General features: G+C 46.1%; 1 protein-coding gene and 1 long non-coding RNA gene across 2 annotated transcripts; both read right to left on the bottom strand.

Annotated features, from left to right (window-relative positions):
• Positions 1-10,865: 10,865 nt before the first annotated feature.
• LOC122380670 (52 kDa repressor of the inhibitor of the protein kinase-like) lies at positions 10,866-12,434 on the bottom strand. Its single transcript, XM_043364036.1, has one exon. It carries the CDS (start codon positions 12,432-12,434, stop codon positions 10,866-10,868), a length of 1,569 nt encoding a protein of 522 aa, XP_043219971.1.
• Positions 12,435-22,455: 10,021 nt separating this feature from the next.
• LOC122380690 lies at positions 22,456-25,695 on the bottom strand. Its single transcript, XR_006256365.1, has 3 exons — positions 25,533-25,695; positions 24,561-24,740; positions 22,456-24,141 (listed from the first exon to the last, which is right to left on the bottom strand). It is a non-coding gene; the product is annotated as an uncharacterized LOC122380690 (long non-coding RNA).
• Positions 25,696-72,089: the final 46,394 nt, after the last annotated feature.

The raw sequence follows: 72,089 nt of genomic DNA on the forward strand, positions 1-72,089 counted from the left end.
TGGCCCCCATGGCCCCCCCTGTCTACGCCACTGTCTCCATTACAATTTTATATTCCTAAACAATATGACAGACCAATTATGCTTGTCTACGTTCAGGCATTGCCTCTGATGGTTATACGCCCAGTAGGTACAAAATGTGTTGTCTGTCAAACAGCAATCGACGACGGGATCCTTTCTCATCATCTCTTAAACCATCGGTTGTCAATTCACCCACCCCGTTTCCCTAAAAATAGACGGTCAGATTTGGCCTGGGTCTTTACGACCCCTCTAGATTCGCCAGAGACGGGCTCAGGTCGCCGTTATTGCACCCGTATTAGTGTCTTAAAGGGACTGTCCCACCTTCTAAAATGTTGTTAAAACCAGTTAAATTGTGCCCGACTTTATAGATTGGATGACCAGGAACACGGTTCTGGCATTTATTTTTCATTAAACATCTTAGGCTTCCCATATTCCAAACACAAACTTTCAAATATGTGACGTCACAGCCCAAAATTACCTCCTTCCCCAGGCCACATTACTGTCATAAAGCTGATTCTTTTTACTCTGTAGGCACCACAACAAAGTTCAGACCAAGTTTTAAGCGATTTTTCAACGAACAAACCCATTTAAATCAGAATGACTAAACGAGGTGACGTCACACTAACGGTCGCTCCATGTTGAAGATAGGGCCTTGCGCAAGGCCCATTTTCAAATGAAGGGAACGAATTTCTTCAACACCAAGAGGCCGCGGGGGTTGCAACCTAGATAGATAGTGGTTTCTGAACCTCGCCGTAAACTTGGCTATCTCAACTCAAACCCCATGTTAAAGGTGGGATAGTCCCTTTAAGATACAGACAGCTTCAACCACGGACGTCGGACGGGGTGATCGTTCTACGAATGTACGCACCATCCAGGCCTAGGATGATCGAGGTTTAAAAGAATGCAGTCTGTAGATCAATCAACATAACAATGGTGGTATGCAACCACATTAAAATATCTCCCCCGCTCCCGCAGCGTTCCAACGCCCATCCGTTATGCATTCGCCTTATGTGTCCGCCGAGCCGGCTTGCCTCCAATGACGTCATCGGCCGGCCAGCGGTGTTCAAGGTCAAACGGCTGGTGTCCTTACCTGGAGTTCTATAGCCTTGAGGCAAAGATGGAACAAGGTCACACACTACAGAAGACCTGACCTAAAGGAAGCTGCATGGAAAAAGCAGGCAGAAGTCATGCCGAAAGAAGTCTCGCAACTGCAGGGTGGTTTAAGGGTGTTTAACACGCGCAGTGGAAGGGTTGCGAGTACTACGCCCAGTGGAAGGGGGGGGGGCGGATGTCGCCCCCCCTAAGATCTCAGCTCCCACTGGAGCTAGAAAGACGAAATTTGGAGGGTAGGTGGGGGCCATGGGGAACTCTGTTGTGTGTAAATTTCATGACCCTAGGTCAATATCTTCAAGGTCAAATGAGGTCAAATGTAATCAAATCTGCCATATTAGCGACTTTTTTGCGTTTACACGCCGATAACTCAAAAAGTTACCGGCCGATTTTTTTAAATCTTTCACTATACGAAAGAGCAAACATTTGTGAGTATGTATGGTGAATTTCTAGATAATCCAACAATAAATATGGCAGTTAGAAGCCTGCTAAGGGAAAGATGTCGCCGGCTGAAGCGGCATCGGCCGACGCGGGAAACGCGGCAATCACAATTTTGTGTTTACACACTCATAACCAAGTTGTTACCGGCCGATTTTCAAAATTCTTTGACCATATGATTGCCTGTACATTTTTCAGTCTTCTCACCGAATTTGACGCGAATCTAATCTAATCAGCGGTAAGGAGCGCGATGTAAAGACGGAACCGTCCCGCCCCGGCACAGTCTACAATTCAGGCGGCGCGTAACGGCTAGCGCCGGCCGCCGCGCCGCCGCGGCGGCAGGATGTTTGACTTTACACCGCTATTACTAGAAAAGTTGTGAACCGATTTTCTTACTTCTTGCACGAGAAGATCAGCAATTCAATTCTGGACAGGTAGCCGAAATTTCACATTGATATTATGCTTGCGGCGCGAGTTATTGGCGAAAAACAGGAGGGGTGGGCGAAATCCGCCCCCCCCCCCCCACTTCCACTGCGCGTGTTAAGACAATTTCACGCGCCTGGACAAACTGCCCAAGTCCTGGTCCAGACAACAGGCTTTCACACAGGGCGATATACTCTCCAGAAGTTCCAGTTCCTCCAAAGGATCACCTACCACAGGCTACAGCTAGTTAACAGGGAGGTGATTTTTTAAGACCATTTAAAAATATTTCTTTTACGCAAGACTATATTTTTGTATGAGCCTGCCTTTGCTGTCACTGCCTCCAATACTTTAAGAAAATCTATTGTATTTATTTTGACCTCTGCCTATTTCTATTATGTAGTTACTTATTAATTAGACAAGAGACTGTTAATTGGCTCAATAATGATGTTTGGGATGTTTTCGTATCGTAACATGGGCCCTGGAACGGGGAGGGGAGGGGGGCAGTTGCCCTCAAACATGCGCCATCCCTCAACTTTGACGGGAAAATGTACTAAAAATAGTTTTTTGGCATTGACATTTTTTAAGTTAGTAGCCGAAATCCGAGAAAAAAACTTGAATTTAGGTAGACAATTTTCTGTTGGCGGCGCCTTTGCCTCCCTCGAGTTGAAAATAAATACTGAGTCCCTGCCTAATACGGAAAATATTGCGCTTGCCGAGTCACTTTGCTACTCGTCTCCGTTTCGTGCACTTAGTGACTTCACTTTCGTGACATTTTGCTCTATTGCACGAAGATCACCCAGCTTTTACCTTCAATATTTCTTTTTAGTTATTTTAATTATTACTACGAGAGGGCGCTAACGCATCCGCTCGTTAAAATAAAACAGCTTTCCTAGAAGTCTACAAAAAAAAAAAACTGAGCATGAAGAGAAACCTTGGGGACGCTTTACCTTCCGAATTGAGATGTTCAGTTGATGGGTGGACTCCTTTGGCGGCGCTGGTCCCGGTGACGCTGGTCCACATGACGGCTGGAGACACACAACATTCTACAAAGTCTTTTCCTGGTATCATCTCCGCTTAGGCTGAAGATATTGACCAATGACCATCAAATCAACGCAACGATGGCCTCATGTTTGCCATCCACCCAGACTACTGGTGGGTAGTACACGATGGACAAATCAACTCCTGGTCGTCACATAAACCAAGCGCCAATAGTGCGCCCCAAGATACCTATAAGCAACAGGTAGGTCGGATGTTTTGAGTAAAGCCCTGGTGACGTCAGAGACGTCTCTCATATGAAGAATTTCGCCTATAAGGAAAATATTTTACAAACGAAAATTTGTATTTTTTGGGAAAAATACAATCTTTCAATTTATCATGAAACTTATATAATTTAATTACAAAACTTGAAAACCTGTGAGTGTTTGTCCCAACCCCCTTCTATACCTTTGGTCACGTGACTGCCATGATAAACTTTGCGTTTTGCAATGTTATGACTAAAACAGAAGTAATAAATGTTAAAAGTGTATTATTTATGATTTTTTTTAGGCAGCAATCGTTTTATTATATTCTTAAATTATATACAATATGCTGAAAAGAGGTCACCTGATGTTACCAAATTGTGCTCGGACAGCATCTCCTTGAACTTCGATTTTGAGTACTTTGTACCTACATTGAGGTAATAACGGGCGTTTTTAGTACTCTCAGACGCCGGTGAGGGCCCTCAGAGTCGTCGGTGCGGGGCCCTCAAAAGTCACCGGTGAGTGGCCGTCCGATGCGAAGGTCCCGTCTTAGGCCGTCAGAGGCTCCGGCGTCGTTGAGCCCTCAGAGCCGCCGATATATGGCCTTAACCCTATTAGTGGCAGGCTCCTGGCTACCCCTATTAGTGGCAGGGGGGGGGGGGCTGTTTACGACCCCCTTGATATCTCGAGATCTAACGGGCCGATTTTAAAAATTCAAACGGCATTCGATTTCGCTCAACGTGATGTACATTTCTAAAAAATAAAAATTAAAAAATGTCAATAGGGGGGTAGAGGGGGGTAAAAACGGGCAAATTGCAGATACATTTTAGACTGTTTATCACGGCCAGGTTTCTGAACCAATCTTAACGCAACTTTTGCCGATCGATAGAGAATGAACCAGGAATTCACATGGATCCTAAAAATATGCATTTTCAAAAATCATAGGCGGATACAGATCATTGAGATTGGGATAGGTACACAAAAAGTATAGTAAATAAGGTTTTGTTGGTACTGTTTCTAAAAAGGGTGGTAATGGTCTTGTTATGTTACAATTTTCTTATGAGAGAACGACTACAATTGTATTGGTCATGCATAGGCGGTGTCAGGGCACTTATGTTGGGAGGTAAACCATAACCCCCCTTTTTGGACGCCTGGATCCGCCTATTATAGCAAAAACGTGTCAAAAGAGGATGCACAATAACTTTGTATATGTTATCACATGATACCTTTCATTCACTGTTCGTAAAACTGGTGCATACAGTTTTGATCATACATCAGCATACATCAGCATCGTGATCTTCGCCCAAATGACTCGCTTCACGAATAGGACCCCCAATTCCCCCTGATAAAGGTATGAACTTGAAATTTTCAGGGAATGTGCCCAATTTAGTTTTAGGAAAAGTCAGAAAATTTCAGCATCGTAGCTTCAGCGGTTTCGGAGATATTCCCGAAAAACCTGAGGGGTGGATGAAAACAACCCCTTTGCCACTAATAGGGTTAAGAAGCACTGGTTTGGGCCTTTGGAATAGAGTTGCAAAATTTCCCTACCGCACTACCGGCATGCCGGTAATTTTTCACTACCGCAGGTTTATTCGTGGTATCTGGCATGTCTTGCCAGTAGCATGCCGGTATTTTTGATTTTGTGCAAAAAAAAATATCAACAAATGATTCAAACTTTGGACACTAAAAGGCTCTCAAATTATAGTGACAGCAATATTAGCCACTGCAAGATTCATTTTGTGGTAGAAGTTCCATTGCTAAGTGTAGGGGTAACACATGGACCTCAGCATTTCACAGGCTTGGTTATAATTAGAAATTAGAATTGTCAAGAATTTACTGTGGTCTATAAAAGGAAGAATACTCATTCATGTTGCAAAAGCAGTAGCATGATAAACTAGTAAGTCTAATGGTAGGTAATACGTATAGCACAATAAAATAAATAAATGTTCATGACAACATTCCCTAGGGGAAAAGGCAGAATCAAAACACCAAAAAACACAATGTTTGGAAACTGGCCTTGAGTCCTGAGATCATGAGATGTGGTCTGAGAAACTCTACAAAGAATTTGACACTGAAAATCCAGCTGAAAAGGCAGGTGTTAGGTAGCCCTGAGCTTGACTTTGGTCCCATAATTAAATGAAAATGGATTTGAACTGGCATTTTGTTTGTCTTATCTTTACAAGAAAACACATCATGCAGGCAAAATTGACACAAAGTGGCGCAAATAATTAGACAACCAATGATTTACTTTTAAGATTTTCTCTCCCCTAATGAATGGATGTAATCTGATGACGTAATATTTATTCATATAATCTTTTGGTTGAATAACTGAAGAGAAATGAATTTCTTTGTAGTGGATTACACTACAATGTTGATTTCATTATAATTTAATATCGTGTTGGATAATTTTTATCAATACAATCATTCACGAGGCAGTGGCTTGCAGCCGTTAAACTTTTTTTGCAGCGTTTTAATCAGCTGGTTAAAAGCCTCTGTTATGGCGCATCTGTTTCGAAATCGATTACCTTGTGTTTGTTCCCGCTTGAGGTTGGAGAGGATGGAAGATATCGTTTTTATACATATTATTTGGTGACTATTCTCAGGACCAGTGAGTTATTAACACATTTTTTACATGAGTCGTATCTTATTCACGAACCAGCAAGCCATAGTGGATAGGAAAAAGTAGATGTTGATCTCGCTTCCTCAGTTAGGAAGATGGCCGAATCTGTACCTGTTTACCTATGTTTTGACCATCTAGATTTTAAACATTGGCTGGTGCCTGCAACATTTTAGGAGAATATGGAAAAGTAGAACACCTGTGAAATGTAAATGTGATTACTTCTCACTGTCCAGTCTTCAAAAACACATTTCAGTAATTCAAGTCCTTTTTGTCCTCACCTTTTTGATGAATGTAATAGTTTTTTGTTGGCAATACTTCTTTGATTACAGATGATATTTTAACAGTTAAAGACTGGAATTGAGTTTCAAAATTGTGGGTATTTGTGGGGTCAACTCAGCCAAAATCAGCCTGCTGGTATTTGTGGTTGGACGATGGATGGATGTTGGGTGGGAGGGGTACTGACTACTGAAACTGCCAAAAGGTGGCATCTCTTGCAGGGGTAAGCTAGAATCAAGAATGCAGGTTTTGTAGTATGCCGGTAATTTGGCGGTTTTTTTTTTGCTTGGGGCGTAGTAGCTTGCCGGTATCCCAGAAAATTTTTGTGGGGCGGGGCGGTGCCGGTAGCAGCCTTTGGGGAAAACTTTGCAACTCTACTTTGGAACTTCATTCAGGGGTGTCGGTTGAACTCAGAGGTGGCAGTGTGGGGCCCTCAGCTGGGCACCGCTTTGGGGCTTTCACAGCCGCCGTTGAGGGCCCTCGCAGGCGCCATGGTGGGGGCCTTCAACCATTGGTTTAGGGGGTCATCACAGGCGTGTGTGGAACCCTTAGAGCTGCTGGTCCCTGATAGGCCGGTAAGGGCCCTCAAGAGGCCGGCAAGTAGCCCTCAGAGGTCGCCAATGGGCCCTGAGAGGCCGGCAAGGGGCCCTCAAATGCCGACAAGGAACAATAAAAAGCCGGTGTGTGGCTCTTATGGAGAGAAGTGTGGCTATTGTGTGGCTATTCAGAGCACATAAGGTGTTCTTTCGAGCACTGTGGGGCCCGTCTGAGTCGAAAATGCCAGCGTGGACCCTCAGCCGCCAATTGGCGTCGCAGGGCCCCTCGGGCCCGAGAGGCCCCCTGATCCGATGGGGTATGTGCCCCCTGCCCCCCCCCCCTCCGGTTGCAGATAGAGGATGCAATCGGCGGTGCGGGACACAACAATTGCAATCGTTCCTTCTCCCGTCGCGAGGTCGCCCATCCGACCCATATATCCCAAGATTGTCAACCCTGGGGCTCGGGTCGGCAATGTATCGGCAAGGAAATCAGCTTTAGGTGGGTAAAAAAGTTATTAAGAGTCATTAGTTGTCGTTACGTTCAGTAATAGCAACGATAAAGTGCCAAATGTACCCGACGTACGGCTTGGAGCCGGGCGCCGCGCGGTATCCACCAGTGACGTCACGCTAATGCTTAGCGACCGGTCCATTGGAAATTGCGGGATGATTTTACCTCTCTTATACGGCCTTGGGTGTCCTGTGTCAGTACTCCTTCGACCGCCTGCAACCTGATGGGCCATCTTGTTGTGCAGAGCCGTTGGAGTCGCGCCTCCCATGAGCGTATGTGGCTGATGCCACAGCTTCGAACGCTGTCCTGAACCGGGTGGAGTCTTTGAATAGGACATCCACGTCATGCACGGTATGGAGGGGATTGCGGAAGATACTGGAAGCTTCAGAAGCATCATCATCATCACCATGTATTGCGAAAAGCAGTCATAAACAGGATATACACTCAGGGTGATGCAAAGGCACGGAAAAAGTACTCCGTGCTTATATCGAGGCACCGCTCACATCACCCATACATGCATATTGCATACTTCACATATCAGATACGCCAAACGTCCCTTTCACACACGACGTACGCCCTCCCCGTCCCCGCTGACCCAACGTGTTCACATCGCGGCAGCATTTTCTGAAACGCGCGTTCTGCGCAATCAGCGCTTTTACAAATATTTTTGGTGAAGCATCGCATCTTGTGAAACCTCGTTCACGCCGTTCACGCCACCTCACAATGCACATACACTGCTAGGGGCTGTCCTCTTAGGCCTTAGCAATACTTGAGCTCCGTTGTAGATGCCAGACATGTTGGAAATCCCGTCGAAGCCCATTCCTCTAAACTTTCCTGTGGGAAGGTCCAGCGGGATAAGTGTAGGTATCCTTTACCATGTATGCGATTGATTTTTCCGATGTGACGTTATCTGAAGTCTCATTAGAGCCAACAAATTCCTCGTGCACGGGGAGGTTGCTGTCGACATACCTCAAACAAACTGTGTCCTGCTCCATGGTTCACAGTACTGTTCCCAAAAGGAGCAGGCTGCTCCTTTTGGGAACAGTACTGTGAACCATCGACTAGCACCAAGGCCATATATAACTAGTATATAGACCAGTATAACGAGTTTTGGGGCGACTAACTGAGCGAGCGAGAGGGTGGGCCTTGCACGTGCGAAATTGCGAGGGGGTACCTCCAACTGACTTGCGCACGGCACCCTACTAACCGGTCTCTAGTGATGTGCCAGCATCACTTTTTCTCACTGAGAATAACCTGACAATTCTGACTGAGGATAAGTGGGAATTTCTGGTTATGCCATTTGGGGCCAAGGGAGCTCCGGGCTGTTTCTCACGTCTGATGACCGAGGTGTTGCGCGGTCTGCTCGGACACGGCGTGACCGCGTACTTGACGATATTATTGTGGGAGGCACCACGATAGTCGAGCATTTGTCACTGTTACAGGCTGTCTTACAACGACCGAAACAGGCAGGTTTGACGGTGAAGAGCTCCAAGGTGGTCCCCTGTCGGCGTCGCATTCGTTTTCTTGGTCACATGGTCTCAGTGGAAGGTCTTGAACCCGGCCCCCGCCGAAGTTAGTTGGTAGCACTGCTGCTCCACGGCGTACATTTCCTACCAGCCCATAGGGTTTACATGTTAAATGGCCTGTTTTCGGCGAGCGATATCTCGGTCAACCTTTGAAGGAATCAATGGTTCTTAGTCTCAAATGATAGATCGATGAATTATCTATCGACAATTCCTCTACCATTTTTCACGAAACCCAGCCGATCTTCTACGGCGTACACTGGCGGTCGCAGCCCAGAGAGAAAGGTGGGGCCAAAGTCCAAAGGCACAAACCAGGGGGATGCAGAAGGCCTTCTCAGCATTGTCAAGAGGGCCTAAGTCGACGGGTCCGAAGATGCCATTGCTTTCTACCAAGGTATATTGAATGGTTAACTAGAAAAAAAATAAACTGATCAAAAATGTTTTAGATGCCAATTTAAAGCTCTCCAGTCTAAGGCTAAGAACGACAAGAGGCACTTGAAGACAACAGCTGGAACTTCAGCTGCCAGTGTGGAGGGCTCAATGACGGGTGTAGGCCTTCACGAGGTTTATAGGGGCCGATGTAGCCCTCAATCCTCGGACACATTGTGAAGCCGTCAGCGAGGCCGTTAGCCTGGACCCTCAAAGACCGATGTGGGGCCTTACTGGCAGGCGTTGGTCATCAGATAGCTGTATAGGAACCAATAGAGAAGCTTAGTGTCGTCAGAAGCAGGTCGTAAGAGGTATTGCTCGGTCAGTGTTCAAAATACGTATAACACATTTCATTCAAATGTGATCGCTGAAAACAAGATGTTTATCACCTTTCCAGTACCTCACATGACCCTTAACCCTCGCCCGCACATGCCATTTTCCCATCCTAGAACGCACATGGGGGGGGGGGGGTTGCCACCCCCCCGCGCCATTTCGTTCCTGTTGGAGATAGAGCTTAGCGGTAAAGACAAAAAAGATTCTTTGGGAAGAGACGAATCCAATGATACCCAGTTTTACCTTCTCAGGTCATTCATTGACCTTCCAGGTCAGGTCAAACTAAAAAATGTTGCTGTTTTGGGTCACCGTTGGATATCAAGTGCGCTGCTTATCAAATACCGATGACGATGCTGTTTTCTGGTGCCAAGCCAGCTAGAACCTCTTTGTCACACTACTCGACCAGAATTTTGCTGCTGAGGTCATTTCAGGTCAAGTTAGGTCAAGGTCAATTATATGTGTTTGTATGTCTGTGTGTGTCTGTGTGTATACTGATGTGTGCACCGATTGTTTTTGGGTCCATATTACATGAAATCATGATCTGAGAAGCTTTTACCAAAAATGCAGTCAAAAAACTTCACAAAAAGTAAATTCAGCTTGCCTAAAACGCAATTATCTTAGATGACCTAGGTTGACCTTGACCCTGACCTTGACCCCTGTACATCGTCGAACAACATGTTCCATGATAGGTGGGAGGTAAGACTGGCAAAAAAGGCCGAAATCAGGGTGTCAAAAGCTCACAAGGCCCATGGCAAACGCAAGATGTTGAGAATTGGTCATTTGGGTCATGACATGACCTGAAAAACAAGGTCATATCTCCGAAACCAAAAATCACAAACTTGAAATTTTCAGTGGACGTCAAGAAAGGATAGAGGAGCAGCTATACGAAAAATCAGCTTTCTAGCTCTAAAAATGTTGAGTGCAGAGCAGAAAGACTACCTGGGGGGGGGGGGTGGCAACCACCCCCCCCCCCCCCCCATGTGCGGGCGAGGGTTAAATGCAGGATGCAGAGTCATAAGGCATAAGTTTTTTATTCTTCCATCGAATGAATAGAAATGGAGAAAGATACGCGATGAACGATATGTGATTAGGTGTGCTAAGAACGGAGGCTTTGCGATTCACTGCTTTTGGAGATCCAAGTTAAAAAAGCAGGCATAAAAAGTCTGCCGGCGCCGTTACTACCGCTGCTGCTACCACCCCCACCATTCAATTTCTCCCTGTTTAAACATTAAAAGCATTATGCAAGGTACACAAATGCATCGTTTACCAGGAAAAACAACAAATAATTGGTATGTTTCTTGTTTTTATTTTAAGCAGTGCGACTAGGGTTAGCACACACCATCTTGAAACTTTTCCTTGGTAGCGATGAAATGTGACTTCAGATGCGTAGAGCGTGGTTTTGTCCGTATGGATCTACAGGCGCAGCAGGAAGTTGAGTCGCCGAGACCCTGCAGCGGCGAACCGGTCGACCACCTTGCCGTAGTCTGGGAGCAGGTCCCGGTGTGTCTGAATGAGCACCAGCGCCTCGAGGCGCTCTTCACGCATGCTCGCCCTCAGAGCAGTGAGGGTCCGAGTCACTTTTGAGAACGTTCTTTCTGCTTCTGCGGTGGAGACGGGGAGCACTGCCAGCACCCGCAGAAGAGCGTGAATGCCAGGGAAGACGGTCACCGGGCACTCATTCAGCGCCCCGATTGCCGTCCCTGGGGCCTCTGGCCTGCTCTTCCACATGGCTTCCCACACTCGAAGCTCAGCCTCTAGCTGAGACTCTGTCACACCCTCTAGGAGCTGCTGGAGCTTGGCGTGTGCTGGCTGCAGCAGCTTCCATTCAGCACCGCTCCTCGCCAGCCGCCTTGGGATGAGGACGCCCAGCCCTGCCACCAGGTTGACATGTTTCCCAAAGCGCAGCTCGAGATCCTGGAGCACGTAGTCAAGGGCTGGGATGAATGCGTTGAGACGGTAGTACTCAGTGACGCTATCATCATCGTCACCGGTATTTCCCCTGTGCGCCGATCTGCTCACGAGACGCGGCTTTTTCAGCTCCACATGCAGCTCTTGAGCTGCCGATTCGACTCGTTCCATCACAGAAGTGAACTGTTCTTCACTGGATTGCCGTTGCTCTTTTATGACATGCTTCACGGCGTCGATCAGGTCGAGAGCCTTCATCAGATCAGCTCCTTGTTCTTGGAGGGAGGCAGCCAGGGGTTTCAGTATCCCGGCGAGGCGTTCTGCGATGAACACACCCACAAGGAACTCTGTCTTCGAGATGGTGTTCAGGACCAGCGTCGCTTTTGAGCTGGACCGGCTGTCGTCCCAGGTCGCCATCGCTTCGAGGGCACGGTTGATGGCCGGCAGCTGTTCACAAAAGCGCTGAACGGCGAGGTGGCGCTCAACAAACCGTGTGTGACACAGCTTTACCAGCTTTTGTTGACAGGCATCACCCAGAGCTTCCTTGCGCATCGCCTGGATGAGATCGCCCCTCTTGGCACCGTCCGTTAGGAAGGTGATGGCTGCCTCCATGGCATCCAGTCCGTTCCTCACGACAGCCACTTTCCTGATGAGCGACGTTGAAAGGTTGACTGCGTGAACTGCGCAATGGAAGTAGTCCGCCAGAGGGGCCTTTTCTTTTACGCAGGCCGCGACGCCGACTTTTTCACTCGACATCGACGCTGCGCCGTCGTAGCACTGGCCCACCAGCTTTGACATATCAAGACGCAGGTTCTCAACCTTTCCCACAAGAACTTTGGCCAGGTTAGCTCCTGAGAGCTTGATCTCGGTCGCATCGGAAGACTGTCGGAGTGTGGTCATCACGTCCATCAGGGCGATGGGATCCTCTCTGATCACGAATCCGTCGTCAGTTGCATCGACGTACCGGACGACCAATACCATCTGTTCGCGGTTCGCCATGTCTGTGGTTTCATCGGCCATGATTGTCCACATCCCACTCTTGTTGACTTTCTTAACGATTTCTTCCTGCACCAGCATCTTCACGTCATCCAGTATTTCATTTTGAACGCGATTACTGATGTATTTTGCGTTGTCAGGGCATTCTTCAAGGTGCCTTTTCAGCTCGAGGTCTCCACTTCGAAGGCGGAATCGAAGGAGAGCCCGGAAGTTGCCATCATTTTCAGCTGGCGGAATGCCATCGGTGTTAATCTTGCCCTCATCCCGGTGGCCACGCAGTGGCACGTTTTGAGAAGCTGCAAGCATGACTGTATCTACAATTGCGCTCAGAGAAGACCTGTTTCGCTCTATTTCCTTTTTGGTGGCTGTCTCGATCACCGATGAGATCTTCAGTTGGGGTTTTTGCATTCGAGTGATGAACTCCGCTGCCCTTGCCGCGTTCAGGCTGTGCGACGCAGACCGCGCGTGTACGTCCAGAGCCCCATTTTTTCCCGACAGGTCCGAGAAGTCTGTCAGTGGCCGACTGACCAGCTTCCCTTTCGAGGATCCGTGGCCACCCCGCGCACCTTCCCCCTCGTTCACATTCTCGCCAAACAGAACGCAGACACTGCACCAGGCACCCGAACAATCAGCTTTGCGGGACACTGCCAGCCAGCTGTAATTCTGGAGATGGTGAGGCAGGAGATATCGCGGGCGACGGACTCCACCCTTGTTGTGGAAAGAGACGGGGCATTCACTTTTGCCAGAAGGCCGCCATCTCTTCGTCAAACCAGCCAACTTCTGCTCGTCACTTAGCTGCTTCCCAATCATGTGCCCAAAGTCGTTTGGCAGGTCATCACCGGCGACGGCAGCCGTCTCAGAGGAACAGCCAGCGTTAGGCTCCGTCTCCGGAGGGATGGAGCGCTCTCCGGAACAGCCAGCGACAGGAGCCGCCGTATCCGGAGGGACGGAGCGCTCTCCGGAACAGCCAGCGACAGGAGCCGCCGTCTCCGGAGGGACGGAGCGCTCTCCGGAACAGCCAGCGACAGGAGCCGCCGTCTCCGGAGGGACGGAGCGCTCTCCGGAACAGCCAGCGACAGGAGCCGCCGTCTCCGGAGGGACGGAGCGCTCTCCGGAACAGCCAGCGACAGGAGCCGCCGTATCCGGAGTGACGGAGCGCTCTCCGGAACAGCCAGCGACAGGAGCCGCCGTATCCGGAGGGATGGAGCGCTCTCCGGAACTGGGAGCGACAGGAGCCGCCGTATCCGGAGGGATGGAGCGCTCTCCGGAACAGCCAGCGACAGGAGCCGCCGTATCCGAAGGGACGGAGCGCTCTCCGGAACAGCCAGCGTAAGGCTCCGTCTCCGGAGGGATGGAGCGCTCTCCGGAACAGCCAGCGACAGGAGCCGCCGTATCCGGAGGGATGGAGCGCTCTCCGGAACTGGGAGCGACAGGAGCCGCCGTATCCGGAGGGACGGAGCGCTCTCCGGAACAGCCAGCGACAGGAGCCGCTGTATCCGGAGGGATGGAGCGCTCTCCGGAGCTGGGAGCGACAGGAGCCGCCGTATCCGGAGGGATGGAGCGCTCTCCGGAACAGGATTGCAGCAGAGGTGGTGTGGTTGACGGATCTGTGAATCGGATAGAAAGGAAACAGTTGTTTGAAGGACGGAGTCTCATAACTGTAAAATGTAGTGTCGTAGATAAATACCCCGCGGCCAACATGTCGCATGTTGCCATCTGTTGCAGAGGTAAACCATTTACGATGAGGTGTGGGCACACACTCACATCTTATTGTTTAAAAACAACGTAAAATACGCACTGTTACGATACATTTGGGACCGGAGGTTCATAATTCATTCGCTACGTAAATATGCAGACATAACAAACTAATGTCTAGGTAGGCGGGGCTGGGGGCGGCGGGCAACACGGGCAATGTCACGGCAGGGTAGCAGACACGCCAGCGGTCGGCGACGAGCACATCTCTCACGACTGCCGTGCCGGGCCCTGTTACACGGCACGCCGCTACCCGACGCCGTCAGGTAATGGCGCTCGTTTGGGTCGGATCTGCTAGTGTGGACAGGGTCATGCTCTACTGCACCGTTGCACGTTGCTACCTGCGCTACCAAGTATCAGGGGGGCGACACGGCTATTCGCGCAATGTATTAATTTATGGGCCGCGCGGGGCCTCGCGATGACGCGGCTGGAGGCAACTGCTCAGCGCGCTAGGATACTTCTGGCGGGGCCGGGCGCTGAACGGTGTGCAATGAATGAGTTATGGTCGGGCAGACAGAGATGAGGTATTGAATTTGAATTGACATCAGCAATCGGGTGGGAAAGGAGAACGTTTCTAATCGAGCTTGGGATGGGGAAAGCCGAAAATATCACGATCGGCTCTGGTCAGACAGGGCCGGGTGCCGTACCATGTGTTGTATATTTAGGCGGGCAGACAGAGATGAGTTATTGGATTTAAATTCACCTTACCATCGGTTTCTGGTGGGGTTTGAAGACGTTTTTAGTCAAGCTCGGAATGGGGCAACCCACTGGCGGATCCAGGGGAAGGCATTTGGGGCAAATGTCTTCCCCCACATTGGCAGCGCCCGAAATCGCTTTTCGAGAATAAAAGAAAACTTCACAACTTTTCTGAGGAAATGTTGGTTAATCACACTGCACAGCAGTGCGCAAGGAATCGAAATCCAAATTTTTAAATTAATTCCGAGAAATCTTTTTGGGGTAAGCCCCAGCAGTGTCCAAGACCGCTTCCTGGATCCGCCAGTTGTGAATAAGTCACGGTCGATACCGAGCTTCGGCGGGACCAGGCGCTGTATACGAAGAGGTGGACAGACACCTAGCCCCACATCCTACTGCTATGCCCGTGCTTCTGTGGGTGAAGCACTAAAGCATCACGGAATCCCACAGGACCTGCGAGTCGACGAGGTGGCCGCTTTGGCCGCCGGGTACTGCAGCTCCCTGGAGTTGCCTGGGACCGATGGCAAAACAACAGCTCCGGCGGTGCCCCTATGGGCCGTAGTAATTAGTGAATTCCCGTAATGTAGACATCATATCCTCAATGATCTCCATTACCATTTTATATTCCTAAACAGCATGACAGAATAATTATGCTTGCCTACGTTCAGGCATTACCTCTGATGGTCATACGCCCGGTACAACATGTGTTGTCTGTCAAACAACAATCGACGACGGGATCCCTTCTCATCATCTCTTAAGCCATCGGTTGTCAATTCACCCACCCCGTTTCCCTAAAAATGGACGGTCAGATTCGGCCGGGGTCCTTACGACCCCTCTAGATTCGCCAGAGACGGGATCGGATCGCCGTTATTGCACCCGTCTTAGTGTCTTTAATACTATGACAGCTTCGACCACGGACGTCGGACGGGGTGATCGTTCCACGAATGTAGGTACGCACCATCCACGCCTAGGATGCATCGAGGTTTAAAAGAATGCAGTCTGTAGATCAATCAACATAACAATGGTGGTATGCAACCACATTAAAATATCTCCCCGGCTCCCGCAACGTTCCAACGCCCCTCCGTTATGCATTCGCCTTCTGTGTCCGCCGAGCCGGCTTGCCTCCAATGACGTCATCGGCCGGTCGGCGGCGTTCAAGGTCAAACGGCTGGTGTCCTTACCTGGAGTTCTATAGCCTTGCCAAGTATTAGCGCTTGGTTTCAGTGGGGAGTAGGCAAAATTGCCTTTTCTGCTCACGCGTCTATATGGAGACCAAGCGGCGCACGGTCTCTCGGTATGAATATTATTAACTCTAATATCTGACCAAACCAGATACAGAAAAAGCTGCACTGCAGCTCATTAAGCAGAAAATGGCAAATAAAATACAAATAAAAATTATCCGAGTTTTTCAACTTTGTAAACTGATTTAGCTTACTCAACACATTCAAATCATGCTGCATCATACATGATAAAGATAAAAAAGGCACATGGATGATAGACTATACAGAGCTTATTGGATCAGCACTCAGACCAGTGTCCTAAAAATTACCAGTATGGGTGGCCACTGGGCAGTGACATCCAAATGAAAAGAATTTCCCACTCTCACCTCCAATTTTCTAAAACAATTTTTCACTCCCATTTTTATCAATAAAGAACATCTGCATTTATATTTGCTGGGTGCCTTTTAATTACTTCCATATGTCCTTTAACTATCTTGTAAAGCAGCCCCAACATCATCAAATATTCACATACCTATTAATTGATGATCCCTGCTTTCCACTCTTTTTTGTGTCCCTCTGACTCCCAATTTCCCACTTTCAGCCCATTTTGCAGTGAGGAATATCCCCTTGACACCCAGGCCAAAATATAATTTTGGGATGTTGACTCAGAGTGTTATAAAATCAATCCCTTTTAGTAGAAAAGTGGAAGATGATGAATCAAAACCATGACTGATCTTAAGCAGTCAAAATTCCAGAGCCTGTGTATTGCTTTGAAAACATGAGCACTGAATTTAACAACATATTTAGTCCTCCTCACCAATGCATTGTCACTCAGTGATTTCCCAACTGAAACACATTATAAGCTGACAACGGGCATTTATGCAAAATTGCTGGAGGAGATAAGTGTGGGTAAAAGATAAGTTCTCACTTGTTAGAAGCTGTCAATTACTCTAGAGAAAATGTGAGACTCGGACATACCTGTCACAACTCCTCCACCAGCTTCAGGTGTGGGACATCCCACATCAGGCAGGGACTGGGCTGGACCAGAGGACGAGGAGAGTTGATGGGCATCTTCTGGCAGCGCACGTGCGCTAGCAAGGAAACTGTATGTCAGATTAGTGTTTGAGTTATATTTGTTCATTTAATAGCTATTTCTAACAACATCAGACCTTCCAAACAAGCACTTAGAATATAAAAAATACCTGCACGACACTTAATGACATCAATCAAAATGTATTGCAGCTACCTACAGTACCAGCCACATCTGTCATCAAAGTGCAACCATGACACTATGCTGCATAAAGGGGCTCCTCTCATCTTTCATAACTTTACTACATGTATCTTAGTCCAAATGGCATGACAGATTGAGATCAGCAATTTTTTAATGTAACCTGTCAGGCTGCGCAACGCACACACATGGAAGAGGTTATACAGGGCTCCCTTACAGCGAACGCTTTGGAAGTAATTTCTCTAAGCATAAAATAGGCGGACTGGCGACGGGCGGCTCTGCTTCTGGTCTGCTGGCTGGGCGGTCGGGGGCGGTGGTCGTGCCTCCTACCTTGTAGGGAACTGGGAGAGGTGCTTAGAGATAAGCGCTTGTCGCTTCTGCACCAATCCGTGTAAATGTATGACTGTGAAAATGCTTCTATAAATAAAATATGAATCAATCAATCAATCAATCAATCAACGCCATTTTGAATAAAAAATAGAAAATTTCTTCAAACTAGTTTTTGACTGCAAACTGCTGGATGGCAATAGGTCTAACAAATTTAAAATAATTAGGTACATACCGCTTGGCCTGAAAAAATGACTTGATAGTTCGCTGTTTTTCTCTAGACCTTTTCATGGTAGACACGTGGGACACATACCTCACTCAAATGAAAAGAATTGTAATGATGCGTGTGACAGCACCCCGCTCCTGATCACTGTAGCTCAATGTATCAATCCTCGACTTGGCATTGACCAGCATCAACTCAAACTCAAACTGTAGTTCAAGTTAACACACACAAGAAGCACAGCACGCACTTTACGCTATAAACCCTATAAACCAGGAATGAAACTGATGCGTCGTGTTTGGATACGATATGGATGCACCACAAATGATTTGGCAGCATTGTCGTCGAAGTTTTTTATGTTTTAATCTACTTGTTTTTTTAACGTAACGTTGGATTGTCTGTTAGCGCCCGAGCTATGCAAATAAAAGAGCAAATTCAAGAGAAAACAAGTTTTCCATACTTATATGAGGTTCACAAAAAGGGGGGCCAAAAGACAGTATGGCCCCACCTTTCTGGACCAAAGGGGGGGCCATGGCCCCCGTGGCCCCCCCCCCCCCCTGCGACCGCCTATGACGGCGTACAGGGTAAAGATTTCTCTGCACGCCAGCACCCGCGATCCGCCTCTCCGATCGTCGGCGCGCGGTTTTCGGTAGCGCAGTCGGTAGAGTATCGGGCTACGGATCCGAGGGTCGTGAGCTCGAATCCTGGGAGTGCCGCGTGATTTTGGCTAGAATTGAATGTAGATTCTTGAATGTTTGCATAATCAATTATTAATAGCTAATTGAATGTATCTGCCCACTAATCGGCCCCTAAAACCTGTTTATTTAAGAAATTTAAGAAATGAATGTCACGTGCGAGTCACGACTGCCAACCATAAGCGCTACCATATACTAGTTTGAACTAACTTTTTGCTAGTCCCGACCACATATAGTAGGTTTTCTAGTAGGTATACTAGAAATTCCTACCAAAGTTCGCCCTACCCTTCACTCAATATACCCTGCTTGAACCTGACCCGGAGAGGGTGGAGGTGATCCGGAACTGGCCTCGACCGGAGACAGCGAGACAATTCCTGCAGTTCACCGGCCTCTGCAACTATTACAGCGACTTTGTGCCGAATCTTCAACAGCTGGCGGCGCCACTACACGAGGTCTCGGGTAAGGCGCGTTTCTCCTGGAATGTAGACCGAGAGCAGGCATTCGTGAGACTAAAGGATGCCCTCTGTCAGGCCCAGGCCCATGTCACTCCACTTTTGATGACATCATAAGGGGGCCTCAAGACAATAATGGCGTGGTGCGCCACAATCGCTTCCAAACTTCTTGCCAACAGCTGCCATTTTTGAAAATATTATTTTGAAATAAAGTTACAAATAATAAAAAAATATTGTAATAAACTTATTAATCATATCAATACGTTATCTAAAAATATACTGAAAAATGATTTATTTATAGTAAAAATATAAGCTCGATGCGTTTTTACGTTGCTTTTCTGCTACTGCAGAGGGTTTTTAAATCGCCTAATCTTCAAAACCGGCCATTTCTTAGCATATTGCTGCTCTTTTTTGTCGCTAGAAAATTAGTTGGGCTTTCGAGTGACATCAACGATTGAGCAATATGTGAAAAGTACCATCAATAATCTTCAAATGAAGTTTGTCATTTTTACGTTGTTAAGGAATGGAGTACCCCTTGCGAGCATCAGGGATGACGTCACTCAGGATCTGTCTCTGATTGGTCGGCGGGGGAGTGACTGTACCTTCTATATATGGCCTTGGTCAGGCCACTACGCTACAGCTTCCAGACATGACCAGATAATTCGAAATAAGCACAGATGCCTCGGATACGGGGCTCGGATGTGTCCTGTCGCAACGTACGGAAAGTGGAAGAAAGCAGGCTAAAGAACGTTGGGGTGAAATATCGTGAAGGGGATAGAGTTTTCATGAAGGTACCGAAACGTAAAGGAATGCCGGGAAAGCTCCAGACGCGCTGTTTTTTTTTTTTTTTGAATTTTGCATCCCGGTTGCACTAAGGCATACCGGGGAGGGGAAAGCCAGACGCGCTGGGATCCGAGCCCCGTAGTAAACAGCATATTTACGTCTGGACAACGAGTTGCGGGGAAAAGTGCTGACTTTGTCGCAGTTTTAGGAGCCGGTGATTAGGCTGGATTTTTGGGTTACTTTTTCGTTCCGATTCATGTATTTCATAGTGTTTGGCTTTTGAATATTTTAGTTCTTTCATATTAATATTACTTGCCCTACAACTTTTGTAAAAACGTTTCATTTTTTTATAAGCCGACCGTCAGAGTCCTAAAAATACATCAGCACTACAATCATTGTAAATAAACAAATGGAGCAAATGGAGCACCGCTTGGCTCTGTTCCAAGGCCCTTTTCAAGTTTATCTGGTGGTTTCCGTACTCTTGTACGTCGTTTTGTTGGATGTTTTTGAATCCCTTAACATTGACGTATATCATATTTAAGAAGCATGTTGACTGAAAACAATCCCAAGTATCAAGGAGGCTGACAGAGGTCCTGACCCTGACTCCTGAGCAATAACAATATCAAGTTGAACTTGGAAGTTCAAGTTATGAAATTTTGGTTGATTAACCCAAGTTGATCGGGCTCACATATCAGCAAGAAAAAGTAAAATTAAAAGAGCTCATCATTATTGGCCGAAAACAAGCTATAATTTTGCAGGAGATCTTGGATCAATACTGAAGAGCACGCTGAGCAGTATCATGCCAGAAAATGTTGACTAATGAGTGCATATTATTGAATGATAACTTACAACAACAAGATAAGTTAGTGCTAACTATCATGTGAAAAATCTAGAATGAATGGACTCAGGGAGCTTTACTATGATTAGATGCTATGCAGACGGTAATGTGCATCAGGTACTCAGTGTCTGGCAAATGAAACATGCGATCATTCCATTGCTACTGGAGGAGAAAGCTTGGATCACTAAATCCACTTTGTTGATTTTCATGTTAATCATTACTGTATTTCTTGAAAAAAGGATTGTAGTAAAATTGTCAATGTGACAATCCATGCAACGATGTTATCATATGTGTTCATTAGTCATTTGTGATAGTGATTGTTGGTCCAATATACAAGGCAAAGCTTCAGCGTTTTTTTCTTCTGTGGATGGCCAGCAGTGACTCAGAACTTAGAAGTATTAGTTTTCTTCACAGGGCTGGGAAAAAAGTACTGAGGGTAATTTTCCACCAAGGAACTTTACTTTGACATGGTATGAGATGCAGGCACAAGTGGGTAGGTGCTTCGTTCCTATAGTCAGTAATTGTGTAGGTTTAGTTGGGTTAGCTTATATTAGGTTTTAATTTGCCCCAAGTGTCCATAGAAATGTGACCTGAACAGTGCGCATACCTGACTAACCCAACAGCTGACCTAACCTCAATAGTCAATCATCACACATATTTGCAACCTAGCCAAGACCAGGCTGGCACGGTCCGCCGACATCAAAACAACGGTGCGTCAGCTGATTATTGGTCCTCCGATTCAGGAGAAATTATTAACGCGGGAACGCCGGCGCTAAATAAAGGCGGTAGGATTCACGGCTTCGCATGATCGTGTGCAATGTTTTTTATAGTATCAAGCGAGGGGTATTGCCGGAGTTTTGCAAATAAATATTTTGCTCTCAGTTTCGCTATGCGATCGTGAACACTTTATTTCATAGATACGATATGAAATAGGATAAACAGGCAATACCATAGGCCAACCCAAGGCTATGTAGGAATTAGACTTCGCATAGCCATGGACATTGCGAAGGAAGGTACTCGCCGATCGTACCACGATACCACGGGCAAGATATCAGACTTTTGGGAGTTTTGTGTCGCTGGAATGTATTTTAAGTGCTAAGAAGGAAAATAATTCAATTAAATGATGTCATGGACAATTGACATGCCATTCCAAGCATATATTTGCCTGGCTTCGACAACCAGATAGCCAGGCTTATTTCACGAGCTTCTAAAGAGGTAGTGGATTTAATATCGTTTCTATTACATTTGATTGATAATCCTACATATCAGTAAAGCTGCCACGTTATCATTCTCGGCGAGCGATTACCGGCACATCGTACCAATGCCAATGCAGCGTCGAGCGTCCGATGGTTTGCGATAGGAATTATAACAATAGTTTTAAACTAGCGCTTTTTAGAACCACGGACCGAAATGGTAATTTAAAGAACCTCTTCCCCTTTCAACTCACCTGAAAAAGCTGCTTTCGTGTACCACCCAGCAACCGTTTCGTAGATATATCAAAATGATAACTGGAGGCAAAGATTATCCTCGGCCGTGCCCATTTTGGAACCAACCCTGAGAGGCATAACTAGGCGGCGGAACGAGCCGGGCGGCGGGCACCGGGGCACCGTGCCCCCTTTACTTTTGGCATTTTAACATTAGCCCTATGGGCGTTGCACGGAAAGAATGGGACCAAAAGTCGGCAGTGCCCCCCCCCCCCTTAATTGAAGGTGTTCTGCCGCTACTGCTGAGAGGCCGTGGAAAATCGCTTTTAAAATCAATGCCTATTTTATGATCTACCACGATTCGTGGGGCTGACTAGTACCGACGGGGATCCCACAAACACGACGGTCACATTCATTAAGCATGATGTAGGTACGGCGTAAAGCACCACAACTCACTCCAAAAGCGCAACCTTCTGAGATATCTTATATTTAGTTTCAATGCTGGTACTGGTGCAGTTTCAATGCTGGTACGGGGACCAGCAGTTGCTACTGTACACGAATCCCTTGTCTAGCCGTCTGTCCTGTCCAGTAACAACCGATAACATTGATATCGACAACCGGTCCCTGTACATAATAAAAACATAAAAAACATTGGGACACAAACAACTGGAAACTGTTGGTACTTTCGCGCATAGGCGGCGGAACGGGGAGGGCACCGGGGCACCGTGTCCCCCTTTGATTTTGGCATTTTAACATGGGCTCTATGGGCGTTACATGGAAAGAATGGGATCAAAAGTCGGCAGTGCCTCCCCCCCCTTCCCCTTAATTGAAGGTGTTCCGCCGCTACTGCTTTCGCGTACGTAATACAACGACGCTGGCAATCAACAAGTTGCAACATACGCCCGAGATAATAAGTTTCAGATAACAGCGCCGGCCAAGAGGTGCGCCGTCCGAAGGCTCCAGTTGAGCTGGGCGCAGGTACTAAATAGGGAAATCCTACATTCATCTCGCCGCATTTAAGCGCACCAATCGAAAGACGACAGCGTGACCGCGCTGACAGGCAATCAACCTGGCCACATAAAACTAGCTAGTGCAAGGAAGATGTCTATATAAACCACTGGACCATGCAAAGTGTTCATGTAAATAAAATACGAGTAAAGATGACGCGTTTGAGGGCAGACTGGCCAAACAGTGACGTTACACGCGGATCTCAACACTGCACAACCCATTCATCAAAAAAGATCTCGTGGATCCCTATATACGTCATAACTGGCCCTAGTACGAGGGTATATAGCCATGGACGTAAATGGCCGGCTTAAGGCACAGGATCCCAATTGTCATCCCCATTACGTGGTCCCCAGAAGTCGCCAGGCCGAGAGCCAATGGCCTTACACGTGCACTTACATCTTACACGTGCCGACAAAGGTGACACAATGAATCAAATAATGAGTCCGTTAATAAGCCTGCCTAATTCTGCATGTAGACTGCTATTTACCACCACGGCGGAAGGCTAAAACGCATCCATACAGCTCAACATAGGTGTCAATTTCCGCCGGGTTGGGGGTGCTCAAGCTCTCTAAATTCCCCTCCGGCTCGGCTGGCTTGGCTTTGGAGCCCCAACAGACGGTGCGGGTCAAGGTCACCGCTAAGGCGGCGGCGGATTTGCTGCGCCCGGGCAGTGGGCACTGGGCACCCTCAATTCGGTGAAAATCGACACCCATGCAGCTCAACATGACAAAACGCTGCATACAAGCGCACGTCCTCGCATTTAATTGACGCATTTAACTGCGTCACTAACCTTGTACACTGTACAACACTGGTGAGATGACTGTCCGAAGGAAACTGCCGACTTTGGCTGGCAACATTCAGGGTTGGTGACTTATGTACTGAGTTCGGCTGGCTGACAGCGATGTGACTTCAGGACCGGTTGATGAACGGGCCATCCTAGCCCCATACTACAGGAGCCCAGCTGGTCTTGGCAAGCGGCGGCGACTGGACGAGGCTGGACCCCTACTACAGGAGCCCAGCTGGTGCTGACGAGCGGCGGTTACTGGACGAACGGATCAGCCTGGACCCTATTGCAGGAGTCCGGCAGGTCTTGGCGAGCGGCGACGACTGGACGAGGCTGGAGTCCTACTGCAGGAGTCGAGCTGAGCCTGCCGAGGAAATAGTTCACCTTTAACATGGGATTTTAAACTGAGATAGCAGTCTGATAGAGCAGATTTGCGTATGCCTTAAATTTGAACCGTTTGAGATATTCACCTTTTATCAGTGAATATTGGTCCTTAAATTCATGTTCTAGTGCTCATTTACAGCTAGCAGAAACCTCTTCAACACACAGTGGCCAATCAGCGATAAGAGCACTTACAGGAGCAGAATCCCTTGCAGCTGATAGGTTGTTCAGCTGTTAGTGTTCATAACTTTAATCATTAAAATAATGAAATCCCTTTAGAAGAAGTGTGTAATTCCAAGTCAGAATGCATTTAAATTTTATTCATCACATTTTTAACACATCTTTTTAAATTCTATTCATCAAATTATTCACAGAAGGTGAACAATTTCTTTTAACACTTACCTTGCTTCAATGGTGACATGTAGTTCTTGCAGCAGAGAAGGCACAGCATTTGGCTGCAACTTCAAATATTTACTTGTTGCTATCAATTATTCAGTTTTGAAATGCATACAGGTACAGCGAATCTTGGGTTCTCCTGTAAGAATGCCGACGTCACCGCAGAAGTTCATCCAGAGCTTGCGCCTGAAAAAGGGCCAGGTTTAATATATGAGTGAAATGAAGACTTTTGAATCATTTTATTATTATACCATAATCACATTTTGCCTAATTTGTAAGAAATAGGTTTAGGTTAGCAGAAATAGGTAAGGTTTTGACTAGACCCCCTGGGTCACAACAGGGGATGACACCCATGATTGGTGGGACCACCAGGCACCAGCACTGGCATAGTCCGTTCTGACCACCGCACACCTATCAGCCCGAGAGTACACCAAATTGCATGTCAAAGCTCCATTAATGCTTTTTTCAATTTTGGCCATCCATTTTGTTGGGTCCATCATGTCCATCACCAAGCCACATTTAAAATGCACTATACTACATCCCCCACCACCTGACCACACCAGGCCAAAGCCGCACCGCGCTACACAAAATCCGCACTGCACCAAGCTAAATCCACGCTACACCCAACCCTCACCAGCCGGACAAGCCAGCACAGACGAGATCTTGTCGAAATTGCCATGCTTTGCAGAGTGCATACTGGCCTACCTGAACCTCACCTTACCCAACATATGAGCCTGACTGTCCTAAGCACTGGGAGCTCATTGAGACCAGGCCCCACAGGCCTAGTGGCCTCCTAAAATCTGATTTCCATATGGTAAGGTGAGCTAGTTAAGAATGGTGATCAGATATCGAACGCGAGACAAGACAGCAATGGGCAGTGGGCGGTTCATGCAACAATAATCATGTTTCCTTACCACAAGTGTCAAAGCAAAAGCAAAAATGGCTACCTATCAAATTCAAATTTCACTGGAACCTCACCTGCATGGATCTTAAGTGAAAGGTACATCTTGATGCATCTGCACGAAAGATACATCTTGATCCACTCATCTCAATCTTGTTTTTCTGCATCCAGGGCATGCAACACTTCTGGTATTTTTGGCACAACTTACTCGACTGCTGAGCTCAAATGCAAATTGCAATCACGGTCATAAATACTATTTATATACACTGTGATAAATACCTACTGAATATTGAATCGCAATGTATATTCAGTCGATGTACCCCTCGTTCGATGTCTCTCGGACGACGAAGATTGTACGTCGTCCGGCCAATCCCGTTCTAGGTAAACGGGGGCTCGGCTGCGATTATGGAATATGATTGGCCAAACGGCGTAAGATCTTTGTCGCCCGAAAGACATCGAACAAAAGTAATGTCGCTACTGCGCCATTTGTTGCATCAAATTCGCCCCATAGAAGCACGTGTTAACTCTCTCCCATAGGGCCCTGGGTAAACTCTCTCCATAGGGTCCTGGGTAAACTCTCCCCTTGTCTATTTTCTTTAAACGGGGATAGTTTGGACAACAAAATATTTTCGACCTCATAAAAAATAAAACTTAATTTTTGATGTACCTCATTGATGCAAAACATCAGAAAAACATTAGAAATTAAGTCAAAGAAACCGATTGTTTATAAATGGACAGCTGACGGCATGCCTCCCGTGTCCCCTGGCTTGAAGCTTCGGCTCCGTGTTACCTTAGTATTCTATGACCGTGGCCAAGACCTGCATAGCAGTAGCACCCAGTTATAGGTAGGTACTCACCCTAACTCAATCTTACCTGCTAACCTTCAACTTGCCAACAGTTAGCTCACCTTGCCAAGCTGCATCCAGGGAAACAGTCAACTGAGGAACTGGCTCATTGGGTGGTTGGTGTGAGTCTGTGCGTTTAAAGTGTTTCTTCTCTGAAGCTGCTCTGCACTGCTGTATGTCATGTTAGATGCTCAGAAAAATGTGGGAAATGATAACTAAGCCAGGTACTTTAGTACTTTGTTAATGCTTGAGAGATGAACAAGTACAAATCCTGTGGGACACAGCTATGAGTTAGGTGCTAGGTGAGTATGTTATGTGAATTGTGAATGTGCTGGTTCCCTGTTTGACTGTAGTAAGTATACAAACAAGCACAGGGTCACAGTTATATTCAATCTCCACATAAACATACAACAAAAACGGCCATATAGCCTCACTCCGAACACACCACAAATAACTTAAGCCTTTTCAGGCACGAAAATGCTTTGATTTACAGGACAGGTATACAACATATCCTCTGTCCTTGGGGATCTTGCTGCCAAGTTGAGGTACGATGACTGAACTTCAGGATTGATCAACATTTTCTTCATAGCCACTGCTTTTATACGAGAAAGACTTAATGCTTGTTTATAAACTGCGTTGAAAATTTAATGATCCACCTTCAATTCTGGCATGAAGGCACAAATAAAATAGTTCCCTCTCCTCTTGGCATACACAAAGCAAAATATTTAATAACTTTTAGTGGATGGACAAGAGCAATTAGCATAGCTTTCCCTCAAGTTAACTTCTGGCACTGATGAATTACACTGACACCTCTGATCCAATAAGATAAACTTGGAATGTGTAAACCTGCCTAGTCAATCATGCAACAGACGAACTTGAGGTCAACATGATATTTTGCTATAGGTAGGTATACACTATACATCAACGTTACTTTGCAGTTTGGGGCAGTTTGGAACCTTTTTGCTTATTCGCTTCATATTTTGTAACAAACGCGCAAAAATTGCAATATAACAGCACTATATGCTTCTTGACAAAATGCAATAGATGTAAAACTTAACCCTGATGGCATTCATTCTTAGTTGAAATGTAATTACAAAATATTTTGTAGTAACTATTGAATTTCGGCTGAAAACAGTGCACGGTTTAAAAAAGAATCATTCCCATGACGGTCCATTCTTGCGGTCCTGAAATCGCCACTATTTCCGGCCTCTCCAACGCAACTCGTTGTCCAGACGTAAATATGCTAGTAAACAGTCGTGTGTCATGGAGGCCAAGGCCGTATACATATATGAGGTAGAACGGTTAGTCGTTTGTTAACATCGGTGACCTTGACAGATAACGTCAGCGGGTGTCTACTAATCTTCGCCAATATTAATCTTCCGAGGATTTTATACTTTAAGGCAGTTTGATATTAACCTTCAGGCTCCCTTAGACCCCAAAAAAGACAATTTACTGCACAGCGAAGTCTTAAAAATTGACAAAACTTTGACAACCCGTGACGTCATCTGTCTACTGAGCCCTCCCTATGTGGCAGCATAGAACCGTAGCCCCCTGATGGAGGCTGGCGAGCGAGACCTTCCACGATGGATCGTTTTGGATGTGAGTTTCTCCTGAAGTTCGAGGTGGGAGTGGGCGAAAGGATAATACGCCAATTTTTGACTTGGAAATCTCTTTATCTCTTTGCAGCCTTCAAAGGGGAGGTGCTTCTCGCCTCTCGGCACAAAATCTACCGTTTTGGGACAAACCTTCCTTTTGCCCGCATGTCCGACAGTTCCTCAGGTTTCAAGGATCTTTTGGATTTAGTTGACAGGCGTTTCAGAAAACCCGTTTGCCTTTAATTGAGGCCCAAGCTAAGCTTCCGTCAAGTGGCCGTGTTTTTCCAAAAATTTCGCCACATTTTTGCACAACATCAATTTGATTCATAGTGAACCTCCATAGTGAATGAATAGTGAATTTGATCATGGGCGTATGCACAATCGTTGACTCTAAATATGTGCGAAATTTCATGGGTCTGTGATCATTCACTCGAGTTTGGCACTTGTCAAAATTTTGTGCAAAAAATAGGTGACACCCGTCATATGCCCCAGGTGGGTGACGGCACGTGATCGCCTGAGGCGGTCGGGGGTAAACATATTTTCGTCATTTAATGCTCAGCCTCAATGCAATCGCTGCGAGTTTTTGCAAGACCTTCTCCTCGTCGTTGTTTCTTGCTTTCAATGACTGGTCCCCGAGTGATGACTATCCTCACGCAAGATAGGATGAATGGAATGGAGCTAGCAATTAAGCCCAAAAAAGATATCGAAAATGTTACAAAACACTTCTTTTGAAGGAGATGAATTGAATGGTTTTGGAGCCTCACGAAATATGTTTCAGATATGACGCGTCACACAAACTGACGCATAAAGACTGTGTTCAAAAGTGTAACCGCAAGCACTTGTCGACGAATGAAAAGCGTAGGTACTGCCCGGTCGCCATAGCAACAAGTAAGCGTCACAAATTTCGAGCACTATCTGAGTGCGCCAGGTTCGACTACACCGAGGACGATGGGTGATGGCTGCCAGCTGATTAATTTAATGAAACGCAAATGAATTCAACTTTTGTTTGAGATTGCGAGTAAAAATGTGTTTGTTAATTTCAAATATCATTTAGTTAGTTTTTGTAAATAAACTAACTACGAACGCCTCTGTGCAAAGTGTTTCAGGAATAAATCAAGGCTTATGAAAATCGTGAGGAGGGTTGGGAAAAGCAGGAAAAAGGATCACGTGACTGGTGTCCCAACCTTATCTGTAAGAATCTTGATATTCCCCATCCCTATGTAATATATTTGACCCTCTGCCACAATCCTAACATCATGTTCCTTTCTTGCGCAGGACCTCCCACGTGTCCTGTCCATCCATCTCTGCTCATCCATCGGCGACTGGCTGTTTTGGAAGCAAGTGGTGAGAATATTGATGGAGCAGAAAAACCAGAAGCAGCGTAGGTTGAGTTATAAACGCGCTCTGATACTATTCATTAGAGTTCTGCACGGCTGGAATTTTCCACAGCCTAGCCGCCCCACAGCCGTGGCTCCACAGCCACAGCCGCCCACAGCCGTGGCAAACTGTGGGCAGCCAGCCGTCAGCCGGCCGTGGATACTTTTAATGAAATGCAACCAAATAGTATATGATAAGTTGTTTTTAGTTAAAACATATAGACAAAAGCACATTGCAATGGGCTATAGATTCTCAAGCTCATGAAGCATACCTACACAAGCCCTTGCAAGATGGGTAGGTACCTGCATGAACAGAAGATATAAACAGCGAACCAGAATAGAAGCAGCAGTGTGGACATCTAATGCCGCCAAATCCTGAACTTGAAGCATGGTCAAGGCTATAGAACTCCAGGTAAGGACACCAGCCGTTTGACCTTGAACGCCGCCGGCTGGCCGATGACGTCATTGGAGGCAAGCCGGCTCGGCGGACACATCGGGCGAATGCATAAAGGAGGGGCGTTGGAACGTTGCGGGAGCCGGAGAGATCTTCTAATGTTGTTGCATACCACCATTGTTATGCTGATTGATCTACAGACTGCAGTCTTATAAACCTCGATGCATCCTAGGCCTGGATGGTGCGTACATTCGTAGAGCGATCACCCCGTCCGACGTCCGTGGTCGAAGCTGTATGTATCTAAAGACACTAAGACGAGTGCAATAACGGCGACCCGATCCCGTCTCTGGCGAATCCAGAGGGGTCGTAAGGACCCAGGCCGAATCTGACCGTCTATTTTTAGAGAAACGGGGTGGGTGAATTGACAACCGATGGTTTAAGAGATGATTCGAGAAAGGATCCCGTCGTCGATTGTTGTTTGACAGACAACACATGTTGTACTGAGCGTTTAACCATCAGAGGTAATGCCTGATTACGTAGGCAAGCATAATTGGTCTGTCATATTGTTTAGGAATATAAAACCGTAATGGAAATCATTGAGGATACCTATGATCTCTACATTACGGGAATTCACTAATTACTACGGCCCATAGGGGCACCGCCGGAGCTGTTGTTTTACCATCGGTCCCAGGCAACTCCAGGGAGCTGCAGTACCCGGCGGCCAAAGCGGCCACCTCGTCGACTCTCAGGTCCTGTGGGATTCCGTGATGCTTCAGTGCTTCACCCACAGAAGCACGGGTATAGCAGTAGGATGTGGGGTCAGGTGTCTGTCCGCCTTTTCAGTTTTCATTGTAGGTACGTATGTACAACGTATGCGGCGCCTGGTCCCGCCGAAGCTCGGTATCGACCGTGACTTCAGACTTATTCACAACTGGCGGATAAGGAAGCGGTCTTGGACACTGCGGGGGCTTACCTCAAAAAGGTTTTTCCGAATTAATTTAAAAAAGAAACTCGGATTTCGATTTCTTGCGCACTGCTGTGCAGTGGGACCGATTAACCAACATTTCCTCAGAATAGTTGTGAAGTTTTCTTTTATTCTCGAAAAGCGATTTCGGGCGCTGCCCCGGTTGTGGGGGAAGACATTTGCCACAAATGCCTTCCCCTGGATCCGCCAGTGGGTTGCCCGACCCCGAGCTTGACTAAAAACGTCTTCAAACACCACCAGAAACCGATGGTAAGGTGAATTGAAATCCAATAACTGATCTCTGTCTGCCCGCCTAAATATACTACACATGGTACGGCACCCGGCCCTGTCGGAGCTATGATCCGATCGTGACATTTTCGGCTTTCCCCATCCCAAGCTCGATTAGAAACGTTCTCCCTCCCCACCCGATTGCTGATGTCAATTCAAATTCAATACCTTATCTCTGTCTGCCCGCCCATAACCCATTCATTGCACACCGTTCAGCGCCCGGCCCCGCCAGAAGTATCCTAGCGCGCTGAGCAGTTGCCTCCAGCCGCGTCATCGCGAGGCCCCGCGCGGCCCATAACTGAATACATTGCGCGAATAGCCGTGTCGCCCCCCTGAGCATGGTAGTGGGACAGAACAGCAGACCCTGGTACTTTTCATTATCAATGTTATGGAAAATGAAACTGAACTGAAGTTGATGAACTGTCAAACAGTGATTGTCCTGATAGTTATAACTCTTGCTTCTTTCTTACCTTGCATATTTTCTGGGGTGTGATATGCCAGGCTTGAAGCAACCTTCTGAGCAAGTCTCAAACTAATTTGATATGCAAGGCATCAAAACACTAGACAGCATCCAAGAAAGAAAAACTTCATTTACCCAAGGCAGTATATCATTCACCTATTTTGATTTTTCCAATTTTGATTTGGGGTGCGTTCGGAGAGGCAGATTCCCGGGGAATATTCCACGCCGGGATGAAATTTCCGCCGAATGTGCCGTTCGGAGAGCGATTCCCGGGGAAAGTTCCGCGGAACGGACGCGGAAAGCGCGGAATCTAAAAAGCATTTCACGCGTCGTTCCCGTGAAGATGGCGGCGCCCATCAATATGCTCGAGTGAGTATATTATTGAATATAAATTGATATTTCTTGCGTCTGTTTCCACCCTGATCAGTTTTATTGCAAATCAACAATTGATAATGCTTACTCAGTTGTGTGATTGTCCTCTGAAGCAATGAAAACGATAATTTGAAGTGTGTTGTGTGTGTTTGGGGTGGGGGGGGGGGGGGGGGCACAGTACAGATGGAACTTTTTGAAAATAATTGTGATTTTTCTTAGTTGTTCTTTCTTCAAGAGCTTCAGAGCAAGTCAGAGCAAGAGCAAGAGCACTGGGCAGAGGCGGATCCAGCTCAGAGTTTTTTTTTGGGGGGGGGGGCAAACCATAACAATTTATCGATTCTTTCCATGCATCGTCCATAGGCGTAATGTTAAAATTATGCCGTTTGGGGGGGGGGGGGCAAATGCCCATTTTGCCCCCCCCCCCTGGATCCGCCACTGGCACTGGGCCAACCCAAATAACCCAAACAAAATCCCACGAACTCAACTTGGCAAAGTAGCGCCGATCCTTGAAATTGGCGGTATGGAATGTCCCTCTCCGAACGCAACACGGGGAATTTTCACGATGACGGGGAATATTCCGCGCTCTCCGAACGCACCCTTGATTTTTCATTTTTCTTCAAGCTGCGCCACAGGGGAGCACTGCCGCTTCAACCCTATTGGCCGTAGTGTCTAACGGTGGCGGCCATATTGCGCAGACCAGAAGCCGGCCGCCGCCTGTGTAGGAATAGGGAATTTGGGACCTCGATTTACGTTTGCGGTCGCCGCATCCGTTACGTTCAAGTTACGTAGCTACGGAACCCGGCATCTTACGCAGAATTGAGTGGGGAACACGATCGAATCTTCAGAATTCCTGAAATTCACTCGCCGGACCATCGTCTTTCTACATTTACCCCGGCCGACAGGGTTGATTGAACCCACCTCGCTAATGCGCCGCTAATTCAACTAGAATTTAGCGGTTAAGTGGTCGTATGGGGCAGAGTACTATGCAGAGTGACTGGTAGGAGTCCGTTTTCAAGGTCTCTGGTCAAACGGTGACATCTGAGGTCAGGTCACGTGACCCAAGGCACGGGTTCGGTTTTTGGTAAATAACTTCGCCAAAAATGGCCGTAGAGCCGCGATTTTGGCATCATCGTGTTCACCTAGCTCAGGCGCATCGAGTGATATACTTTTTGTTCGGGTGAGGTCAATTTAAGGTATTGACCTCGTGACAAGGTCAGGTCAGAGCTCTCAGGTCACGAAGCCTGTCGAGTAAGGTCATGTTGCATATCATTCGATTCGGCAGGTCTTTCTGAGTCCATTTGTGACTTTTCCGATTCGCTAGCTCAATTTTAACGGGAGTTATTGAAGAAAAGTTGATTACCCTTGTGACGTCACGAATGACGTCACGCAAGGGCAACAATGCAAATGTGAAGCATCGGACCTTGCAAGAAATGCATGAAATCACGATTCTATATGCTTGAGATAGTTTCAAATCATTCCCGGCGCTAAAATAGCAATTTCCATATTTTCCCATTGACTTATAAGGGTTTAACGTATAAGTTTCCTGTATCTGAGGATTTTTTTAAGTTTTCATCTTGTTATCCACTCAATTCTGCGTAAAATGCCGGGTTCCGTGTCTACATAGCTTGAACGTAACGGATGCAGCGGCCGCAAACGTAAATCGAGGTCCCGAATTCCCTATTCCCCAACACAGGCGGCGGCCGCTTTCTGGTCTGCGCAACATGGCGGCACCGTTGGACACCATCTGGCGGCCGATGCGCCTTCCACATTATAGAGTTCAGTGAGCTGCGCTCATATCACCAAGGACGTGTGAGCCACAATTGCCTCTTTCAGTCTAAAAGTTTATTGGAATTTTGATGTCGTCAATAACATAGAAGAAGCAATTATTTGTTCGTATCTCTACAAATAGCAGACATGTGCTTGGATCCGGAAAAATGGATCTGAGATCCGATCCCATGGATCCCGATCCGAGATCCATTCAGATCATAGATCCAACCCCTCAATTTTGTCGAGAGATCTACTGGGATCATAGATCTGACCCTTCAATTTTGTCGCTAGATCCACTCGGATCATAGATCTGGCTCCCCAATTTTGTCGTGAGATCCATTGGGATCATGGCTCATAGGTGCTCAAAATGTTAACAACTTTCTTTCACAAGAAGTTATGAATACCTTATACCAAAGTATGGTTAGAAACAAACAATCTTATACAAAGGCCATATTAGTAAAGGCATCCAGTTACATTACAGAATACAAAATAAAGGAGGCTCATGATGGTCACAACTTGAGAGAATTGAGTGACATGAAGATTGTTCACATACCAACAGAAAAGTTTGCATTAACAATTATCATAGAGGTAAGTCAAAGTAATGACTAATGAACAATACATTACTAGGTACCTACCACATCACAATTCATGTTAGAATCTACATAATGATATTGATAAGACAATCTTGCATTAGACAACCATGAGGCTTTCCAGTTTCCAGCTAACACAATTGATTGCTAAACAATAAAAGATGATACTGACACATGTGGCTTGGTTAGGTAAAGGTATTTCAATCTATTGAAAGAAATATTTGATAAAATTAACTGAGATATAAACAAAAGTATACAAATATTCAACAGCCTGCGGAAGCGATAGAAAGCGAAATATCAATTGTAAAGGCCTGGCTACACTACGCGTTTTCTGCGTGCGTTTTTTGCGTGTTTGCGGGTTTTGCGTAATATCGTTCTAGAAAAATAAACGATATTACGTTTTTGTGATGTTTTTTATATTCAGTTGTAGTTAATATAAGTTATATTAACTTCTGCATATAACTTATGTAAAAATCATATTATTTTTTACTTTTTCTTCTAGAGATATTAGGTAAAAAACGCAAATCCGCAAAAAACGCACGCAGAAAACGCATAGTGTAGCCAGGCCTTAATGGCCTTGGATATTTACCGTAAAATGATTATTCAGTATCTAAATAGAACTCGTGACGTCATTTCAAATAACAAATGAGCTAAGCGTTCTACTTTCGAGTATAATGAAAATAAATAAAAAATCGAACTGGAAATTCATAAGTCTTGAGTTTTTTCAAAAGAATGTTCATTTTTTTTGCCTCACATCATTTTGCGATACGATTGTTTGTGAATACCATCTTTGTAGCGTTAAATTTAATGACGTAAACGTAAGCTGAAACGGTATTACTGAGCCGGGTGTGCGCCTTGCATCTTTATTTTATTCACTTTTCAAAAGAATCTTAATATCTTACGTCATTAGTTTGAAGGGCCTATTACGGGGAATCTTTTGGAATCATTACGGTGTTAGTCAAATTAAGATTTTTCATTGGTCAAACGATAATGACGTAATAAAACAATATTACCAAAACGTGAGCTGTGAATTTCGTTTGTCTTTTTTTGGGAGGCTCTCTCATAACGAAAGCACAGCATGGCACCACACGGGGTGAGACTAAATGCTTACTTTGAAATCTAAGCTGCGTTGCGGCATTGGTGGTTATGTGCGGCGTGTATGCCGCATGATTAGTAAGCGGCGACCACTAAATTAAAAACTCAATAGCTTTGACCTGTTTTCAATGGATAACACTGCATACCAAAAATGTCCATCGCTCTCGTCATAGGATATTTAGATTTAAATAACTAACTTATCTACATCATCGTTTTGAACCAAATTAATACTTTCAACTTGACCCTCGCCCGTATTGGTGTTTTTCCAGCCGCGAACGTATAAGGTATAAACCCTTGCCGTTTCGCTCCTGATCAAGCTAGATCTTCGCGGAAAAAACGAGCGTGTTGCCCGTGACGAGAGGAAGCCGATGATACCCAATTTTAAGGTCCTAGGTCATCGGTTGACCTTCCAGGTCAGGTCAATGACCCAAAAGGCGGGAAAATCGGGACCTGTTAGAACGTCGTAGTGTGGCTGCTATGGGGTTTTTCGGGGTGCTGATCACGAATATCATGCTAGTTTTGATCACAGATGATGTCTTCATTCATTTAGGCCAGGTCGGGTCAGGTCAGGTCAACCAGTAGAGGTCCTGCCGGGTATTTGTAGTAGGTGTCAACCGCCTCTGACAGCCTCGTAACATGTTACGAAGGCACCAAAACTACTTTGTAAACGTTCATGTGGCTGCTAAATTCGAATTCAGCTCGAAAAACTGGCCTAGAAACATGTCAAACTCGAAAAAGTGAACCGAGGTCACCAAAGGTCAATGACCTGACCTGACCTTCAGGTGGCCTTGGCACCCACCCTAATGCATGGGGGCAACATCATATCACATGTTTGAACGCTTGAAACCACGAAAAGACTGCAAACGCGCTGCTAATGCGAGCCGACATACGCTGAATCGCGGTTCCGGCCAAACATGGTCTCGAAAAGTAGGTCACAGGTCAAAGGTTATTTGCGTCAGGGTCATGAAATTTTCAGGGTAGGTGTAAAATTGATCAACGCGAGGGTATTAAAAGTTACGTCGTGATCGGCCGCTTTTTACGCGAGTTATTTGCGAAAAACCGAGGGGAGTCCGTTCGACCCGCCCCCCCCCCCCCCCTAAAGGGCGAGGGTTAACTCACAGTCCGAACTCCGAACAAGTTCGGTCTTGTTTGTGAATTTGTCGGAGCATCACCTAAATCTTGTCTTCATTCATTTAGGCCAGGTCGGGTCAGGTCAGGTCAGGTCAACCAGTAGAGGTCCTGCCGGGTATTTGTAGTAGGTGTCAACCGCCTCTGACAGCCTCGTAACATGTTACGAAGGCACCAAAACTACTTTGTAAACGTTCATGTGGTTGCTAAATTCGAATTCAGCTCGAAAAACTGGCCTAGAAACATGTCAAACTCGAAAAAGTGAACCGAGGTCACCAAAGGTCAATGATCTGACCTGACCTTCAGGTGACCTTGACACCCACCCTTATGCATGGGGGCAACATCATATCACATGTTTGAACGCTTGAAACCACGAAAAGACTGCAAACGCGCTGCTAATGCGAGCCGACATACGCTGAATCGCGGTTCCGGCCAAACATGGTCTCGAAAAGTAGGTCACAGGTCAAAGGTTATTTGCGTCAGGGTCATGAAATTTTCAGGGTAGGTGTAAAATTGATCAACGCGAGGGTACTTAAAGTTACGTCGTGATCAGCCGCTTTTTACGCGAGTTATTCGCGAAAAACCGAGGGGAGTCCGTTCGACCCCCCCCCCCCCCCCCTAAAGGGCGAGGGTTAACTCACAGTCCGAACTCCGAACAAGTTCGGTCTTGTTTGTGAATTTGTCGGAGCATCACCTAAATCTAGTAGAGATGATGGAGGGAAATTAGGCTTTTAAGGAGGGAAGGGAGTCGGTGACGGTCAGGGGCACTACAAGCAGAGCAGTCATAAGCTGGTGACAGGGCTGACATACCATGTTTTGATAGCATGACTGAAACAGACTTTTTGGGTAGCCAGGAAATCGCATGCGAGAGCCTATTGAAATTCTTACATCGGCCTTTATATGCACCAGTCGTATACAGTGCGGGATTTGGCATACGATTTCCAGACAATCGAAAGACTGTTTGGAGCCAACGAAGGAAGGAATGAGTGAGTACTAAGTTGAAAGCATTAATTTGGTTCAAAATGATGATGCAGATAACTTAGTTATTTAAATCTAAATATCTTATGACGAGAGCGATTGGCATTTTTGGTATGCAGTGTTATTCATTGAAAACAGGTTAAAGTCTTTAATTTAGTGGTCGCCGCTTACTAATCATGCGGCATACACGCCGCACATAACCGCCAATGCCGCAACACAGCTTAGATTTCGAAGTAAGCATTTAGTCTCACCCCACCACACGTGGCACTAAGGCCGTGGCACGATGCCAAAAGTAGATGTAATCTGAAGAAGTTGATGCCATTTTTGAACTTGTAATTTTATTAGGAAAGTATTTGAGGTATAGTTGCTATTCTTACTAAATCGAAATTGTGTTGCACAACATACGAACATTCTGGATTGGGATTTCATACCTGGCAGAAGTGGATTGCTGGATTATTTTTAACAAAACTGACCTATTTGGCTTCCAGGTTTGATTCCTAACATCTGTCCATAGGCGGCGGAACAGGGGGGGGGGGGGTGGCACCAGGGTACAGTGCCCCCCATAGATTTTGGCATTTTAACATTAGTCCTACTGGCGTTGCATGGAAAGAATGGGACCAAAATGAAAATCTGCAGTGCCCCGCCGCCACTGCATCTGTCTGTACTGTTTGTTCATTGAATTAAAGTGGCTGTAGCTTGTTGATAAGATTGTCATCAGTGCTGTCATGAAAAAGTTACAATTGGTCACAAAAAGTAGCAATGTGCATGTTCTTGGTTTATTTTAAATGTAGTACAAATGTTGTTGATTTAAATTCAAATTTAATGATGATACCTAATGATTACAACTGGTCTTAACCATGTCCACAAGTGACAATTCTCAATTGTATTGCACTGTAAGGTGTACAATTATGTAGGATAAGGGTTTCATTGGCTACATGTTGTCGTGAGATCCATACAGATCATAGGTCCTCCACAAATTTTGCCCGCTGGATCCACAGAGATCATAGATCCGACCCCTAAATTTTGTCGAGAGATCCATTCGGATCATAGATCCAACCCCTGAATTTTGTCGAGAGATCCACTCGGATCATAGATCCAACCCCTCTATTTTGTCGAGAGATCCACTGAGATCATAGATCCAGCTCTCGGATCCATGCACATGTCTGACAAATAGGCATTGAAAATTATGATTACTAAATATTAAGGTTTTGCAGTAAACTTATTGCTCTTAGCTGGAGACTTCCACACGCGGGTAAGTCGCGTGTAAGTGGTTTGCGGGTAAGTTGGCGTTTATCTCGCGTTTAAGTCGGCGGGTAACTTTGCCCGGAGACTTTCATCTGCGGGTAAATAGTTTGTTCGCTAAGTTAGCGAACGAACTTACACGCGAGCCACCCCATGTATTAAATTCGCGGGTATCTTTTCGGTGGTGCTTTTTTTGGTCCTTAGGGGGTTTTAAAAGTTTATTTCTGTGCAAATTGTATGTGCAAGTGATAGACAATACTGCAATCATCTAGTTCTGGCTTTTTTAGCCAGTTCGGCCTAGCCGTTCGGCTGTTAAGATTAGACGAATTTGAGGTCACCTTTTCATAGTACTGAGGCCACTTTTACCAACAGAAAAATATCCGCCTGGCGGAATTTTTTGCCTAAAGGCCGATTCACATACGGATCGAGAGCGGTAAAGCCCTATCCGCTTACGTGCTTATCGCGTTTACACTCCGTATGTGAAACGGTCTTTAGGCAAAAAATTCCGCCAGGCGGCTATTTTTCTGTTGGTTAAACTGGCCTCTGTGCTTGTTGAGGGGTTACAAATTACGTATTTCATCACTGCAAGTATCCAGATGTTTTCGACAAGTCATACATGAGTAATCAGAGCAATATTTGAGTTGACAGAATTGAGGATGTAGGACTCAAATTTTCAAATACGGAGGTATTAGTCTATTTCCATCGCACCTATCTCCTTGCCACCAGCTGCTATTTCGTAATCTTCGGGATAGTGAGATGGGATTCGTATCGCATCCGAAATAATGTGATCGTCGAGCCAGCCGGCTAGTGTCGGGCCCCTGTCGTCGCACTTCGCGTTACGTGTCAGTGGGGCGAGGACCAGCTCAGTAGAAACAATACGAGTGTCCGGTCAACAACCATGGACAGGAAGAAGAGGAGCAGAAATTTCAGTAGTAGAGACATGCATTTGTTAGCCGATGTCATGAACACTGAAGTAAAAGTCATCGAAAATAAGCGACACGATGGAAGGAGTAATGAAGAACGAAAACGGTCTTGGAAGAACATTGTTACAGCCTGTAATGCAAGGTCAGAAGAAAAATGGGACTAGAAACAGCTGACACAGCTCTGGAGAGATATGAAAAGGACGGCCAAAAAGAACCATTAGCGGTTTAAACGGCAGCAAATGGGCACTGGTGGTGGACCGGATCCTGCGCCGTTGGAACGTCAGCCACCCCTGCGACACGCACATATTAAACTGATCACTCGGTGATAATCGTCCTTTGTGTGGCATTGAATTGGACACCGACGACGCCTCACCGGTGAAGTGACGGGGCGGGGTGGGGACGGGGGGTGACGGAGACGAACCGACGAGGGCAGACGAGTAATCTGAGATACGGCTGTTGCAAGATCATGCAGTAGACTGGCGGTCGGCCATACAGAGTGAAATAACACAAGGCGATTAGCATTATTGATGCTGATTGGCACGGCTTCACGCTGTTCTGGTTAGGTTAATGCATCACCACATCCCATTGTTACGGCTGTACTCATTGCATGTGTAAAAACGCTGATTGGGGGAAACCGGTCCCATAAATAACGGAATTACGCACTTGTTCATTGGACCAGCTGATCGCCGCATCCCGATCAGCTGATCGGGAAGCCCTTTAAACTGGCGTGTAAGTCGGCATTTAAATATTTACACGCGTGTAGCTACCCACCAGTTAACCGCGGATGGAAGTCCCCGGGTAAAAGTTGGTGGGCAGCTACACGCGTGTAAGGAAGTTAGCCACCAAAATAAACGCGAGTTAACCGCAAACTGGAAGTCTCCAGCCAACACCAAATTTTATATCAAATTTTGACATTTTTAGAAAATGATGTCATTTTATTAGTAAAGTCAACAACTCGTGAAAGAAATGTCATGTTCAGGATTTACAACGTTATGTCAATGAACCGTAAGTACGGTTTACGCTCCCTAATAATCTAATTCCATTGGCTTCGTTGATCAGCATTTTCTATTAGCGTTCACTCACACACCAGTTAGAACATAACGCGCCAGTCTTGTATCCTTGCTGGTCTCTGAGGACTCCACAGGGCTCCTGAAGACACCGCAGACCTCTTAAGGGCCCTTTGTCGGTCTCTGAGAGCCCCTGTCGGCTTATAAAGGGTTCGAGCCAGCAGTTCTAAGGGTCCCACACCCGACTGTGATGACCCCACACTGCAGTGTCTCTGAGGGCCCACAATGGCAACTGTGAGGACCCTCACCGGCGCCTTTGAGGGCCACACACTAGCACCTCAGAGGGCCCACAGCGGCACCTCCGGGGCCCCGCACCAATGCCTCTGAGGGCCCACACCAGTGCCTCCAAAGGCTTCATAACCGGCGGCCCTGAGGGCACTACACCGGTGATTTTTGGGGGCCTACCAAAGGCACAACACAATCCCTTAGTCAGTGGCGCGGGAACCGGGGGGGCTAGCGGGGGCTGAGCCCCCCCAGCTTTTCGGCTGGGGGGGCTCGTAATGTATTTGAGCCCCCCAGCTGGAGGAATCGAAATCGGAAATCTACCAACATAATTTCATAGATTCATACATAGGCGTGGGAACCGGGGGAGGGGGCAGTGGGGGAAGCTTGCCCCCACAACTCTGCGGCCGTGGGGGCGGTGCCCCACAACGTTTCATGAGGCCAGGAACCGTTGGGCAGCTTGTCCTCCCCAAATTAGGGGTTGTGGGTCACAAAGGAAGAAAGCATGTAAGTGAAAAATCCACCTATTTCACTGGCTCGGCAACTCATTTGGTAGATTAAAACCTTTACTCCAGGTTGCCAAAACGGTAGTTTCTTCACTCAGCTGAGACGGAATACCTCACTTTTTGAAAATATTTTCGTGTTTTTTTCTTTGTTGAAAAGGCCAAGGTCTGAAAAATAAGTGGCCTAAAACCGGTGAGAAAACTAGATTTGGGGGTACCCTAGGTTGATTTCTATTATGGTTCAGCCCCCCCAGTCTGGAAGAAGTTCCCGCGCCACTGCCCTTAGTCTCGCTGAGTTTCCATCCCAATCCCATACCGGCTTCTATCCCAATTCCGGCTCTAGCAATCCCCCCCCCGGGGTCAGCGGCGCCGCGCCGGTGTCGGTGCCGGGGGCCAGCGCCATCGGGGCGGCAGTCGGCCACGCGCACTCAGTGGTTAGCGCTTAGCACCGGCGGCTAGCGCACGCCCGGCGTGTTATCGGCCGTGAGCCGCTCCAAAACGGCTGCAGTAACTGGTCGATATAGGCGGCAGTAAGCAGATTGAGGAGACACACAGCACACTTGTGGAGACGGTACCGATAGGGACGTCTCCGCAGTGGGCGCACGCTCTTGCAGCGCAGTCCGCGTACCTTGTACCGGTCGCCTTGCCTGGCCCTCAGCCTTTTGTGCTTTGTTTCATTGTAGGTAGGTCAATTAGTTGGTTTTCTATTCCACTTCTTTTCCCACTCTCTGAGGCGTCTGTCCTCCTCCCTCCCCCTCCTTTCTCTTCTCCTTGTCGTTGTGTGGGGGCATCCGAGGTCACCGGCAGCGCCGGCCCTCTTCGCCCAATTTTTTATCCGGGTCGGCTTAGTTTTGTAATCTGCGGCTCCGCCCGCTAGTGATTTTTTACCTGTACTTACCACATCTCTGCACCAAATTTCATCATTCGCCTTGAGTTGAGGCTTTGCCTCATAGAGGAAAACCGACTCTCATCACCGAAAATGACGCCCACGACTCGCGACTCCGAGGCTGCAGCCTCCCTCCCCCCGACAGCGACAACACCTGAAGGCCCGGCCTTCGTCCTGATCAAGAAAACACGAGGCGGCAACTCCCTTCACACCAACCCGTTCAGCCTGCGCCGCGCGATCGACTCCATCTGCGGGACCGTCAAAAGCGTTAAGGCTCTCCGTACCGGCCCCCTGCTGATCGAGACATTCCACCGAAATCAGACCGACGCCCTTCTGTCCAGCACCAGCCTAAAAGAGACCCCGGTTTCGGCCATCCTGGCCGACCGTCTTAACTCCGTGGAGGGCTCAGTTCGGTCGGAGGCACTCACCGAGCTCAGTAACGCCGAGCTCCTCGAGGAGCTGAAGGACCAGGGCGTCTGCCGTGTACAGCGCCTGAGATCCCGCGACGTAAAAACCCTGGGGCCCCACCCCACAGTGCGTCTCTCTTTTACCGGCCGCGTGCTCCCGCTGTCCATCACGTGTGGCTACCTGAGGGTACCTGTTGAGCCGTGGGTCCCCGCCCCTCGACCGTGCCCCCACTGCTGGGAATTCGGGCACACAAAACGTGCCTGCCGCCGGCGCAACGCCCGCTGCGGCCGGTGCAGCGCCGAACATGCCACAGACGGGTGCGAGCGCGATCCCACTTGCGCTGGCTGCGGCGGCCCTCACTCAGCCTGGGACCGCCACTGCCCCATCCAGCGTGACGCCAGAGAATGGCACCGCGAACAAGTGCGCGCCCAACGGGAAGAGCACCGGGCTCGGGGCCGCCACCCCAGTGCTCCACTCAGGGCACCGGCTCTGGACGATCGTGAGTGGCCGGCCCTCCCGACCCTCGACACACAGCCCCGCCCCGCCGCCGCCGCGACGTCAGCGCCGAAGCCGCCGGCGCCGCCTCGCCCGACCGCCGCCGCCGCCGCCCCCGCCGCCGCCGCCGCCGCTGCCCCGATGCCGGCACCCGGACCCCGCCCGCTCATGGACCCCTGGGGCGCAGTCGAGCCGAGCCCGCCGAGCCGCGCCGAAACTCGGCCCACCCCCACCCAGGCTACGCCCACTCAGAGTGACGACCCAGCAGACGACGACGAGCCGACACCGCGCGATCCCCACCAATCGCGACACTGGCCACGGGCTCTCACTCTCCCAACAACCCCCGCGCTGCGACCCCAGTGTCGGAAGCCGATACTATCCCCTTGGAGCTTACGGACTCAGACTCAGAGAACGACCGCACGATCGTCAGCGCCCCCTCCCCTTTGCGCTCACCCTCCACCCCTCCCCTCCAGCGAGGACTGTCCGAGCCGATCACGGGCGAGGACTACGATCGCCTCCGAGCGCGGCCCGTAACCAGACATGTGCTTGGATCCGGAAAAATGGATCTGAGATCCGATCCCATGGATCCTGATCCGAGATCCATTCAGATCATAGATCCAACCCCTCAATTTTGTCGAGAGATCTACTGGGATCATAGATCTGACCCTTCAGTTTTGTCGCTAGATCCACTCGGATCATAGATCTGGCTCCCCAATTTTGTCGTGAGATCCATTGGGATCATAGCTCATAGGTGCTCAAAATGTTAACAACTTTCTTTCATAAGAGGTTATGAATACCAAAGTATGGTTAGAAACAAACAATCTTATACAAAGGCCATATTAGTAAAGGCATCCAGTTTCATTATACAGAATACAAAATAAAGGAGGCTCATGACGGTCACAACTTGAGAGAATTGAGTGACATGAAGATTGTTCACATACCAACAGAAAAGTTTGCATTAACAATTAACATAGAGGTAAGTCAAAGTAATGACTAATGAACAATACATTACTAATTACCTACCACATCACAATTCATGTTAGAATCTACATAATGATATTGATAAGACAATCTTGCATTAGACAACCATGAGGGCCTCATGGTTGTCTAATGTGAGGCTTTCCAGTTTCCAGCTAACACAATTGATTGATAAACAATAAAAGATGATACTGACACATGTGGCTTGGTTAGTTAAAGGTATTTCAATCTATTGAAAGAAATATTTGATAAAATAAACTGAGATATAAACAAAAGTATAAAAATAAGCGATGGGAAGCGAAATATCTCAATTGTAATTGCCTTGGATATTTACCGTAAAATGATTATTCAGTATCTAAATAGAACTCGTGACGTCATTTCAAACAACAAATGAGCTAAGCGTTCTACCTTCGAGTATAATGAAAATAAATAAAAAAATCAAACTGGAAATTCAAAAGTCTGGAGTTTCTTCAAAAGTATGTTCATTTTTTCTGCCTCACATAATTTAACGATACGATTGTTTGTGAATATTATCTTTGTAGCGTTGAATTTAATGACGTAAACGTAAGCTGAAACGGTATTATATGGCCCTGAGCCGGTTGTGTGCCTTGCATCTTTATTTTATTCACTTTTCAAAAGAATCACAATATCTTACGTCATTAGTTTGAAGGGCCTATTACGGGGAATCTTTAGAAATCATTACGGTTTTAGTCAAATTAAGATTTTTCATTGGTCAAACGATAATGACGTAATAAAACAATATTACCAAAACGTGGGCTGTGAATTTCGTTTGTCTTTTTTGGGAGGCTCTCTCAGGACGACGGTGAAAACAGGGCGCCTGGGGCGATTTGATCAAGGTCATCAAGGTGAAATTTACACGTGACGTTTAGCATGTAGAATGCCCACGGAAGGGGAGAAGCTCCAAATGTCACGTGACTAATATGCCCTCCGGCGCCCTGTTTTCACCGGCGTCCCTCTCTCATAACGAAAGCACAGCATGGCACCACACGTGGCACGATGCCAAAAGCGCCAAAAGTAGGTAATCTGAAGACGTTGATGCCATTTTTGAACTTGTAATTTTTTTAGGTAAGTATTAGAGGTTGGTTGCTATTCTTACTCAATCGAAATTGTGTTGCACATACTCATTTCAACATTCTGGATTGGGATTTCATACCTGGCAAAAGTGGATTGCTGGATTATTTTTAACAAAACTGACCTATTTGGCTTCCAGGTTTGATTTCCTAACATTTGTCCATAGGCGACGGAACAGGGGGGGGGGTGGCACCAGGGTACAGTGCCCCCCATAGATTTTGGCATTTTAACATAAGCCCTACTGGCGTTGCATGGAAAGAATGGGACCAAAATGAAAATCTGCAGTGCCCCGCTGCCACTGCATCTGTCTGTACTCTGTACTGTTTGCTCATTGAATTAAAGTGGCTGTAGCTTGTTGATAAGATTGTTATCAGTGCTGTCATGAAAAAGTTACAATTGGTCACAAAAAGTAGCAATGTGCATGCTCTTGGTTTATTTTAAATGTAGTACAAATGTTGATTTAAATTCAAATTTAATGATGATACCTAATGATTACAAACTGGTCTTAACCATGTCCACAAGTGACAATTCTCAATTGTATTGCACTGTAAGGTGTACAATTATGTAGGATAAGGGTTTCATTGGCTACATGTTGTCGTGAGATCCATACAGATCATAGGTCCTCCACAAATTTTTGCCCGCTGGATCCACAGAGATCATAGATCTGACCCCTAAATTTTGTCGAGAGATCCATTCGGATCATAGATCCAATCCCTGAATTTTGTCGAGAGATCCACTCGGATCATAGATCCAACCCCTCTATTTTGTCGAGAGATCCACTGAGATCATAGATCCAGCTCTCGGATCCATGCACATGTCTGCCCGTAACCCGCTCGGTCACAAAGAACACTAGTTAGTCAAAGAACACCAACAATGGAGGAATTTCTTCTCCAGTGGAACACAAGATCCCTTGTGGGCCACTGGGGGGAATTCCGTGAATATATAGTAAACAAAAAGCCATTAGTAGCCGCTATTCAGGAGACCAGATTTCTCGACTCAGATTCAATAAACTATAACTTCAACATTTTCGGCTACTCACTGTATTGCGATAACGTAAATGAACAACCTCGCCGAGGCGGCTCGGCTTTGTATGTATCTAACAATCTAATTCATCAACAAATAACTTTCAATTCGACTCTAAATTACGTTGCAACAACCATTAAAATTGCACAGCGAGACATTAACGTAATATCCCTTTACCTTTCCCCAACCCATAACGTAACCTTTCAACAACTGGATCACTTTTTCCAACAAATTCCTTCCCCTAAATTGATACTAAGTGATTTTAATGCACACCATACTGCCTGGGGCTGCCAATACACCTCACAGCGCGGACACATATGTACTTAACAACATCATGGATGCGCATGACCTCATATGCATCAACGACAAAACACCGACATATTACAGAATTGAAAATGGTATTAACAAACTTTCGGTCATAGATCTTGTTCTAGCATCCCCTGACATTAGTCTTCTCTTCTCGGCCCAAGTCCAAATCCATAGATATTTCAGCGATCACTACCCTCTTCACATAGTAGTAGAGTCCTCTTCAAGGAGTCAAAACGATTTCTTCCTTCCAAAATGGAACATGAGGAAGGCCGACTGGAACGGCTTTCAAGATTACATTGACAAATACATAGAGGAATATAACAATTACAACGTAAATATAAGCAATAATAACATTGATTACGGAGCGAGCGAAGCGAGCGGAGTCTTTCCTTAGATTAAAGGGACAGTATCATCGAAAAAAAATCCATGTATGGAGCTGATTTTTTTTTACTAGCATTTCTTATTTTTCTGAATCAGAAAAACATAGTTTGAGGACCGAACTCGGAGAAAAATATTGCAACCGCATTTCATTTTCATGATTCATTTTCATGAGCGAACCACCACTATACAAGCATGGCCGCCAGTTTGGAAGCATGCAAAATTACTACAGAACTGGCGCAGATAATACATTATTGACGCTACGCTTACGCGGTCGTTCTTCTGATTGAGTTGTCCTTAGGGAGAGGTAGCCTTAGGTATTGCCTATAAAAATATAACGTGACAATTGGAGGGAGTGACAATTGGACGTGACAATTGACAATGGGAGAAAATATCACGTGACAATCACGTGATAAACGTCATACATTGGAGGGAGATTGTGATTCAAGCTGGAGGAATTCCTTTGTTGAGCCGCTAGAATCCGAAGGAAACAGCGGAAATTGCCTACGACTATTTAATGAATTTAACGGTGATGAATAAGTGCGAAAAACGTTTTGGCTTTATAAAATTTGATGAAATGACCAGGGTAAAAGTTTTATTACTGGCGGTCAATTCAAAACGGCGCAAACATTTAAACAGTGAAGATAGTGAAGCACGATTCAAAGTGTGGTACACCTTTCGTACTTTGAGCGGCGATAGCGGGATAACGGTGTGGAGCTTCGAGGATCGGTCTTCAGTTCCCGGACCAGAAAGGTGGGGCCTATGCAATGTCAAATTTCATCAAAATGGTTACGGAGCGAGCGAAGCGAGCGGAGTCTTTCCTTAGATTAACGGAAATTTCTGAGTATGAGCGGCCGGCCGGCCGGCCGGCCGTGGTCACGGTTTTGCGACGCTTATATCTCAGCAACCACTTGACCGATTTACACGCGGTAATTTTTGTAGGGTAGCTTCATTCCTTCTACAAAGTATTGGACTATTCCCGATGCATGTAGGTGACTCCTTATGCACGTGCCACGTGCAAAACGAAGAGGTGTCACTTTTGTAATTGTTGCAATATCTCGGTAACTACTTGGCCGATTGCGCTGAAAGTTAGCATGTAGGTAGGCACCCACTAGGCAATGCATATCCATGTGCCAGAGTTGGGGTGCTGCTGCACGTGCGCACGTGCAGGGGTCGATTCCAGATCTCGAGAACGGCTGGACCGATTGCGCTCAAATTTGGTACACGGTTACGGAGCAGTTAGTAGGGTGCCGTGCACAAGTCAGTTGGGACCCATTTTGCACGTGCGCACGTGCAGGGTGCCGCTTCCAGATCTCGAGAACGGCTGGGCCGATTGTGCTCAAATTCGGCACATCGCTAGAGACCGGTTAGTAGGGTGCCGTGCACAAGTCAGTTGGAGGTACCCCCTCGCAATTTCGCACGTGCAAGGCCCACCCTCTCGCTCGCTCCGTTAGTCGCCCCATAAGGCGCTATACTGGTGATACTGTCCCTTTAACGGAAATTTCTGAGTATGAGCGGCCGGCCGGCCGGCCGGCCGTGCGGACGCTTTTGCGAGGCTTATATCTCAGCAACCACTTGACCGATTTACACGCGGTAATTTTTGTAGGGTAGCTTCATTCCTTCTACCAAGTATTGGACTATTCCCGATGCATGTGGGTGACCCCTTATGCACGTGCTACGTGCAAAACGAAGAGGTGTCAGTTTTGTAGTTGTTGCAATATCTCGGTAACTACTTGGCCGATTGCGCTGAAAGTTGGCATGTAGGTAGGCACCCACTAGGCACTGCATATCCATGTGCCAGAGTTGGGGTGCTGCTGCACGTGCGCACGTGCAGGGGTCGTTTCCAGATCTCGAGAACGGCTGGACCGATGGCGCTCAAATTTGGTACACGGTTAGGGACCAGTTAGTAGGGTGCCGTGCACAAGTCAGTTGGGACCCATTTTGCACGTGCGCACGTGCAGGGTGCCGCTTCCAGATCTCGAGAACGGCTGGGCCGATTGTGCTCAAATTTGGCACATCGCTAGAGACCGGTTAGTAGGGTGCCGTGCACAAGTCAGCTGGAGGTACCCCCTCGAAATTTCGCACGTGCAAGGCTCACCCTCTCGCTCGCTCGGCCAAATTACGTTGCAACAACCAGACATGTGCTTGGATCCGGAAAAATGGATCTGAGATCCGATCCCATGGATCCCGATCCGAGATCCATTCAGATCATAGATCCAACCCCTCAATTTTGTCGAGAGATCTACTGGGATCATAGATCTGACCCTTCAATTTTGTCGCTAGATCCACTCGGATCATAGATCTGGCTCCCCAATTTTGTCGTGAGATCCGTTGGGATCATAGCTCATACATAGGTGCTCAAAATGTTAACAACTTTCTTTCATAAGAAGTTATGAATACCAAAGTATGGTTAGAAACAAACAATCTTATACAAAGACCATATTAGTAAAGGCATCCAGTTACATTATACAGAATACAAAATAAAGGAGGCTCATGACGGTCACAACTTGAGAGAATTGAGTGACATGAAGATTGTTCACAGTTCACATACCAACAGAAAAGTTTGCATTAACAATTAACATAGAGGTAAGTCAAAGTAATGACTAATGAACAATACATAACTAGGTACCTACCACATCACAATTCATGTTAGAATCTACATAATGATATTGATAAGACAATCTCATTGATCTTGCATTAGACAACCATGAGGCTTTCCAGTTTCCAGCTACCACAATTGATTGATAAACAATAAAAGATGATACTGACACAAGTGGCTTGGTTAGGTAAAGGTATTTCAATCTATTGAAAGAAATATTTGATAAAATAAACAGATGTAAACAAAAGTATAAAAATATTCAACAGCCTGCGGAAGCGATGGGAAGCGAAATATCAATTGTAATGGCTTGGATATTTACCGTAAAATGATTATTCAGTATCTAAATTGAACTCGTGACGTCATTTCAAATAACAAATGAGCTAGGCGTTCTACCTTCGAGTATAATGAAAATAAATAAAAAATCAAACTGGAAATTCAAAAGTCTGGAGCTTTTTTTTAAAGAATGTTCATTTTTTCTGCCTCACATGATTTTACGATACGATTGTTTGTGAATATCATCTTTGTAGCGTTGAATTTAATGACGTAAACGTAAGCTGAAACGGTATTATATGGCCCTGAGCGGTGTGCGCCTTGCATCTTAATTTTATTCACTTTTCAAAAGAATAACAATATCTTACGTCATTAGTTTAGAGGGCCTATTACGGGGAATCTTTTGGAATCATTACGGTCTTGGTCAAATTAAGATTTTTCATTGGTCAAACGATAATGACGTAATAAAACCATATTACCAAAACGTGAGCTGTGAATTTCGTTTGTCTTTGTTTGGGAGGCTCTCTCATAACAAAAGCACAGCATGGCACCACACGTGGCAGCTGGCAGGATGCCAAAAGTGGCCAAAAGTAGGTAATTCTGAAGAAGTTGATGCCATTTTTGAACTTGTAATTTTATTAGGAAAGTATTAGAGGTTGGTTGCTATTCTTACTAAATCGAAATTGTGTTGCACATACTAATAGCTCATATGAACATTCTGGATTGGGATTTCATACCTGGCAGAAGTGGATTGCTGGATTATTTTTAACAAAACTGACCTATTTGGCTTCCAGGTTTGATTTCCTAACATCTGTCCATAGGCGGCAGAACAGGGGGGGGGGGGGGGGGTGGCACCAGGGTACAGTGCCCCCCATAGAGTTTGGCATTTTAGCATTAGCCCTCCTGGCGTTGCAGAAAGAATGGGACCAAAATGAAAATCTGCAGTGCCCTGCTGCCACTGCATCTGTCTGTACTGTTTGTTCTTTGAATTAAAGTGGCTGTAGCTTGTTGATAAGATTGTCATCAGTGCTGTCATGAAAAAGTTACAATTGGTCACAAAAAGTAGCAATATGCATGTTCTTGGTTTATTTTAAATGTAGTACAAATGTTGTCTATTTAAATTCAAATTTAATGATGATACCTAATGATCACAAGTGGTCTTAACCAATAACCATGTCCACAAGTGATAATTCTCAATTGTATTGCACTGTAAGGTGTACAATTATGTAGGATAAGGGTTTCATTGGCTACATGTTGTCGTGAGATCCATACAGATCATAGGTCCTCCACAAATTTTAGCCCGCTGGATCCACAGAGATCATAGATCCGACCCCTAAATTTTGTCGAGAGATCCATTCAGATCATAGATCCAACCCCTGAATTTTGTCGAGAGATCCACTCGGATCATAGATCCAACCCCTCTATTTTGTCGAGAGATCCACTGAGATCATAGATCCAGCTCTCGGATCCAAGCACATGTCTGGCAACAACCATTAAAATTGCACAGCGAGACATTAACGTAATATCCCTTTACCTTTCCCCAACCCATAACGTAACCTTTCAACAACTGGATCACTTTTTCCAACAAATTCCTTCCCCTAAATTGATATTAGGTGATTTTAATGCACACCATACTGCCTGGGGCTGCCAATACACCTCACAGCGCGGACACATACTTAACAACATCATGGATGCGCATGACCTCATATGCATCAACGACAAAACACCGACACATTACAGAATTGAAAATGGTATTAACAAACTTTCGGTCATAGATCTTGTTCTAGCATCCCCTGACATTAGACTTCTCTTCTCGGCCCAATTCCAAATCGATAGATATTTCAGCGATCACTACCCTCTTCACATAGTAGTAGAGTCCTCTTCAAGGAGTCAAAACGATTTCTTCCTTCCAAAATGGAACATGAGGAAGGCCGACTGGAACGGCTTTCAAGATTACATTGACAAATACATAGAGGAATATAACAATTACAACGTAAATATAAGCAATAATAACATTGATATACAACATCTTTTAGACATAATCAACGAAGCTGCAAATATTAACATTCCACTTACCGGCCAAAGGCCCGGGTACAAACACGCTCCCTGGTGGAGTGACAGTTGTCAGAACGCGGTCGCCAGAAGGCGCAGAGCCCTCAGGCGATGCCGGAAGTGCCCCTGCCCCGAACACGAAAAAGAACTCCGCATAGAAATTAAAAATTGTAAAGACACCATACTTAACGCCAAAAAGCAAGCTTGGGAAAACTTCTCAAGCAAGTTCAACCGATTCACTCCCACATCCAAGATATGGGAATATATAAAATGTTTCAAAAATAAAAAGACGCCAAGCTTTAAAATACCATCATTGCTTATACACAATACACTCACAACAGAACCCACCACAGTAGCAACACATTTCGCAGCCCACTACGCATCCACCTCATCACAAAACAGCTTTTCGCAAGTACTTCACCACGAACTCAGCACCACACTAGCAACACTTACCTTTCACTCCGACAATACAGAGCATTACAATCACCTATTTACCCTTTATGAACTTCAACTTGCAATTTCTAAATCTGGCAATACTTCGGTAGGCCCAGATAAACTAGCTTACCTATTTTTCAGAAAACTAACCGATTTCGGCCTAAATCAACTTCTCTCGGCTATAAACCAACTCTGGGTTGACGGCACCTTCCCAGACTCCTGGAGGGAGAGCATTGTCATTCCCATCCTTAAACGAGATAAACCAAACACCGATCCAGCTAGTTATAGACCTATATCCCTGTCAAGCTGTGCCTCTAAAATTGTCGAGAGAATGGTCAACAATCGAATCAGGGTGTATCTAGAGTCCAACAATCTCCTTTCACAACACCAAAACGGCTTTCGCCCAGCCCGTTCTACAGCAGACAGCATAATCCACATAATAGACACAATTCAGCAAGGTTTTTACAATGATAAGGTCACCGCAGCGCTATTTCTCGACCTAAAAGCAGCATTTGACAGGGTACACCATGAAGCACTTCTAATAAAAATACACAATATTGGCATTAAGGGCAGAATGGCTGCCTTTATAAGTAATTTCCTGGAAAACAGAACCTTCAAAGTAAGAATAGGCAACATATGCTCACCCACACACAAAATGGACCACGGAGTCCCACAGGGGAGTCCGCTCTCCCCGACACTCTTCCTTATCTTCATCAATGATATATTTAATAACATAAATCAAACAGCCCACAACGTAGAATATTCAATGTATGCCGACGACCTGGCCGTCTGGGCCACCCATCACAGTGTCGATACGGCTCACAATCGCATCCAAATAGCCCTTAATGACGTGAACTCCTGGTGCAAACGATGAGGAGTCGTTATAGCACCAACAAAATCGGCCACTATGACATTTTCAAAACAATCCAAACATATTAACCCGCGCATTCGTATACAATTGCAAGGCCAAATAATACCGACTGAGTAAATATCTTCAAATATCTAGGAGTAACTCTCGATAGGAGACTTACCTTCAATGCACACATTAAAGACATCTCATCAAGATGCACACGTAGACGCAACGTACCAGACTTGTAAACGACTCAAATTTTTTTTTTTGAGTCGATTCTTTGTTTGAGTCTGGAAATTTGAATCGATTCATCAAACGACTCATGATGTTAAATTTAACCCGCGCCGGGCCGGGGGGGGGGTGTTTGAACACCCCCCCCCTGCGGTTTTTCGCAGATATCTCAAAAACGGCGGCGCTCCGCGCCGCCGTTTTTGGCACACCTGTTTGTGCATTTTTTCCGCACATGTTGTAAAAATTTCAGACCCAGGTCGCCTTAGGTCAGGTCACCAGGTCACGCCAAGAGACCTCACCTCAGAAAAAATAGGAATGCTCGTCATAGCTACACCGATTGATCGATTGCCTTGAAACTTTCAGCGATTGATAAGAGCAACTATATCTACAAAATGTATATCTCGGAATTTTGATATCGGTGACCTAAGGTCAGGTCAATTTTGCGGCCTCTCCATTATAAGTCAATGAGAGAAAATTGAAAAGCGTCTGTTTTGCACGAACGCTATTCTAGACACTCTCAAACATCGAGATATAGGTACAATTGACACACTGAACCGGAAAATGGCAACTGTGACCCCTCGTTATGTCCCCGAGGTCATCTCAGGTCACGAACAGAATCTATCAGTTTTTCGCTAATAACTTCTGATAGAGGCGTGCTAGAGCGCTGAAAACGCCTTAGATGTGTTCGGCTCGACGTTGCGGATCGACTGATATGCAACATGACCTTTTCCGGTCAGGTCATGACCTTGACCTGAGGTCAAATTTTCAAGCTGACCTTTCAAGGTCAAATTATAGTTCATTCGACGCGTCTCGACGAGAGGAACACGATGCTGGCAAAAGTAATGTCATGGCTCTTTTGAGTCAAAAGTTATTGCCAAAAAACACTTTTCGTAAAAACGGCTATTTTTGGAGTTTTTGCCCTCTGGGGGCTAGACCGTTGACCTGAGGTCAAATCTGAGAACATTACTCAGAAAGGTCTGTAAAAGGGCTATCGAATGCGCTTTTCCGCGGCGCTGTAGCTCTATCGGTTCCCGAGATAGCCGTTGGCAGTTTCCAAAATGTTGAAATAGTCAACATTTTACCTTTGGTGACCTCTGGTGACCTGACCTTTGACCTGACCAAAAAAATGACCGAAGTGTTTTCGTCCTTATTTTAGACGTTCTTTCGATTGCCGCTTACCGCGTGTCGCTACGTGGCCCAGGAGCCGAGTTAGACGGGGGGGTGTTCAGACACCCCCCCCCCCCCGGCCCGGCGCGGAATCTCAGAGCACCGGCCCGGCGCGGGTTAATTGATTCGAATCAACTCATGACTCATCAAGTTCCTCGATGAAATGATTCGAATCAACTCATGACTCGAGCAACTAGCCAACGGAATGATTCGAATCAACTCATGACTCACACATTTTGATGAATCGATTCAAATCAACTCATGACTCACACGACATTTTTATTGAACTTATTTCATTCAACCCATGACTCACTATAGGCATTTGTTGATTATTTGACTCAAAGCTATGATAAAATGAATATGCCGCATACCACAATTGTATTAAGCAGCATAGTAGCCTTGACCGAAGATTCAAGCAGCTACCTAGTAGGACTAGGTACATAGGTACCTACCTTACACCTACCTATCTTCAACACTCAACAGTCAACAGTGCAATGTCAGATAAATTTGTAAGTTACTCTGAGAGACAATTATAATATAAGTAAGGACTAAGGAGTAGCATAGTAACCTAGCTCTTATTATTACCTAGAAAGTCTTATTTGAAAATTCAAAAGCACAAGTTCCGAGAGGCATTCATGTTTTTTTTTTAATCAAACTTTTTCTACATGATAATGAGACAAATGTTACTACTTCTTACTTATCAAATAAAATTATTCAAACAGTACAACCTCAAAAATAGGATTAATCCCACCTGTGAAACATTCAGCATCAGCAGGGACTCCATGGGCCACGAAGAGGCCATGACCTTGCATGAGTGGCTCAGGCCTCAGAATCAGATATGATCTTGAGTTAATGTTGAAACATTGATAACATTGAAAATAAAAAATATTTTCAATTTTTTATTTGTCATCGTATATTTCTATTTTTCAACAAAATTACTCGTTGACTTCATATTTATCGAGATTCAGACGTGAAAATTATCAACTGCGCCATTAATGTAGTTTTCTTAAAACATACTATGACTTTCACATTCTATTCTCGAATTCATGACGTCACTCATAGTACATATTTTAGGCGAATGGAGATCGCTGAGGAAATATTTCAAAGCCGCTCCTTTACATTATTCTGAAGATTCTATGATGTCATAAAACAAGTTTCTTTTTAAACTTCTATTTCATGGAAAAATGTGCATTTTGTGGTTTATTGGCAGTTGAGCGTCGCAATTTTGCGGTTTATAGGTGAGTTTAGTTATATTATAGCATAGCCTATAGGTAGTTTATAGGCTATAGGTAGTTTGGGCGTATTTGACTCTATAGACGCCCAAACTCTTATGCTGTTGATTGATTATTGGGACCAAATTGGGACTGGGAGAAGGGGAGGCAGCCGCAGGTGTCAATTCTGACTTCTGACATGTAAAATGTAGGTACCTAGGTAGTGTAGCAGGCACTTGGTTTGGTAAGACTAAGTACCTAGGTCCTAGGTACCAACTGCCAAATGCTTTTGGCTCATTAGGCGCCTGTGTCTTAGCCTCTGAGGCTCTTGTAAGTCTGAAATATGGAGTTAAGTGATGGCTAAAGCTGAGGGGGTGATCTAGCATTGATTATTAGGGTGTTGATGGTGACTTGTAAACGACTCAAATTGTTTTTGAGTCGATTCTTTGTTTGAGTCTGAAAATTTGAATCGATTCATCAAATGACTCATGATGTTAAATTTAATTGATTCGAATCAACTCATGACTCATCAAGTTCCTCGATGAAGTGATTCGAATCAACTCATGACTCATCGAAAAACGGTTTGATTCTGAGTCGATTCACGAATCAACTCAGAGTCGTTTACAAGTCTGCAACGTACTGAAAGCTATCGCCGGCACAGATTGGGGCGCCGACAGACGCACACTTACACACCTATATACATCCCTGATTCGATCGGTCCTGGATTATAATGCCTTTCTATTTACCAATATATCCACTACTCTCAGCAACAAACTGGAGAGTATCCAAAACTCTGCTCTACGCACCATCACAGGCGGTCTCCGCACATCTCCAACAATGAATCTCCAAGCTGACGCCAATATTCCTTCACTAGAACGTCGCCGGGAATATCAACTTCTCCGCTTCTACATAAAATATCTAGCGAAACCAAACACAATAACATACAACATAATGACGAACCTTCCAGAAAATAATATAATAACACATAGAGAATACAGGTACCCTACAATAAGAAGACACATAAAAAATATTCTAAGGGACTACAAGATAACCCCACACAAGGTAACACCTACCCCACCCCTTAGTCCATTCTGGACACAAAATCACATAGAAACAATGCTTCTTTTCGACGACAACAAACGTGAGATTTCCAATCAAGAAATGCATAGCCTCTTTCTCCAATTTAAAGACGATTATCCAGACCACAAATTCATTTATACGGACGGCTCCTGTGCCGACGGGAAAACAGGCGCCGCCTTCTGCATCGACGGTTTCACCCAATCATTCCGTCCAAGATAACTAGAACATAAGGTTGGACAAATCGTGACGTCACGGGTGCTTGGAATATTTGTTTAGTATCCAACTAGACAGTCATAGTGATAGTTAAAACTAAATTGATGGCATAAATCCTATATAATACAATTTCTTAAAAGCTGGGCCTACAAATTACTGAGAGAAAGCTCGTCAGACCCTTCTTTTTTTGCTTGCTAACATTTTATAGGGAAAACGATTTTTTTAGTATGAGCATAAAACAGCTTAGCTGGAATAAACTATACTTTGCCAGATAGCAGTGAATTGACGCTGCGGCGACATACAACGGTTGATTGATAAACAACTTGTGGTTGCTAAGGGCGCTTCCGTGTCGTTTATACGATCCTCTCTAAGATTCTGTTTAAGATTGGCTGTGTAATGTAATGTAATTTGTGGAATATATTTGATGATTTAATTTCTATACATATACCTTGGGGACATTGTAAAATTGAAATCAGTGAAGTGCACAAAGCAGGTAGGTAGGTATGCGTTGCCTGGTACCCGGGTGCCGTAATGGCACTGGCTCTGGTGATTTACATCCCCCTGGATTAATAATGCATAGAGTACCGAAGGATCCAGGGAATGTGGCTTCCTGGATGAAGGCTGTGCGGCTACAAGCTAACCAAACTCCTAGCAATGCGTGTTTCTGCTCCATCCACTTTAAACTAGAAGACTACGATCGAGATTTGAAATTTGAGCTACTCAACCCGGGGAAGTGTGTCGCGGACAACCCAAGACGTCGCCTGACTAAAACAGCAGTGCCCTCTCTCAACATTCCTGAAAGTGAACACAATGAAAGGTAATTTACCATTTGCTCTTATTTTTATCATTTTTTTTTCACGAGTTCTGTTTATGTAGCCTACGCGGCGGTGCCTGTTTCTGGTACCACACCTGTCCAGTGTCCATACATCTTTTCCGCACATGTTGTGAAAATTTCAGACTCCGGTCGTTCAAGGTAAGGTCACCAGGTCACGTCAAGTGAACTTACTTCAGAAAAGTTCAAAGGCTCGCTGTAGCTACTAGCTACATCGACCAAACGATCACTTTGAAACTTTCAACGAGTGATAAGAGTAGCAGTACCTATATAATATATCTGATTTTTTATATCTGTGACCTAAGGTCAGGTCGATTTCGCGACCTTTCCATTATAAGTCAATGGGAGAAATTTGAAATGCGTCTCTTTTAACCCACGCCCCGCTGGGGGTCCTGGATTTCCTCGCCCTGCTGGGGGGGGGTGTTTGAACACGCCCCATCTAACTCGGCCCCTGGGTTACGTAGCGATACGCGGAAGGCGGCGTTCGAAAGAGCGCCAAAAATAATGACGAAATCACTTCAGTCGCTTTTTTGGTCAGGTCAAAAATCAGGTCACCAGAGGTCATTGAAGGCAAAATTTCGCCGATTTTTGTCAAATGTCGAGAGTTTCCAATAAGCCAACGCATAACTCGGGAACCAATAGAGCTACAGCACCGCGGAAAAGCGCATTCGATAGCCCTATCGACGCCCTTTCTGAATAATTGTCTCAGATTTGATCTACCGTCAACGGCTTTGCCTGCAGGGGGCAAAAACTGCCATAATAGCCGATTTCTTTGGAAACAGTTTTCTGCCATAACATTTGACTCCAGCCTTGCACGAGGTTACCTTTACCGGTATCGTGTTCCTCTCGTCAAGACGCATCGAATGAACTATAATTTGACCTTGAAAGGTCAACTTGAAAATTTGACCTCAGGTCAAGGTCATGACCTGACCGGAAAGGGTCATGCTGCATATCAGTCGATCCGTGTCATCGGAACACATCCAAGGCGTTTTCATCGCTCTAGCATGCCTCCATCAAAAGTTATTCTCGAAAAACTGTTAGATACCATTCGTGACCTGAGATGACCTCAGGGGCATAAATTGGGGTCACGGATACCATTTTCATGCTCATTGTGTCTTAGTTACTTGTAATTCAGTGTTTGGGAGTGTCTATAATAGCTTTTGTCCAAAAGAGGCGCCTTTCAATTTTCCCCCATTGACTTATAATGAAGAGTTCGCAAAATTGACCTGACCTTAGGTCATCGATATCAAAATTATGATACACATTTTGTACATACTATTGCTCTTAGCAATCGCTGGAAGTTTCAAAGGGATCGGTCACTCGGTGTAACTATGGCAGACATTGAAACTTCTTATGAGGTGAGGTTACTTCAAGTGACCTGGTGACCTGACCTTGAATGACCTTGGCCTGAAATTTTTACAACATGTACCTGAAATTAAGGTGTGCCAAAAACGGCGGCGCGGACCTAACCTAACCTAACCTAACCTAACCTAAATCTCGTGAAAAACCACAGGGTGTTCAAACACCCCCCAGCAGGGCGCGGGTTAATACTTCCTGGATTGGAAGTATCGCGGTTTAATACTTCCTGGATTGGATGTTATTTCAGTACTCAACCTGGCTCACTCTCGCCGAATCTTCACCTCACTGATGAAAGAAACGCCCTTTCGAGCAACCCTGAGCCTGAAAACGACCAATCAGCATTCGGCACACAACAGGAGATATCTGACCTTAAAGCCCAAATTCGATCATTGAAAGAAGACCAACAGCTGAAGGCTGAAGAGATGGACAAGTGGAAAACTCGTCTTGGCTGCTTGTTCACAGAACAACAGGTCAGGTCAAAAGACTAAATATCAGTCCAAGGTCAATATCAAACAGTGCAGGGCAAACCTTACTAACTCACTATGTCACCCAAAACGACCTTAAACCTACTGGTAGCTTCAAAAGTAAATTAGAAAAAAATTAAAAGACCTTAAAAGGGTTTGTCGTAGCTTTTCCACTGTGTTTTATCCACCCGATCTCGTTTACATAAAAGTGATTTGTCTAAACGTAACCTGCAGTCAACGACCATAGGTACTACCATGCTGAAGAAAACCATAGGTACCTATATGATCTGACCTAAAAATAACGAAAATGGCTTGCATTTATGAATATAATATGATATAATATAATAATAGGAATGTACAAAATACTTTAATTCGGGGCTGCGGGGTCGACGGATCTTCGGCAACTCCGACACTTTCATTTCATTTCTATTTTCCAGACCCAGTGCCTCCTGTCTGCCAAACGTCCTTATCCTTGGGATCAGGATACTATAATCAAGGCACTGGAGCTGCGTGTGCGTCTCTCACGACAACAGTATGAGTACCTCAGATCCACTGGCTACCCTCTCCCATCACTCGCCACAATACAGACGTGGCTGAAGAAGTTCACCGTGCGGCCCGGAGATGCCAGGTCCTGTGTGGACGTGCTCGCTGGTTTCGTAGCCAGCCTTCCTTAGCGAGACAGGGAATGCGTCATCATGTTTGACGAGATGAAACTGAACGACTCAGCGACGTACGACGCCTCTAATGATTGCATGCTGGGGCCAAACGGTCAGCTCCAGCAGGTCATGATCCGTTCGCTGTTCGGTACCTGGAAATACCCAGTGTACTTCCAGTTCCATGAGGCGGTCACGGCCGCATCCTTTCTCCAACTGGTAAAGGACATCGAGTCGTCGGGGGTGAGAATCGTGGCCGCAGTATGCGACATGGGCCCCAAGAACCGCTCCCTGTGGACCCAGCTTGGCATCACATACAAAGGCGACACTTACATCACACATCCATCTGACGACTCCAGGTAAATGCATTACATAGGCGTTAATTCTTTGGCTTTAAAATTTAAAAAAAAAATGTAATTCGGCTTCGTTAAAAAACGACGCCGCTTGGGAAAGGTGTTTATTGTTCAAACATTCTCCCCGCTCCGGCGTAGTTTAATTTTAAGGTCAGGTCAGCGTCAGATCAAATATAAAAGCATTTGTTTGCACAAAATAGTACGAATTCAAGGCAAATCGTCACGATAAATCCGTTGTTGGTCTTAGTTTAGTGTCCCAAAATTTGTCGATTTCGGATGCCATCCCCTCCCCGCCCCATTCTACGGGAGCGCATGTTGAAACGTAATTTTCACTGGCATTATCGGACTTCATTTGTATTGGCGATTTTATTCCCCAGGCGCATTTGGATGTTTGCGGATGCGCCTCATCTCCTCAAACTGCTGAGGAACTACGTCCTCGACGAGGGAGTCCGCCTCCCAGGAGCAGGTCTCGTCAATAAGGACCTAATGACTGACGTCCTGGGCATCGACGGAGACAAGGAGTTTAAGATGCGATAGGCGTTATCACAAGTGTATTCGCGGCCATTGGGGCGACGTAAGAAAAGAAGAAAACAACTGGCCCCAAGAACTTTAAATTATCAGTTAGCATGCACCTTTTCCTTGATCTGTAGAGAATTTACCATTAATTGCTAGAGAAAATTGCTTTTAAAATCTTCCATCTATGCTTTTTTCATCGTTTGCACAATATGTTCTTTTATTAAGCTAGAAACACTAATTAGAAATAGTTCCCGCATCATCAAGAACAATAGGGAAGGCTTGAAGTGAATACAATAATCTAAACGGTGTTGTAATCTATGTGAAGACACTTCTAAAATTGCCTGTAGAAATATTGAAGGCAAAAGTTCAACTTTTTCACAAGACGGATGTCTATAAACCTATTCAACGTGTGACAACTCAGCCGGTATTTCGTCGCCTACAGCCCAGCTTTCCCTAGTGACCGATAGAGGCGCTGCTATCGATGTCCGCCCGTGCCGCCTAACGGCTCCCCAAGCTTGGCGTCAAGTCGCACATCGAGGTAAAAGGTCAAGCGCGGCAAAAGGTGCGACCGGCTGCACAGCTGCTCAGTTCCTCGGTGGCGACGGCTTTGGAGATGTTCCATCCGGAGAAGAAGGAGGAGGCTGACTTCATCCGGCTGTGCGACAGTGTCTTCGATGTACTCAACGGGCACTCACCAGGCGACGCAAAGCCACTGAAGCGTGGTTTAGGGCGTGATGATTCTCCGCAGCTTCAGGTGCTAGCTGACTTCGAGCAGCTCATCTAGACCGTGCAGATCGGCACCCGAACGACGCTGCTGCCGTTTCAGCAAGGTTTTTGGATGTCGATTAAGTCAGTTCGTGGCCTCATGGAAGACTCCAAGTCTCGCTATGGTCCCGGCAGCCCCCTCCAAAGTCATATGGCAGCATGGGCGTGACTTTTCCTACTAGCCCATAGGGTTGCGTGTTAAAATGAGACTTTTTGCGCTCGGTTTTCAAGGTCTCGTAGTGTGGGCAGCCACGTATAAGGTATGTTAAAAGATAGCTACAACATTTTTATTTCCATTTTTGGGACGAAAAGTTCAAGCCCATCCAACCGTTTTCGAGATATTCGTCCATATATGACCCCATGTTTTTGACACATCCGAAGGTGCTGTGTTCGAATCTCGGACAGACCAAAACTTTTATCGTAAATGTGCGGCAAACCATGGCTGCAATGCAAAGTAGGGGTAAGCGCGCTGGTGATGGAGAGTTGTAAGCTGGTACACCTGACCTTTGACTCAAGCCGGATTTTGTGGCACCAACCTCATTTTCAGGTCAGGTCAGGTCACTGACCTATGGCGTCATAAGTTAACCTCTGCACGGTCGCGAAGACGTCGCAACATCGTAACTCCATCAATGCAAGGAGATCTATCACAGGTAGATGAAACTTACAGAACTGATCAAACTCCCTAATTTTCAAAAGTTGTTAGCTTCGGATTTCCCCTAAGGGTCACGTAAGGTCAGGTAGGTCAGGTGATCTGACCATTACCGATAAGCCAAAGGGGGAATAAAGAGTTGTTTTGGCGCTGACAGTGATCTTAGACGGAAAAGACAAGAATGGACTCAGAAAGACCTGCCGAATTGAATCATGTGCAACTTGACCTAATCATGAGGTCATGACCTGACCTGACCTTGGAACATCCTAAATTGATCTCACCCATACAAAAAGCATATCATTCGACGTGGCTGAGCATGACGAACACGATGGTGTCAAAATTGCAGCTCTGATACTATGTTGGACGACCACCGACCAATCCATCTACTGGTATGCTAATGCTTTTATTATCTATCGACGATGAACACTGAACATTCTCATATATGTAAACATCCCACCTTGGGTTACAGAGTAAGTGGTTCCCAATCGTGCAAATTACTTTTTCCACACATCACATTACCGCTCGTTCCAATGCAAATTAACTTTGGCTCTTTACAAATAAACTTTGGCATTGAAAGATGTCACTGTGTTACACTAAAGTTAAACATTGATCACAAGATACAGCTCATCCTCAACACATAAGACGGAGAACACTATGGTAACCCTCTCAAAAAAGTTTCGGCCATGGTAGGCAATGAGGCATAGCTGCGAGCACGATCTTCCATCTGGGAACACATCAAGATGAAATTACATGAATCACACTTGCAATAAAAACAAATTCAGGTGGTACTTATGCTTCAAAAATCAGGATGAAAGAACGTGTACCTATCTGAAAACATGGCAAGCATTATCAGAGGAGTAATGCATGGTTATTTAAGTGACCTGTTAATCTTTGGTAGTTGAATGTTAAGGGGATCTTAGAATCTATAAGGTCGAGAGATGTTGTCTTCATAAGGGTTTCCATTTGTGGTCACACATTTTTGATGTTTACGGAAATGAACACTGGGTGGGCGGTGCACACCCTGAAAGCCACAAGTTCACACAAGCTGGTACCTATGTTGAAAGCTCAGCTTCCTTCCTGTTCTGATTTATACAGCCGATGGCACCCTTGGTTAGCTTTGTTTGAGGAAGCATTTACTCGAGGTTCGAGGTGCAGGTCTTATCCTGAAAAAGGATCAGAGGTATTTAGCTAGGGAAGTAATGAATGAAATTGACTCAGGCTGCTCTGAGGATGATTGACCACAAAGACATGGCTATTGTGAAAGCCCTGAATTAACTTTTAAACTGGTATGTGAGTTAAGTTGAATATCAAGAACGGCAAGAGAACTAAAAATTGACCTAAAAATTATCTTCCATGTTTAGCTTCAATCAACTAAATTTTACATTATTTCACTTAATTTAAAATTACAAGATATTGCATGATTATCACTAACAAGTGGCAACAAATGCTACTTTTTACATACTATCCACTTTCACCCGGATATAGAATGCATGTGTTTTGATTTCATTATCGCACCAACACAGTTGTACGAGATACTTACACAAAGTATGATGTTACACGTTGATGGTATTCATCTGGGACAGTTATTGTTGACAGATATTATTAAGTTTGTTCAAAAGACCAGCTTTATTTCTTAGTAATGATAGCTTTTGGAAGACTTCAGTCTTCCTTCGTCAGCCTGTCAGAGCTCTAAAAATGCATACAAACGACCAAAATAGAAAAGAAAATACACAAATATTGTTCGTAAGCTACCATTGCAAGTAGAGCAAGATAAAGCTGGCGTAAACAATCCTTGCAATACAATTATACTAACCGTGCTCAAGTTAAATCGAAAGATGTCTTCAGGTGTCCTTTGATAAAATTCACTGAACCTTTTTTATAAGCACATTGCTAAGTAACAGTGAGAGAATGAGAAAGCATGAGGCTGGCCCATCACCCAAATCAAAATTCAAGCTCAGCAGTCAGCAGTTTGCAGATTTGCACACAACTGCCCGGAAAGCCCTTTCAGACTTTTCCATGCATGATGAAGAGCGGATTTTTATGCATACGATAGTTATTGATACTTAGTCAGCACAATTCTTAGGTCTTTAAATAAAGAGAGAACACCAATGAACACCCCGCGCGAAACCACAGGCCGCATTGTGTATAAATATTAGGCGCAATGTATCGAAACGCGAGCGCCAGCTGCGCCGCGCTAGAGCGCAGCCATATCCTGGGATTATTTTCGGTATATAGTTGTAAACTCTAAGTTCTAGTTGTTTTTCTAGATGATATAGTAGGATTCTAGTATATACTAGGAAAAACTTTGGAGTACCCGACTCTTTAGTGCCCTGGGTCCCGGGACGTACATCCTTCCCGGCAAGGTCAACCAGGACATATTAGAGTCGTTTTTTAGCCTGGTGCGAGGAAAGGGTGGGGCCAATTTCAACCCCACACCAGTGGAGGCCAAGTGCCGCGTGCGGAATCTCACGCTCATGTATGCTCTCCGTCTGGGCATAAATCCCCTATCTGGCTCGGCCGAGCCATCGCATGCCCCGTCGGACGACGAGATCCCGGAGACCGATTTTTTCTCAGATCAGGAGAAGGAGGCCACAGAGAGCGCAACGGATGTAGCAGAGATGGCAGAGCTGTTGAGGACCGCCAACTGTGCGGCGTCCTCACGCTCACGGATGCCCGAGTCGCGACCGGCGTCGAAGGACCCTGTGACAGGAGTCACGTCTGAGCAGTATGCTATGGCACACGCAGCCGGATACATATCGGCCAAATGCCGTAAGGTTGACCCATGCCTTGGTACCCCATCCGCCTTCGCGGACGAGAGAGCGCCTGTCCAAACCCTATGGACTAGACTTATGAGTCGGGGCGGTCTCAGTGTACCCACCCAGAGCTGGCTGGATACATTTAGTGAGATGGACGCAATTTTCTGCGCGTATCATCACATGGAACCTGACGGTCTTTCAAGAAACCCAGGCGTCATAGCCGACATGGTCGGTCTCCTCGGCTCACGCTTCCCATCCGTGGACATCCGAGTAGTAAAAAGGTATGCGCGTCTCCATACTTTTATCAGACTCGGGGCTGTGAACAGACGCATGAAAAAAGTCAACGACTCTGATGGGATGCGTGAGACGAGGAAGCGGAAGCAGTTTGGCGGACATCGCTTTTAAGCTATTCGTACTAAAGTACGCGGCATTGTGACGGATCTTGAATGGATTTGAACATCAGTTGGCACTTGGCAGCGCTGACAGTCCCACTGCCGCTCTCATGATTTGTCACTAAATGACATGAATATCAGCAGCAAAATATCAGCAGCAGCAGAGCTTGTCACTTTATAAGACTTGAAAGACCGTCAGGTGTCATAGGATAAGCACAAAACACAACATTATGTCTCTTTCACTCCTTCATTATTTCATTTCATTTCATTTTTTTTCAGTGAACCCGCGGCCGCGCACCTGCGCCGCAAAATTTGGCATGGCTATTCCCTCATTATCGTAAGGGGGATTTATTCAGTTAATTTATTCTTAATTAAGTTTGAAGTTTACGAGACGCTGGGGGACGCAACCCCATCCCCGCCCCCGCAGGTGCGCGGGCTCAAGGCCATATAACCCGCGGGTTAATAGCCTTTCATTCATTATTATGACTAAATATGTCCATGTCAAGGATAGCCAAACTTGTGTCAATGCCCTGATTTTAAGTGTTTTGCGTGATGTCCTACAAATGGCTGTGTGATGTTTCTGTAGTTTTTAATGAGTTTTTAGGTAGGTATAGCTGTGTGGTTATCGTATTTAAAGGTATTTCTTGAAGTACCGATATACAATGCGGCGGTGTCATCAAGTTCGATCGAGGGATAGCCGCTAAGATTGAGTGTCACCGAACCACTTGGCCTGGGGTGGGGATGGGGATGTCCGGAAGGGGCTTCAGCTGTGCATTCTTGGAGGAGGCTGTACTAGGAGAGACTGCAGTACTCTAAGCCTTCGCTCTTTGTTTCGGTGGATTGAGAAATGATTATCATCGTGTTACTATCACATAAACACGTCCAATGATATCCAAAGATTTTTGCCAATCGCCGTTGAAGACCAACTTTAAATTTTGACATCAAGGTATACAAATGCAAAATCTTAAGAAGTCAGAAGAAAGGTAAGTTATTGGTGCATGAGATAACAAACGGCCAACACCAGTCAATATCAGATGTCGGTATAATTATCAGCTATTTAGCATAAAACAAAGCAAAAAGGTTCAATTAATACCCTTCATACAGAGCCTTAATTTTCGTCAATGATGCTGTATGCCTTCCGATTCAGCAGCTTATTCAGCCGCTAAGATATTGATCCGGATCTCACTAGACCCCAGGGGCTTCTCTTTTCTTTGACTCCTCCCTAAGTTTACTTAAAATCGTTTGCTGAAGGTGCATTTGGTTGCTAGGGACGCTTGGTTGCTAGGGATGGCGTCATCAGTAGCAAAATGACGATGCCAGATGAAGATTTGGTGGGGGCTGATTCCGTCTCTCCAATCATCACTCTGTTTTCTCCGCCGAACTATACGCAATCAAGGCTTCACTTCACCACATTGCCAATCGAAGCATCGACAAAATCATGATATGTACCGACTCGAGGGCAGCGGTACAATCACTCCACACACTACACAACTCATCAAACCCTATCATCCACGACATCAGGAAACAAATTAACTCACTAATAACTCAAAATCGAAATCGCGAAATCAAGGTCACATGGATACCGGGTCATGCAGGCATCACGGGCAATGAGCGAGCGGACCGAGCCGCCAAGGAAAGTCTCCAGGACCCCCCAAACGACTCGCTCCCATGCCCGGCATCCGACCTCCTAAATTCACTACTCGCCGCATTCAAACATTCAGTACAATTCGACTGGGACATCAATCCCCACTATCATCTTCACCCAATCAAACCCCTTCTCAAACCATGGCCCTCATCCAATCAGAATACCAGACTAAAAGAAGTGATTCTCGCGAGACTCCGGATCGGCCACACGAAACTCACGCATACCTATATTTTCGAGCAAACTCCGCCTCCTCTATGTCATCGATGTAATATAAGATATACAATCCAACATTTTCTTCTACATTGCCCCCTATACGACGTTGAAAGACAACCGATGAAAAGATATACGACTACTAATCAACTTCCAATGACGCTCCCTACTCTTCTTGGTGATTCGAATCCAGACCTACTTGACCTTCTTTTCGTTTTTCTACACAAAACTAAACTTGAACGATCCATATAGCACAGTCTCGAGCTCAGTTCCGTGGTCGGCAAGCCGTCGATAGCGGTTCTGGGCGCGGGACTCCATCTTTTTGATTTCCTGAAGAATTCGAGACTGGCCATGTCAATTTAGGAGCCCCGAGCTTACGGGCACCAGCCGCCGCCGCGGGGACCACTGGCACGCGGCGGCGGGCTCCTCCCCCAATCTGCTTCGAGAAAGAGGTGTCGGCACTATGCCGTCCGCAACGACCCGTTATAATGGATTGTTACGTCATAGGAGCCCGCACTGAAACGTCAGTTCTTTAATCATACCACTCAGCACTTGGTGGGGGTTGTAGGAGCCCCGAGCTTACGGGCACCAGCCGCCGCCGCGGGGACCATTGGCACGCGGCGGTGGGCTCCCCCCCCCCCCCCCAACTCCTTGGAGACATGATTTTCTCTTGGTTTTTCTTGGTTTTTCTCGTGGTTTCATTGTGATTGTCTTTGTTTCAATTGTTCTTGTTGCGCCGTGATTCCTTTACGTTTGCGAGCGCGCGTGTTTGCGTCCCTCCGGCGGCGGCGGCGGCAATCGGGACCTGCCCACCGTCCCGCTATCTAAGAATAACTTCCTAGCTATCTGGCCGGACACCCCGGGCGCGGCCTAGATGGCTTGCCATGCATGGCCCCCGGGAGTGGATGAAGGCGATAGCTCCACAAACACACATACACATTAGCGATATAACGTAACGTAATATCAAAGCAAAGGGATTTTTCCTGTGCAATTTGGCAAAAGCGCACAGGTTTTGCCCTCTAAGATAGGCACCAGGTTTTTCTAGTTAGGACTTTCCTGGTGGAACTCACAACACAACAACAGCACACATTACAACACTACCACATTTCAGCATGAAGATACAGCAGCAAGACATGTAAGTACTCAAAATCCCTCTCGGCACTGCCACTCTGGCACCCTTTCTGGCTTCCCCTTGCACTTGCTTCCACCGGACGTCACATGAGCCGGTCTAACGTAAACTTTGCTCTTGATATTGCCTTGGGCCGGAATACCATAGCCGGCATTAAAGTAAAGTAAAACGAAAGATCTGGCTAATTGCCAGCTAGTAACTTCCCCCTACCCCGACCAGGGCCTCGGCCTGTCGGGAGCAGAATTTAAAAAAAAAGATGAGGAGATGCAGGTGGATTGATAACCGGCAGGCTTTTGTATTTTACGAGGGCGAAGGGTCGAAGTCGGCTGCTAAGCCGTGAGCGGATTTTATCAGATGCCGGTTCACCATGACCTTTATCCTGGTCCTGGTCCGCTGCCGCACTCTTGGAGAGCCGAATCACAGCAAAACTCCATCCAAGACTGTATCTATACGGCTTACGCTTTTCTGAAAACGTCTGCGTTTGGCCTCCTACGGGCCCGGCCGGCCGGCCCCGATTGGTGATCCACCAGTGACGTCACTGGTAGTGTTAAGCTGATTGGCGAATAATACATGGGGAGAACCGGGACGACATCCCCCTGAAGACACCCCCTTCCTCGCAGCTTTCGAAAGCATGGCGGCAGAACGTGGAAATGTCGCTGTTGGGACGGCGGGACTCAGGGAACAGCTGCTGAAGACTGAAGTGTACATTTGTCTGCTCCTTGTCGGTGAGGTGCTGCAACCTCCGGACAAACTCTCCTGCCGTCTGCAGAGCTCGTCGCGCAGCGCATCGGAAATGATGAGCGCTGATTTCTCTTTCCACCACGCTGCAACAGCGACACTGAATTACATAACATATGAAAGTAGAATTCAGAGCGAAGGCGCCAAGGCTATAGAACTCCAGGAAAGGACACCAGCCGTTTGACCTTGAACGCCGCCGGCCGGCCGATGACGTCATTGGAGGCAAGCCGGCTCGGCGGACACATAAGGCGAATGCATAACGGAGGGGCGTTGGAACGCTGCAGGAGCGGGGGAGATATTTTAATGTGGTTGCATACCACCGTTGGTATGTTGACTGATCTACAGACTGCATTCATTTAAACCTCGATGCATCCTAGGCCTGGATGGTGCGTACATTCGTAGAACGATCACCCCGTCCGACGTCCGTGGTCGAAGCTGTCTATGTATCTAAAGACACTAAGACGGGTGCAATAATGGCGACCCGATCCCGTCTCTGGCGAATCTAGAGGGCGCAGGGACCCAGACCGAATTTGACTGTCTATTTTCAGGGAAACGGGGTGGGTGAATTGACTACCGATGGTTTTAGAGATGATGAGAAGGGATCCCTTCGTCGATTGTTGTTTGACAGACAACACATGTACTGGGCGTATAACCATCAGATGTAATGCCTGAACGTAGGCAAGCATAATTGGTCTGTCATATTGTTTAGGAATATAGAATCTTAATGGAGATCATTGAGGATATGATCTCTACTCTACATTACGGGAATTCACTAATTACTACGGCCCATAGGGGCACCGCTGGAGCTGTTGTTTTACCATCGGTCCCAGGCAACTCCAGGGAGCTGCAGTACCCGGCGGCCAAAGCGGCCACCTCGTCGACTCGCAGGTCCTGTGGGATTCCGTGATGCTTCAGTGCTTCAAACACAGAAGCACGGGTATAGCAGTAGGATGTGGGGTTAGGTGTCTGTCCACCTCTTCATTGTAGGTACCTATGTACAATGTATACAGCGCCTGGTCCCGCCGAAGCTCGGTATCGACCGTGACTTATTCACAACTGGCGGATCCAAGAAGCGGTCTTGGACACTGCGGGGGCGATCACCCCAAAAGGGTTTCTCCGAATTAATTTAAAAAAACTCGGATTTCGATTCCTTGCGCACTGCTGTGCAGTGTGATTAACCAACATTTCCTCAGAAAAGTTGTGAAGTTTTCTTTTATTCTCGAAAAGCGATTTCGGGCGCTGCCCCGGTTGTGGGGGAAGACATTTGCCCCAAATGCCTTCCCCTGGATCCGCCAGTGGGTTGTCCTACCCCAAGCTTGACTAAAAACGTCTTCAAACCCCACCGGAAACCGATGATAAGGTGAATTTAAATCCAATAACTCATCTCTGTCTGCCCGCCTAAATATACGACACATAGTAGGGGAGAGTGGGGCAAAGCGGCCACCCTAACGCTTCTCACGATGCCAACGCTTGATTTTTAAACTTGGGAAGATTCTTTCTATACCAATGTGATCCCTAGTAAGTTGCCTTTTATTTCAACTGCGTTTTATTTCCAAAAGCGTTCACATATGAAAGATATTGACAAAACTTTAAACCTATGCATATTGGCCACTTTGCCCCATACCCTGGGGCAAAGCGGCCACCGACGTCTTCTCAAGTCCCGATATGAGAAACAAAATAGTTGCCTCGTGTACGACTAGTGTATTTGATGGTGACAAGGTTAATCGAGGATGGATGTTTATTTTATCATCTTCCACCTGTAGGTAAACAAAGAAAGGATTTTCATGAAAATAAACATTTAATTGCATTATTTGGTAACTCATGCAACTGAAAAGTGGCCAAGATGAATGCATGACGACACATTTCAATATAAATAATGTTTTTTATCCAGATGGAAGCAACTTATGGCCAATTGGGGGGTGGCCACTTTGCCCCTGCCACTTTGCCCCGCGCATACCGTCCGAGACAAAAATATTCCAGCTTAGCTATTAGTGGGGTAAAAAACATTAAAATTGGTAGAATACATGTACGATAACCATGCAATGCATGGACAAGAACGCTTATAAAAATTCCAAAACGGTTATGGAATAACATAACATTTAAAAATTGTAACCATAGTTGGTAACCTGGCAAGAAATGCTTTTCCGTGTTTCACAGAACAATGGTGATGGGCCTGAAACCCCGGTCTGGCTCATTCGAACGACCGTGAAGAGAAGTATAATTGGAAACCATAAATTGGAACTGACGCCAGCTATGAAGGGCTAAAACGATGGGTGGCCGCTTTGCCCCGGGTGGCCGCTTTGCCCCACTCTCCCCTACGGCACCCGGCCCTGTCGGAGCTTTGAGCCGATCGTGACATTTTCGGATTTCCTCATCCCAAGCTCGATTAGAAACGTTGTCCTTCCCCACCCGATTGCTGATGTCAATTCAAATTCAATACCTCATCTCTGCCTGCCCGCCCATAACCCATTCATTGCACACCGTTCAGCGCCCGGCCCCGCCAGAATTATCCTAGCGCGCTGAGCAGTTGCCTCCAGCCGCGTCATCGCGAGGCCCCGCGCGGCCCATAACTGAATACATTGCGTGAATAGCCGTGTCGCCCCCCTGGAAGGCGCCAGCTTTAGAAGTGACGACACCCGCTCTTTTACGTAAAAGAAAACCGCCGAACTGTGGCCCAGCTGCTCATC

This window comes from Amphibalanus amphitrite, unplaced genomic scaffold (genome assembly GCF_019059575.1).
Source record: "Amphibalanus amphitrite isolate SeventyFive unplaced genomic scaffold, NRLGWU_Aamphi_draft 000104F_arrow, whole genome shotgun sequence".
NCBI classification, from domain to species: Eukaryota; Metazoa; Arthropoda; class Thecostraca; order Balanomorpha; family Balanidae; genus Amphibalanus; species Amphibalanus amphitrite.

Excerpts from the sequence above, each read along its gene's own strand:
- LOC122380670 (XM_043364036.1), bottom strand. The coding sequence starts at position 12,434 with ATGCTGGTGCAGGAAGAAATCGTTAAGAAAGTCAACAAGAGTGGGATG.